Raw genomic sequence first — 72,089 nt, forward strand, 5'->3', positions numbered from 1 at the left:
GCTTTATGTTTTACTGGATTATTAAAGCATGGAATATTACCAGACTCTATGCTTGCTGTAGTATTAGTACCTGTTGTCAAAGACAAAACTGGAAAGATATCTAGCCTAGAAAATTATAGACCCATTGCTTTGGCAAGTGTACTTTCCAAAGTGCTGGAGCAAATTCTTTTGGATAGACTCCAACAATATATAATCACCACTGACAACCAGTTCGGTTTTAAAAGTAAGCATGGCACAGATTTTTGTATTTATGCACTGAAAGAGTGGTTAGTATGTATAGAAGAAAAAAATAGTACAATGTTTTTATGTTTCTTGGATGCATCCAGAGCGTTTGACAGAGTCAGTCATGGAAAGCTATTTGCCAAACTTCAGGAGCGAGGGGTTCCACCTTATATGATAAGAATATTACAGTATTGGTATACACATCAAACAATGCATGCTCAATGGGGTACATCTGCACCTTTCCTAGTGACCAATGGTGTGAGACAAGGAGGAATTTTATCACCTGTACTTTTCAATCTGTATATGGATGATCTGTCTAGACAGCTAAACCAGTGTAGAACTGAATGTATGGTGGGAGAGAGGCTTATCAATCACCAGGTATATGCTGATGATCTGGTCATTATGTCTCCCTCTAGTGTTGGTATACAACAATTGCTTAGAATCTGTTCCTGCTACGGTGTGCAGTATGATATTATGTTTAATTCGAAAAAGAGAGTTATTTTAATTGTGAAAACCAAGTAGGATAAGAAGTCAAACTTTCCTTCCTTTGTTCTAGCAGACCAAGTGCTTGGAGTTGTGAACAAATTTAGATATCCTGGCCACATAATCAGAGAAGATTTATGTGATGATGATGATGACATCCAGCGTCACTGCTGCAAACTTTTTATTGTATTGTCTGTGTTTTTGTATGTATTTTATATGGACTTGAGTCTGGAATAAAGTTTATCTAATCATGAATTTGGGAGTAATGTGAGTAGAAACCATTATCCCTGCACACCATCTTTATTTTCATGCAGATTACCTGCTGAGAACAGGATGAGTTGAGGAAAAGGAAACAGGAGTATGCCCTGCTGGAATTAATAGTTTCAGATGTTTTTTCTTTTTTTTTCTTTGCATTTTACCCTTTACTGTATACCTCAGTGTTTTGGTAAACTGGGACTATATTACATCCTAATTGAAGCACTCAGTCTTCCTGGTATTCCTGGTACACTGTATCAATAGGCCTCATGCAGCATCATTGTATTAGACTTCTCTATATTTTCTCTTAACTTTCTAGTAAGAGAAAATACAGTATGAGAGAAGCCATTACATTCTAGAGTCAAATCAAGAAGCACCAGATGTTCTTAACCATTTGCTTCTTCCCAGGTGTGCTGAATGATGAATCCCACTTGATCTTAAGTCACGCATTAGCATAGGTACTGCCCCCTGAACACTATTTAACTGGTATTTACCCAGTAATTAAAAATGTGTACCACGTACATTCCAAAACATTACCAGGTAAAACCTTGTGAATTACCCTGTAAGGAAGGTGGAACTGTACTGTAAAAGGAAGCGTGGTTTGTTTCAATGATATTACCATGTACTTTCCTGGTAACTATAGATTATAATCCTCTTCCACCCATCAGGGCGTGTAGTTTTGAACATGGTACCTGGCAAAAACTCCCATATCTCCCTGATAATTATCAGGTAAATATTGGGGTGATATCGGAGTTTTACAGAGAAGTTACCCTGTAAGAAAGGTGGAACTGTACTGTAAAAGGAAGCGTGGTTTGTTTCCATGGTATTACCATGTACTTTCCTGGTAATTAGTAGTGGTGTTACAGGTACAGTAGTTTTTACCGTGTCAGTGTTACCTGGCAATAATTCATACTTCCCCAGTAATTACCAGGTATTTACCCAGTATTTAGTAGATTATTGGTATTTACCCAGTAATTAGGAACTTGTACCACAGACATTCCAAAACATTATCAAGTAAAACCTTGCAAGTTACCCAGTAAGTAAGGTATAACTGTACTGTAAAAGGAAGCCTTGTTTGTTTCTGTACTATTACCATGTTCTTACAATATCCTTTGGAATAAATCTGCTTTTTGAAAATGTTCTGCAATCTTACCAGGTAAGACCAGGAAAGTCTACAATTTATAGAGTAAGTAGAAGCTGTACAATAAAAGAAAGCCTTTGAGCCTTTGCACCATAAAGAATATACAAATTTCCCCACGGGATCAATAAAGTAAACTTAACTTAACAACTTAACTAGTGTTTTATTCAATCGGAAAACGATGACAACAGAGGTGAACACAATGCAGTACAGTACTTCATCACTGGTTACACTTTGTAAAATGCTCTTATGTCTTTAAATAAGCGTCCAAGAATGCCTTTCCTATGCTGTTTCCCGAGCCAGTGGTTCCACTCAATGAACCTTAAGTTCATCTTCAAGGCCTTCTCTGTCAGGTTCCCACTGTACCTGTAGATGTCCTCCTTATAAGTCCGCCATGCCCGTTCAATGTGCTGGGTATGAGCACCAGTCCCAGGGTGGACAAAATACCTCTGGTGATTTACCTGGTAGTGTATGTAGCCGTCATGGGACAACCGGTTGTAGGAACGCCAGCAATCACTAATGATTTCACTTCCAGGTCTAACATATTTTCTAATGATTGGGAGCAATCTCCTCTTGGATCGAGTTTCAACCAGTTTTAAAACAGGGCGTCTACGGGACCGCCTGACTTCCATCATCCCAAAGACCCACGAGCGACGTTGCCAGGTTTTTCCAAATCGTCCAAGTCCATACTGAAAATAAACAAAATGTCATGCTTAAAGGCAGTCCGACTTAAATGCATCATTTGAGAATGTTAAAGTCGCAATCACTTTGGTGCTTGTTGATCAACCTCCATGACTTTCAAGGACTTTCAAGGGCCTTTTCTCCAAATTCACTACCCCCGCATGGCATAGTTTGAGACATAGATAAGGTAAAGGTAAGATCATTGTACAGTGGAATGTGCAATGAAATTGCAAGGATCAAGGCAGTATAGAAATTTAGCCAGTGGTCAAAAAAAGCTTCCAAGAAATCCCAGAATGCCCATAAAGTAAAGATCATCATCCAGGGACAAAAAATGTCCCCACTATTTTTATAATTTCATTTTCATTAAAATAATTAATTTCCATCTCTAACACACACTCAGCACCTGCAAGTTGTTTTCTAGAAGAAAACACTAAAGACCAGGCTTGCACAAAAAACATTGTTGTTCGTTTCAGCAACTTTATGCACTAATTAATATTTTTTAACATGCTACCCAGGTTTTAGACAGTGGGTCCAAAAGTTATCCCCTAAATGTATATATTTTTTAATTTCCTCACAATGTATTAATCTCGCGAGATCTCATCCCACCCCTAAGTTTAACCTCTTATAGATTGTAGATGTTTTTGAGTGGACTATCCTTTTCATTTCTTTAAAACCTATTTTCCTTGTTTTAACAGCTACTTAATACTGCACTGTACAACACAAAACAGAAATTGACATTTTATGAACAAAATACAAGCTTACCTTTCCTTTGTGTTTGAACTTGCTCTCATCTATGGCTACGAAAGCTCTTCTCCCTCCAATTCGCATTTCCCTTCTTCTCTCCAGTCGTCTGACTGCTGCACAGCAAATTTCACGTAGAAGTGTAGTGTCCCTAGTCAGTGATTTGCTGCTCCCACATACTCCATCCTCTAGCATATCCACATGTCTTCTCCTCAAACCCTGTGACAAACTGAGCCAAAAAAGAGGACAACTACGTATTAGCAACAAGGATGGGAGAGTTTTGGAGTCAGGGAGGGGTAATTATAGTTAGGTTGGTGCCTATGATAGCCATTCAGCTGTTGTACATGTTGGGATGGATGAACATGTGTGATTTCATGCATCTTGAGAGAGAGCATAAGAGATAAATGTTTAACTTGTCAAAATATGTAGTGTTACATCATGCCTACAAAGCCATTTGAATTGAAGTGAGAGGGAGAGAGAGAGCAACCAACCTGTGCATAATTTTCATCCATGATGATAATGACATGTGAGACCGGGAGAATATTGAGCCATCTCTGATGGACCTTGTGATACTCCTGCCCCTGTGAATTGATTTTCTACAGCTCCTGTAACATAACATACATTGCCACAATTGAAACAAGCCCCAGGCTTTTTGTGCTAAACTTTTGCAAAAAAAAAATTGACTTTTTTGCAACATTTTTGACCTTTTTGTTGTAGCCTAATTTGTTGGCCCCTAGTGCTGAAGAGGTTAACATTAATTGTTAAACTGTATTTGCTGTACTATTCTCGCAAGCTTGTCAAAAAAAGTATTTCAATCATTCATTCAACATAGCAGGTATGCGCTGTAAAGATAGTTAGAAGGAGTAACACACATTATGATAGTACATTAGATTGTCAATATGGTCATTTTTTAGGGGGAAAACACATGCAACTTGCCATTGACTTCAATGTATAATAATAATGATAATAATAATAATAATAATAATGAGGATGTGTGGCAATGATGCTCATCCCTTACCACCGATAGCCATCCTTGGTCGTGTTCGTTCTTTTGAATTTCATTTTGTTGTTGCAAACAGGGCATCTTTTTTTCTTTGCCAATAGCCTCTCCTCCTGGAGCCGTCCTATCAACTGTTTACCTCCTTGCGCTGTCCTCTCAAGTAATCTTCTTATCAAAGTCATATTACGCTTTGAGTAGTCTGTCTCAAACTGCACAGAGCATCTCCGAGGAAGTTGTGCTCTTCGCGGGCATTCAACGGAGCATACGTAATGACGCAATGACGCATGATACGTAGCACACGGAATAACGTGAAGGGGCAGGGGGAAAAAAACTTGGATGCAAGTTGGAGTCGGACGACCATCCACGGATCTTCTGCAATACCTCCACCTTGGTAAGAAAGACATGCGACCCCCTTGCGGTGGCGGTCAGCTATGGGTCCGAAGCTAAGTGGTCTGGGCGATGCGCCGGGGCCACCGCTGTCAGCACGGGGCTCTCTCCCGAGCTGAGTTAACTAGTCCCGGCTAACGGGGCTAGCGTTAGCCGCCAAGCCGCGTTATCAGGGCTAGTAGAGACTCGTGAGCTGACGGCAGTGGCCCCAGCGCCTCACCGGACTTATTTACTTTCCCTCACTGCTAAATGTTTATCCGAAATATTCACAATCAGAGCGGGACTCGGACTCAGACTTTCAGGATAAATGAATCCATACATCCATGTATGTTCCATACATCCTGTCGGTGTTTATTTCTCCATAACAACCTCCGAACTATACATTATCCCTTACATATTATTACATTCTAGAGAAACATTAAGCCTATGACTTCTCAGAGAGACTTTTTTTTATCATAGCTGAGAATTTTCTATTCATACAGAAGAGACATTAAATACACACATGCATTGTGAACTTGTAGATTGGCTATTTTCACTACTACTTAAAAGTGGAGGTTTTTTGATGAAATTCTCTTGACAATGTTTACAAATGTCTTTTTACTTTCTGAAAAATTTATCTTAATTTATTTCCTTTACCCCTTATAGTCATGCCGAACACACGCAAAACCAAAAGAAAGCAGCACACCGCACCAGAGGAGAACCCTGCATTGTTGATCCAGTCTGACAATGACCAGGTGATCCAGTCTGACAATGATGGTAAGATAAACCATTTTAAGTTTTCCCCATAGCCAGTCGTAACCATAAACTAATGGCTTTTTATTCAATCTTTGTTGTACATATAGTGGTCTTGCATGGCGCCAGGCTGTCAGGAACTCTATTCTTAAAGACGAGCTAAACCCCCTAAATGGTTTTTATCTTAATTTTAGTTCACATACTTGGGTATTCAGGGACCTACAACGCTTAGAAGTGTAAATGAAATAGAACAGCTTATGACTGAACACAAATTTGGGAGTGAACACGGTGAAATAATAAGATAATCTTAACATAATAAGTATTTAATACATCTTTTTGCAGTATTTGTAGGTAAAGAGATTCAACAAAATGCACCAACAAAAGCACCAACAAAGGCACCAACCATAGCAAAGTTAAAGGGTGACTTTCAAAAATTAAAAGGGGAGAACCAGCTACTGAAGGAAGAAATCCGTCTCTTGAAAGAGGAGAACCGATTCCTAAAAGAGCAGCGTGACTTCAACCAAGAGAAGGCTCTCCACACAGAGGTTGGCCACACAACATCAAAAGGTATCTATACTGTTCCTCCCAAAACCAACATGGAAGGCTGTAACTATAATCTAAAGGAGTCTTGATTAGTTAAAGGAACATTCAGCAATGTTTTCGTGTTAAAATAAGTTTTAAATAGCTCTATATTCTGACAGCAATCACTGAAAGAGTGTTTAGTCAGTGACTTGAAATCCCCAAACCCCCGCTGTCCGCTATCTCTCTTCTGTAGTCCTGGATGCAGGGCTGACGTATCTCTGCAACTGCGACCACTGTATCTTTTCACCCGAATCCACCACGCCATTCGCGAGTCTCTATGAGGTGCGGTTGCCGCAATACGTCCGCCCTGCATGCAGCACTACAGGAGAGAGAACCATTTTTAAGGGCGCTTTCACACCTAATAGTCTGGACCAAGGTCCGGACTTATTTTTTTTTTTTTTTGTTACATTGTTTCCATTTAGTCCAGTAAAGTTCGCTTTCACACTGCCACTGTGCCAGTGGACCAAAGGATCTACCTACGTCATGACGTCATTACCCACAAGGGCTGCGCCTGCTTATAATTGTCACTGATTGGCTTGTGGATGAGTGTGCATCTGCTTTTCCCTCTCTCATCCTCTCCAAAAAAGCCTGAAAAGTGTCAGTGTTCTGGTGTGTTTTTTTCAAGTTCAAAGAACAGTTCACCAAAAAATGAAATTCATTCATTCACTCACCCTCATGCTGATGAATACTCTGCAGTTCACGCGATTCACACATGAGTAATAATAATGCGCTAAAAACATACTCAGAGTATTCATCAGCATGAGGTTAAGTGGATAATGACTGAATTTTTTTTTTTTGGTGAACTATTTTCAGTTTTAATTATGCCTTCTGACCATATTTGGATGAAGTATTTGATCTCCGCCTCCCCCCAAATGTTACCGCGGCTCATCTTTCCTTTTTTTCTGTTTGTTTAGGCCACTTTTCCGGCGCGAGTGAGCGAGACGGGCGAATCTGACGTTACGTCCTATATTTGGTCCGATAGTCCGAACCTTCCAAAAACATGCTTTCACATTGCGCAGCAGCAGACCTTTGTCCAGGATAGTCCGGACCAAGACCACCTCCTGAGGTCGGACCAAAGACTCGGTCTCTGGTCCGGACCTTTCACACCTTGAATTTAGGTTCGGATCAAACGGGAAAGTCCGAAAGTCCGGACCAAACAGCTCTGGTGTGAAAGCCCCCTTAGACTGTGGGGACCTAGGTTGCCCCCAAAATATTTTTATATTTTTAGAATTACCTACAACAACTACAAGTAAATCTTTTAAAACAAAATCAGAAAAATATTTATATTGATTATGGTGGGGTGACGTGATGTCACATTTTTAAGTACTGTACCCCATCACCCCCTTATCTGTTTTGCCTGCTTTTGTGATGCTGCTGTTCTTTTCATGTGAAAAATGAAAATAATAATGATAATAAAGAGAACTCATACTAGCTTCGTAAACCAGCCTCTCCCGGAAATACATTTCATTTCATTTCACAGGGAGAGTCTGGCCTCTTTCCCCCTGTAAGCATATGGGGTGGGCGGGAGCTGGACGGGAGTAGTAGCGTTGACAGACAACCCCATTCAGCCAATCAGCGTTTCAAAATAACAGCGAGAACGTCTTTTCTGTCAAGAAACTCAACAAGTGCTGACTCTTGCTCTTGTTTACTGCTGTTATTGACTGTATTTCAGTATTAACTTCACTTATTGCTGTTTTTAGGCTAACGTTAACGTTACTGCTAGATAGCTCCGCCATGTTTGTTGTGGTAAGAGTCGCGTAGTGTAGTGACGTTATCATCCGGGGCTTTGCACCAGTCGGTCCCTGACTGGCCAACGTGCTGTGTCAATCACAGAAATCTGAGCGGCGACGCTGATTGGCTCGGCCTTCTGAGGGTTTCAGGCAATGAATGAGGCCAGACTCTCCCTGTGAAGTGAAATGAAATGAAATGTATTTCCGGGGGAGGCTGGTTTACAAGGCTAAACTCATACTCAAACTCATAGATTTGCTAACTTCTAACATTTAATTTTTTTAAATTTAAGGGCAACGCAAAATGAGGAATGGGGATTCCTCTGACTCTTCTGACTCAGATGACTCTTATGAGGATCGGAAGAGGAAATGTAAGAAGAAACACAAAAAACACGGGTCTTCAGACTCCTCTGATGATGACTGGAAGAAGAGCAAATCCAAAAAACCCTCATCATTTGGAAAGAGAGGTAACCCATCATCTGGAAAAAGATGGCTCACATTTCTATTGCTTCTGGAACAATGCACATACAAACAGCACTGTTGTTTACATTACACTTCAGCAATATTATGCACCATTTATTTATTTATTTATTTAAATGCCCCCAAAATTTGGTAAATGTACCCTGTTTTATACATTGAAGGCAAAAGTTTAATTTGTTTTATTAATTTTGATCACATTACATTGAAGCTAGATGACCTGGGAGCTAATGGCTTTTTGCATAGAGCTTTCAGACTCCTGTCACATGGACCTAGCAAGGTTACGGAAGATGTTAGTGGAAGCATCTTTTATTGTGACACTGCAGTCACATTTCCATCATAATTTCAGTGTAGCATGCTCATGTATTGATTTTTTTTTTATGTGGCATAATGCTAAGGTAACACTCTCTCCTCCACCCAAACACAATCTTATATAGGCTATATTTACCAGAGTCAAGGCTGGCCCTATTACCAAACAGCTATGTAGAGAGTATCCACAACTGTATCAATTTAACCATGGAGTGAAGAAGAGTACTGCACTGCAGACACAAGATGACTGGTTTAACCCCTGATCTTCATGTCATGTCAGGATTATAAATATATTTGGAATTATTACACAGTGTTAATTTATATTTTCTTTTGATGATCTGTTTTGTAGTTCTGAGCCCAGAGGACGTTGTCCACCGCTACAAAGCGGTCCTAAAAGTCTTCAGGCGAAACCGCAGCATGACCAACACCTGTGAAGAACTCGGAGTGGACAGGAACACCATTGCAGGGACTGCAGTCATTGCAGATGTCATGATAGCCACAGAGGGCACAGACTTTGGGGAGCTGCCCCTCTTCAAAGAAAAACAGACTTTAGCGAACTACGCAAAATTATGCAAGGCATTTGTAGATGCCAACAGACCTCTGCAGGAAAAAAATTGAAAAAATGAGGAAGGCCACAGAGCTGCTCCCTATCAAATATAAAATGCCAAAGTGAGGGATCAAGCTCTAAAGTGCAGTAATTTCAATGTCGTTTAAAAAAAATTACATTTATTTTATTACTGCACTGTCTTTTTGTTTTATCTGGTGGGGATTCAACCAAATTTCTTGTATCCAAAAACCTTTTAGTGGGTAGTTGGACCCTGGTTTCTTTTCTCCAAAGATCTTTTTGCCCCTAGAGTTTGATATCGTTCAATAACCGTTGACTAGCCACTCCCTGCCATTTCCACTAGGATGTTGTCAGCCTTACTCGTTTTATTTTGTAGTAGGCATTGTCAGTTTGCATTTTGGATCAGCAAAGTTTTATTTTGTTACGATTATTTCTACCTCTTCTGACCCTGACACTTTTTTTGGTGTTAGATTCCATACAAGATGCAACTGCACTTTGCAGTTTTTTGCACTTTTTTATAACATGTTCTACTTGTTTTGAAATATAAGCATACTTGAAAGCTATGCCACTGTTTTGCACTTTAAGAGTATTGAAGTTACTCTCTTCAAGTTCACTGTTTTGCAGATTAAGAGGATTAAAGTTAGTCTCTTTGACAGTTCACCTGTTTTTGCGTATTTGTCACAGATTGTGTGAAGGAGTGTAACAAAATGCATTGTATCTTTATGTAAAGGAAAGTTCAGGGTAATACCATGGAAACAAACCACTTTCTTACAGGGTAACTAAATACCAATAATCTACTAAATACTGGGTAAATACCTGGTAATTACTGGGGAAGTATGAATTATTGCCAGGTAACACTGACACGGTAAAAACTACTGTACCTGTAACACCACTACTAATTACCAGGAAAGTACATGGTAATACCATGGAAACAAACCACGCTTCCTTTTACAGTACAGTTCCACCTTTCTTACAGGGTAACTTCTCTGTAAAACTCCGATATCACCCCAATATTTACCTGATAATTATCAGGGAGATATGGGAGTTTTTGCCAGGTACCATGTTCAAAACTACACACCCTGATGGGTGGAAGAGGATTATAATCTATAGTTACCAGGAAAGTACATGGTAATATCATTGAAACAAACCACGCTTCCTTTTACAGTACAGTTCCACCTTCCTTACAGGGTAATTCACAAGGTTTTACCTGGTAATGTTTTGGAATGTACGTGGTACACATTTTTAATTACTGGGTAAATACCAGTTAATATCTGCATAAATACATGGGGGTTAATGGGTAAATTGTAACTACTGGGTAATTAGAAGGTAATTACTTAGTAAATAGTTGCAAGTTATCAGGTAAATACTGGGTAATTACCAGGTAAATATCAGAGTCATTACTACCCTCACTGTCACTACACAGGTTGATTGGTAATACATAATCTATAATTCCTGGATAAATACCTGGTAGTTTTCAGTATATATCTAGTAAATACTAGGTAACTAGTTCTAGTATTTACCAGGTAAATATCAGGTAACTACCAGGCAAATAAGTGGTAGTTACCAGGTAAATATGTGATCATTTTTGAGTGAATACCTAGTAATTACCAGGTAAATATCTCAGTTATTATCACCCTAACAAAGTCACATATAGACACATTCAGTGGGTTTATAGTCTTCAATATGCAATTGCAGGATATCTACCAGGTAATTATTGGGTAAATACCTGGTAGTTGTCAGGAAAATATCTAGTAAATACCAGGTAACGTGTTGGTATTTACCAGATAAATATCAGGTAAATATTTTTAACTACCGGGTTTAAAATCTACAATATACAATTACTGCGTATCTACCAGGTAATTATTGGGTAAATGCCTGGTAGTAGTCAGAAAAATATCTTGTAAATACTGGGTATTTACATGGTAAATACTGGGTAATTACATTGAAAGTACTTGGTAATTACCAGGTAATTACATTTAATTACTTGTTATTACTTAGTAAATATATCTTATTACCAGGTAATTACCTGGTAATTACCGGACTGTAAAAGGAAGGGTGACCCAGTTCATTTCAAATCCAGTGCTGCGCAGGTCTGACCCATTCATGCATTCACATACAGTGGTTACCACTTTGTATTAAAATCCCCTGCTTATATTAATAATAGTGTGATGATAAAGCACAAATAAATAGACCCAGACCTTTTAAAATAAATGAATAGCCTTGGACACAGGGAGGGTCAGGCAGAGAATCAAAGTCTGATAATTATGTGATATGGAAAAATATTTTTGGGCCTATGATGTGAAACACAATTCACAAATGTTGAGGCGAGCATAACAAACAGAATGGCATGTGAGTCAGTCACTATGACAAGTGCAATTTAATACTATGGAATTGGACCCAACTGCCAGTTCCCGGTGTGCCGGTCAGCTGCAACAGCACCAGAAAGAGAGTCATGCATAAGAATGGGACTGTGTGCCGTGTTCTGTCGATTTCCCCTACCTGTCGAGAAGTGCTGCTTTGTGGTTCTGTGCTTGCACAGAGCCAATTTTCCAAGTTTCATTTCCACGCCCATAAATTTTTGCTACTCGTCAGTCCACGCTGTTGTTAACAGTGAGTAACATCCTCAAAATCCATTTTCTTACATGAATGCATTGAGTAGTGGGAGCATTATTTGATAGGGTGGTATTGGACTATCAAAATATGCTACCCCTGAAATATTGATTAAAAATGTTAAAATGGTATGTCTAAATATGCTGCCATTAATCCTACAGTGGCAGTGAGGTAATTAGTAGTCTTACATGAATGCATTGATTAGTGGGAGCATTATTTGATGCCAAGTATTTCATCCATCAAAATACACTACCCATGAAATATTAATTTCATTACACTTTTTGTACGTTAGACAAATGAGAAAAGAAAACACTTATTTTATGTCTTTATTGTATATACAGATAGAAAACCATAAAGTAGCATTTTTTGATAGAGTAGCGTGAATCAGTAGACAGACCTATTGGTTTATGCAGCGGTAGCAATTTTCGACAAAGCAGCAGAAATCGATAGAACACTGGCATTGCTCTGCAGTTGTAGGGGATGTGAATGGAAAAACACACCACTTTTGACACCACTTATCAACCACCTACAGTGCAGTCTTGGGATCCCTCCCAAGATGACTTCAGACCCATTCACCCCTGGTCCCATCAGACCCTAACAACTCACATGGTGGCCAGATGGGTCAACGACTCACATTGTAACCTTAACAGCTCTGAAACTAAGAGCTCACATGTGACCCCTAAGACTCTGCAAGGGTTCCCACCCACACAGGGTTTAAAGCCTGCAACTTCGTACTAGTCATTTAGACCTGAAGAAGCTTATTGATTGATTGAGATACTGACTACTGCTGTCAGTCCTGGAGTTACCGGAGATTTCAAGAACTTTGTACTGCGTACACTGGCTGGAAAAAATGCGGACTTCATCCTCTTCACCTTACAGTCAAGCAGCGAACCATACCCTTCAACCACCAAGTACCATTCAGCGACCATACCACCCGCCTGCACCGGAGCTCAGTGAAACCCCTCCCAGCCACAGCCTTCATCGCCTCCCCACATTCCTCCACGGACACACCAGCCAAACGAGGTAGAAGCGTATGTGGTCACCAAGGCATTTCTTCTCTCTTTCTCTCCCTTTTCTCTTACACACACATACACACACACCCACACACACACACACACTCAGCCCCCCTCCCTCCCCCCGTCCTCTTACACTCATTACACCAACACACCAGCACTTCATGTTAAGACAGGCCCCCCCCTCCATTAAACACTCTCACACTCAGTTACTCTGGTTCATCCACCCCTCGAAGAAAACAAACATGGCTTCTACATAACCAATCAGCACACTGGAAAGAAAACAAATCTGGGCCACAGCTTTTGGAGCACACAGCAACATAACAGAAAGGAAAAAAAACACACAATAGACCCCAAAACTCAAAAACCCACCCAACCGAGAAAAACCCCAGATTCCCCGGCAATACGGACATTCATCACCAACACCCTTCAACAACTGGAAACAATGGCCCCTACTTCACCCCCAGAACCCAACCCCGTCACAAAAGACAAAACAGCACCACCCATGAAATCATCCAAACCCCCTAAAGACGACAAAATACCCACTCTGCCCCAACAAAATCCACCAACCCCTGCTGAGACACCAACCCCCTCAACCACTTAAGAAATCGACAGCCTCATCATGAAGAGCATTTTTGACCAAGTCAACCACCTCTTCTCCGAATTCAGTAAATACACCCACCCCCCTCAACGTCACCACACAGATGAAATCCACTCTAACCATCATGGAGCAGATCCTGCTGCATGGACAAGACCCACACAACATCACAGATGAACTGTTTGAACGAATCCTCAAATCACAAGTCAATAACCACATCGAATCAATGGGCCTCATAGCAATACACCAAGCTGGATTCAGAGAAGGAAGAGCCACCACAGACAACATCCTCCATTTATCAGAGGACATCCACAGAAATTTCAACAAAAAACAAATAACCCTGGCAATATTCTTTAACATTGATAAAGCATTTGATAAAGTATGGCATAATGGACTCAAATTCAGACTTCTGGATTCAAACCTCAAACTCCCACAACCCACCCAGTCCATCATCTCCAACTTCTTCAGTAACCGACAAATCAAAATCAAAGTTGCCTCCACCCTCTCATCACCTTTCACCCCCCAAGCAGGAATTCCCCAAGATGCAGTTTTAAGTCCCCTCCTCTTCCTTCTATACATTTCCAATATCTATTACCCCCCAGCCACCATAGCCAAAGTCTCACAGTTCGCTGACGATCTTTGTTACTGGTCAAGCTCAAAACACCCACATCTAGCAGCCAAAAAACTCAACACATGCTTCACTTAAATAGAAAACTGGTCAAATCTCTGGAGAATCAAACTAAACCCTGCCAAAACTCAATGCATCCTCTTCACCAAAAACCAACACCTACAGCCCAACATCAACCTGTCACTAAACAACCAACCAGTCCACCTCAGTAAAGAAGCAACCTTCCGCGGAGTCACCTTCCAAAACAACATGACCTGGACCAAACACATCAATAACCTGGAACAAAAAGCAAACAATAGACTCAATCACCTCAAAGCCCTCTGTGGAAAACATGGTGCATCACCCTCAACAGTTATCAAAGTCTACTTATCATACATCAGACCACTAAGCAAATACTCCGTCCCCGTCTGGATCACCATCTCTGACAACCAATTACAGTGACTACAGACAATACAAAACAAAGCACTAAAACTGGCCCATAGACTCCCCTTCTTCATCAGTAACCAACACACCCCTATCATTCATCCTCCAACTGACCACCACCACCCCACCTCCAAACCCCCCATGACCTGAGTAACTGAGTACACGAAACACTACAACACCAACCACTCACATGCTCACATGAACACACACACACACCAATGTAGATATCACACTATTCACAATGTAGATTGCACGTTATATACACAGGCCTGCACAACACAACATGTACTATACATTGTTTTGTTTTTGTTTGTTTTCTTGTCCTGTCCCTCTCTCTCTCTCTCTAAAGGGCACAAGCCCTGAACTATCCCACCAGGTACAAGCCATTGTATCATAGTCATTTAGACCTGAAGAAGCTTCTTGGATGACAGGTGAAACGTCTTCAAGAAACGCAAGCAAGTCCAGTTGTCTACGATATTGCACTTACGAGTACCATGACCTGGATGACTGAGAATCTTCACCGACAAGTTGCCATTCAGTTTGGTAAGAATGTCCTTTGACTGGTTTGGGAATTTGAAAGAACATCTAGGAAGATGGCTGATTACAGGAACCACCTGTGTTTCAATCTGAGATGCAGGCAACACAGGATCATCCCTAACAGCCTATGCTTGGGTTCCACCGTGAAAGGACACATGGCTGCAACTATCCTTCAGAGGGCTCAGAACCAGCTACTCAACAAGAGATTGAGACAGATTCACTTCACCATCGATGCACTTAAATCCAAGATGGAACAGATATTGGAAGAACTGACAGCACTTCTACCCAGGGAAGTCCTGGAAGATGTCTACAAGTTTGTTGAGAAGGCACACACTTTGCAACACTCCAATGGCAACGAACGACAGACACCAAAATTCCTGACACTACAGTCTCATCATAACATCTCCAATAGAACAGACGTACTGACCTGGAGAAACAAGGATCACAACACAGCACATCCACACATACATGATAAGTGGGTAAAAGAACTTATCAGACAGAGAGCTCACTCAAAAAAGATGTCCTGGCCAAGGGACTGAATTTTGCTGTAACCAGAACAGATACCGGTGGTAGATCTTATCACAGCAACAGAGTCAGCCATCAGAAACAACAAGCTGGCACACACAGAGGCAGAACAACTGAGATTAAAGGTATCAGCCGCTCTCGCCGGAGCAAAAACACCACTCTCCAACCTCACCATTGGAAAAAAAAGGCCCTGGCATCACTGGGGACAGACAAAGGGAGATGCCAAGTGGTGATGGTTGAAGACAGCGGACTACCATGCCAAAATCACTGCTCTCCTCAGTGACACAGCCACATACAAAACACTGAGGCGTGATCCTACCAGTGGCTACAAAAAGAAGGTCATAGATTAGCTACAAAAACTGGAAAAGGACAAAATCATTGACAGACCACTGTATTATCGACTGTACCCTGGTGAGGCCATCCCAGGCGTCTATGGACTCCCCAAGATACACCAGGAAGGAGCAAAACACTACCACTGGTGGAAGTGGAGTGGTGTGGACCAGTGTGGATGAATGAAAAACGAACACAATACACAGTTTATTTCAATCAATCAATCAATCAATCAATTTTATTTATATAGCCCAATATCACAAATCACAGTTTTCCTCACAGGGCTTTACAGCATACGACATCCCTCTGTCCTTAGGACCCTCACAGCGGATAAGGAAAAACTCCCCCAAAAAAACCCTTTAACGGGGGTACAAACCTCAGGAATAGCAACTGAGGAGGGATCCCTCTTCCAGAACGGACAGACGTGCAATAGATGTCGTACAGAACAGATCAGCATAATAAATTAACAGTAATCCATATGTCACAATGAGACAGAGAGAGAGAGAGAGAGAGAGAGAGAGAGAGAGAGCGAGAGAAAGAGATGCAGGACAGACGGTAATGACAGTAGCTTACAATAACATCAATGAAAGTAATAATTTTACTGCCAGGTGGTAATGTAGTAGCAGAGTTCAAAGGGTTAAGGCCCTCTATTTCTTAGGACAGTAGAAGAGAAACTTCTGAAGGTTGAACAACCTGTTTATACTGTGGACAAATAAACTGGCTGATAAAAGTAGAGCCCATATTTCATTTCTTTCAGTGAAAACAAAACAGTGATATGTTCTCCCTGACAGAATACAGATGACAGCTGCATCCTTTGTCTGTGGAAGTGTGTATCTGTGTGTGCCTCTGCTTATGCGTGCGTTTATGCCCATACAGGACTGTATATCACTACAACCAAGCATTTTAATACAGGAACAGGAAGGTAGGGCCTCTGAATAGCTCTCTCTTGCCTCATCATCAGATCTCCTTCCTCTTGGTGGAAATCTTTAGATTTAAAAACTACCAAGTTAATGGCAAGAAGGAAGTGAAAGCCTGGCACTGGTTTATACTCATACTGTCACACAAACAAGTCATATTTTCAGGTTATTGGATGGTTAATGTTGCTTTGATGTTGTTCATCAGTACATGAAACAAGATGCAGCAGAACAAGAGTGATGGCAGTATGCAGCCATTTGGCCATGACATTCACTAATGTGATTAAGATGAGAAGTGCAGTTAATAAGTGAAATGAGCACTTAAGCCAACTGTTCATGTTAGTGTGTTTGTGCATTTTGAGAGACAAATCTTGGAGGCCAAAAGCATCTTCCTGCATTCAGTCATTTGATCATTTCTGTAACACTTATCCTGTTAGGGGTCATAGGGGGGCTGGAGCTGATCCCAGCTGTCATTGGGCAGGAAGCAGGATACACCTTGGAAAGGTTGCTAGACTATCGCATGGCTAACATATAGAGACAGACAACCATTCATGGTCACATTCACACCTATGGGCAATTGAGAGTCGCCAATTGACCTAATCTGTGGATTTGAACCAGCAACTGAGATGGGCACCACCACGCCCATCTCCCTGCAGCCACTGATAAAGAGAGGAAATGACTGCACATACTGCAGGATACTTAAGAAACACAGATAATGCACATGCTGGCAGTCCCAACAAGGTGCATACTAAATACACCCCATAGTATTAGTAGTACCAAGTATTTAATGGAATGAACAACATACTGGCAGTTAATCTTTTCTTGACAACTTATCAGTACTGGAGCACAAAATGGAAAATTTGTCCACAAATAATCCACAATTTACAAATGTTTTTTGCTATCCACAAAGACAAAATTCCTTAATGTGACTTGTAACTTGGCATTTCAATAAATGGTAAAGGGCTGTATTTGCATACTGCTTTTCTAGTCTTAGTGATCACAAAGTGCTTTACAAAATAGGTACCACTCACACAGCCATTCATACACTGGTGTCTGTGGCTATCATGCAAGGTGTCACCTGCTCACCTGCCCAAGGACACTTCAACATGCAGACTTAAGGGTCAGGGACCACATACCTCCTGAGCTACAGCCACCCTAAATGCGTTATAATTTGTACAATTAGATATCTGTTTGTAAATATGTCATGTAAGGGCTGGGCGATATGGCTTGAAAGTAATACTGCAATGTTTTTAGACTATATCATGATACACTATATATGTTATGATATTTCAAAATGTCCTCTAAAGTACTGTGGACTACTAATATACAAAATTATTAAATGAACTACAGTTACAATTATGATACATAAAGTTGTTATTGTCATAATAAAGTTACTGTTAAGAGAAGTTAAATTAAATACTGTTAAGTAACATTAAATAAAAATACTGTTAGAATAAAGTTAAATGAAATGCTGTTAAAATAACATTAACCCTCATCCTACCAACACATTTTACATACAGTAAGTACCGACTGGGGTCCCCAGGGACCCCAAGAATAAACTACTGTAGGAAACAACCATCATAGCAAAATGTTAACTTATTTGTTGTCAGGACATTATTACTTATGTAATTAAGGCCATTTGAAAGAAAAAAACATATTATTATTATTATCATTTTAGAAAAGTTGCAATTAATTAGCATATATTGTGAAATGGAAATATATATTTTCTTTAATAAAAATTGCAGCTTTTATCCCAAGTGCAACACACATTAGTACTTAAAAGCATAATTACCCTCCTTTGATTTCTGTTATCACTTAGATTTCAGGAATTTGTGTTATATTTATATGGTGAAACCAACTGGGGTCATTTTGACCTCAATGTAAAATAGCTAAAATGAACCCACAGTCTAACTATATCCTTGGATCGGGTATCGGCGCTGATCACGTTATTTTTACAAAAATTGGTAATAAAAGATAGGAGGAATCAAAACAATAAAAATGGCCAGGTTTTTCATCTATGTTGTTCATTGCTGCCTTCGCTTTCCAATGTATGAAGTGTGTCAATCCTGTATATTTTATAAATATATTTTTTTATAAGATAGTCAGCTGATGGCTTGCTCACCTCCATTCACTGAGGTACCTCCAGACACACCCACTGGTGCTATCGGCCAGTGGGATGGCTCGATCAGCTGAGCCCAGGTAGACCGGCCCCTACATAATGCCGCTCCTGGCAGTATGGCGAGAGACGCCAGCAAGTGAGAAATGAGCCATAAGTCCTCTGTGTATTTGCCCTACCACGGCATTTTACACCGCTCAAAGTCTGCGAAATAGGTGCGTTTCCCTGTGGAATATAATCCATCCGGCCACCGGCCTCACCTCAGATTCCCCACCACGGATATCAAGGGATCATATGGAGCCTCTACACCCAAAACAACACTGGAGTGTTACGGCATTCACCCACGGTCCCGTGAGTTGGCCAAGGATTACTTTTCGTTTCATTATTCCTTATTTGGAACCTTCAGGCTGGGTTGAGTTATTGTTTTGAAACTGAACTGAATCAGAGCAAACAGTGTATTTCTTCATCCCCTTGTTTGTAGGAAAACCTGGGGTGGAGTTTTCTTTTGTTTAGTGAACTGCGTGGATTGAACTGAATTGAACTGTGATATGTTATTTGGAAATCCCGGAGTGGAGTTTTTTGTTTGAACTGGATTGAACTGACTGAACGAAACGGAACATTTCTTTTCTTTGGCGAAAAAAATATATACTTTCTTGAAACTAATTACTGTTGTATTTGTATTTTTGTATAGTATAGATTAACTCTTTTGTTCTACAGAAACCAGGTAAAAACAATTTAATTTTGGTGTTAAGGGACCTGTTTTATGGGTTTTATGGTTTCTTTGTGGGGTTTGACTGAGTACAAGAAAAATATTTGTTTCATGTGTCAAACCGCTACAAAAGATATAGGCCTATTTTGATTGTTGAAGACAAGAAGAAGATATTGAATTTGTTTACATCTTGTGCTGCTGAATCACCGATAAGCTTATTGGATACTATTTAAATAAAAAACAAACCTTATGGGACAACTTGGATGCATTCTTTTTTTTTTCTTTCTTAATGCTTTGCAAAGTATCGGCTCGGACTCGGTATCAGACTCGGTTTCAAAATAAAGGACTCGTATTGGATCGGATGCAAAAAAATGTGATCGGGACATCCCTAAGTCCAACCCATTTTTAATTCTGTCTTTCAAAACAAAAGTACACTTACAAAAGACCTTGGTCTCAGTGAACAATAAATGTTGAATAACTGTAATTCAAATTTCAAATTTTCAGTTCGAACAGTAACATAAATGAACACTGTTGCCATAGAACTGAACCTTGCACACTCCGGGAAGTTATAGCACACAATTTGGCTAATGCTGTGCCCAGGGAAAGTAGATTTTCCAACGGAATGTTGAATGTCCATAGCAGCAGGTGGAGTTTTCCTCACTCCATGATGGCTATTGCTGCTAAGACTAGGGCTTGGAGTGTGGCTGCATCAGCAGCCAGTATGCAGTATTCTCCACTTGAGCTTCAGGTGCATTTTCAGTGTCACTGTATTCAGAAGCCCTGAATCATCAGTCTCTTCAGAACTCTCCTCATTTAGAATTTGTCTCAAAACTTCAGCAGCAGTAAATCTGGCTAATCTTGATCTGCTTGCCATTGTTGCCTAAAAAACAGCCAAACATCCTGGAGCTATGAGAAACAGTGCAAACCTGAAATCTGTCTTGCATACCCTCCACCCCCCTCTCTGCACCTGCAAAAATTGATATGGTAAATGGACTGCATTTGTATAGTGCAAAGCGCCTTTTACACTATGAGTCACATTCACCCATTCACACACACATTCATACACTGGTGGCCACAATACAAGGTGCCACCTGCTACTCAGATTTTTTTTTTTTTTTTAAACACACCCACACACCGATGGAAGCATCATTGGGAGCAAACTGGGGTTCAGTATCTTGCTCAAGGATACTTTGAAATGCAGACTGGAGGAGCCAGGGATGGATCCACTGATCTTCTGATTGGTGGACTACCCACTCTACATCTGTGCCACAGCCGCCACCACATTTGCTTTTTCCCCACACTCTGACCATGTCCTGATTATGCTCTGACTGTATGTCAGTCACATGCATGAGTCATGACACACTATTTCATAGTCTTATCTTGAATAATAGAACATAAATAATTAATCTGATAGTCATGAAACACTTTATTATGAATTTATGCATTGTATTTCTGACTTTGAACATCATCTTACCTTAGGGAGAGCAAGATTTATGGTCTTCAGCAAAGCACATGAGGAAATCTGGGTCTCCTGTCTTTATTGCTGTCTCCTTAAAAATGGCCCCAACCCCTCCTGATAGTGTGTGATACTTTAAGGACCCATGGCAAACATGAAGTCAACAAATAGTTCCAACTGCACAGGCGAAAATGAATGCTTTTGACTGGGGTTCCCGGGGACCCCAATATATTTGTGTTTTTAAAAAGCACAGATTACAACAGAAACACAAAACAATGATATGAAGCCATTTGGAACAAAATGACTGACAAAGTCATAAAAAACTGGCATGATTGAATAAAGCACCTTTAAGATATGACAAAAGGTATACCTCTGGGGTCTGTGGGTACCCCAGTTGGTAGGATGAGTGTTAAATAAAATACTGTTAGAATAAAGTTAAATAAAGTACTGTTATAATAAATAATAATAAAATATGCTATAAAAAACTGAAATAAAGTACTTTTAGAATAAAGTTAAATAACTCCTCCGAGAACCGTCACCTTATCGTGGTGGAGGAGTTTGAGTGCCCTAATGACCCTAGGAGCTATGCTGTCGGCATTTTGACCCTGGTAGGGTTTCCCATGGCAGATTGGTTCTGGGCGAAGGGTCAGACGAAGAACGGTTCAAAAGACCCTTCATGATGAATACAAACAAGGACACGTGTACCCGGCCCGGAGGGGTACCGGGGCCCTGCCCTGGAGCCAGGCCTGGGGTTGGGGCCCGTGGGCGAGCGCCTGGTGGTCGGGCCTTCGCCCATGGAGTCCGGCCGGGCCCAGCCCGAACCGGCTACATGGGCTCGTCCCCCTGCAGGCCCACCACCCGCAGAGGGATCCAGAAGGGTTCGGTGCAATGTGGATTGGGCAGCAGACCAAGGCGGGGGCCTTGGCGGTCCGATCCTCGGTTACAGAAGTTGGCTCTTGGGACATGGAATGTCACCTCTCTGGCGGGGAAGGAGCCGGAGCTTGTGGAAGAGGTTGAGCGCTACCGGCTAGATATAGTCAGCCTCACCTCGACACATAGTTCCGGCTCTGGAACCCTAGTCCTTGAGAGGGGTTGGACTCTTTCCTTTGCTGGAGTTACTCCGGGTGAGAGGTGGAGGGCTGGGGTGGGCTTTCTGATAGCCCCCAGACTCTGCCTGTACGTTGGGGTTTACCCCGGTAGACGAAAGGGTTGTTTCCCTGCGCCTTCGGGTCGGGAAACGGGTCCTGACTGTTGTCTGTGCTTATGCACCGAACAACAGTTCAGAGTACCCACCCTTTTTGGAGTCCCTGGGACGGGTGCTGGACAGTGCCCTGACCGGGGACTCCATTGTTCTGCTGGGGGACTTCAACGCTCACGTGGGCAATGACAGCAGGACCTGGAGGGGTGTGACTGGGAGGAACGGCCTGCCCGATCTGAACCCGAGTGGTGTTCAGTTATTGGACTTCTGTGCGGGTCGCAGTTTGGCCATAACTAACACCATGTTCAAACATAAGGATGTCCATTGGTGCACGTGGCACCAGGACAGCCTAGGTCGCAGGTCAGTGATTGACTTTGTAGTCATATCATTTGACCTGCGGCCATATGTTCTGGACACTCGGGTGAAGAGAGGAGCAGAGCTGTCAACTGATCACCACCTGGTGGTGAGTTGGATCAGATGGTGGGGGAAGACGCCGTGCAGACCTGGCAGGCCCAAACGAACAGTGAGGGTCTGCTGGGAACGCCTGGCGGAAGAACCTGTCCAGATGATCTTAAACTCCCACCTCCGGGAGAGCTTCAACCGCGTCCCGAGGGCAGAGGGGGACATTGAGTCCGAATGGGCCTTGTTCTGCTCTGCCATTGTCGAGGCGGCGGTTGCGAGCTCTGGCCGCAAGGCCGCTGGGGCCAGTCGTGGCGGTAATCCCCAAACCCGCTGGTGGACACCAGAGGTGAGGGGAGCCGTCAGGCTGAAGAAGGAGGCCTACAGGGCATGGTTGGTCTGTGGGTCTCCGGAAGCAGCTGACGGGTACCAGCGGGCCAAGCGGAGCGCAGCGGTGGCAGTCGTGGAGGTAAAAACTCGGGCGTGGGAGGAGTTCAGTGAGGCCATGGAGGAAGACTATTGATCGGCTCCAAAGAGGTTCTGGCAAACCGTCCGGCGCCTTGGGGGGCAGGTGGCAACTTGCTCACACTGTTTACAGTGGGGGCGGGGAGCTGCTGATGTCAACTGGGGACATTGTCAGGCGGTGGAAGGAATACTTTGAGGAGTTCCTCAATCCCACCAACACGTATTCCAGTGAGGAAACAGAGACGGGGGTCTCGGGGGCGGGTCGTCCAATTTCTGGGGCAGAAGTTGCTGAGGTAGTGAAACAACTCCGAGGCGGCGGAGCCCCGGGGGTGGATGAAATTCGTCCTGGATATCTCAAGGCTCTGGATGTTGTAGGGCTGTCCTGGCTGACACGCCTCTGCAACATTGCATGGACATCGGGGGCAGAGCCTCTGGAGTGGCAGACCGGGGTGGAGGTCCCCATTTTCAAGAAAGGGAACCAGAGGGTGTGTTCCAACTACAGGGGGATCACACTCCTCAGCCTACCCGGTAAGGTCTACTCCAGGGTGCTGGAGAAGAGGGTCCGGTCGATAGTTGAACCTCAGATTGAGGAGGAGCAATGTGGTTTTCGTCCCGGACGCGTAACCATGGACCAGCTCTTTACCCTAGCCAGGGTGCTGGAGGGGGCATGGGAGTTTGCCCGACCAGTCCACATGTGTTTTGTGGATTTGGAGAAGGCTTACAACCGTGTCCCCAGGGGCATCCTGTGGGGGGTGCTCCGGGAGTATGGGGTTGGTGGCCCGTTGCTAAGGGCCATCCAGTCCCTGTACCGAAGGAGCATGAGTCTGGTTCGCATGGCTGGCAGTAACTTGGACTTGTTCCTGGTGAGGGTTGGACTCCGCCAGGGCTGCCGTTTGTCACCGGTTCTGTTCATAACTTTTATGGACAGAATTTCTAGGCGCAGCCGAGTGGTGGAGGGTGTCAGGTTTGGTGATGGGAGGATCTCGTCCCTGCTTTTTGCGGATGACGTGGTCCTCCTAGCTCCATCGAACAGTGACCTCCAGCTCTCGCTGGGGCGGTTCGCAGCCGAGTGTGAAGCGGCTGGGATGAGAATCAGCACCTCCAAGTCTGAGGCCATGGTCGTCAACCGGAAAAGGGTGGATTGCCCACTCCAGGTCAGGGGGGAGGTCCTTCCTCAGGTGGAGGAGTTTAAGTATCTCGGGGTCTTGTTCACGAGTGAGGGTAAGATGGAGCGGGAGATTGACAGGCGGATTGGGGCGGCGTCAGCAGTGATGCAGGCGCTTAACCGGTCCGTTGTGGTGAAGAGGGAGCTTAGCCAGAAAGCGAACCTCTCAATTTACCGGTCGTTCTATGTTCCAACTCTCACCTATGGTCACGAGCTCTGGGTAGTGACCGAAAGAATGAGATTGCGAGTACAAGCGGCCAAAATGAGTTTCCTCCGCAGGGTGGCTGGGCTCAGCCTTAGGGATACGGTGAGGAGCTCAGACATCCGGGAGGGACTCGGAGTAGAGCCGCTGCTCCTCCACATCGAGAGGAGCCAGTTGAGGTGGTTTGGGCATCTGGTAAGGATACCTTCCAGATGCCTCCCTTGGGAGGTGTTTCAGGCATGTCCAACCGGGAGGAGACCTCGGGGCCGCCCCAGAACACGCTGGAGGGACTACATCACCCGGCTGGCCTGGGAACGCCTCAGGGTTCCTGCGGAAGAGCTGACAGAAGTGGCTGGGAAGAGGACTGTCTGGGCTTCTTTGCTGAGGCTGCTGCCCCCGCGACCCGGACCCGGATAAGCAGAGGACGACGAGTACGAATTAAATAAACTACTGTTACAATAAAGTAAAATAGAGTATTGTTACATTTAAATAAATCAAACCGCAACCCCAGGTGCTTTTATTTTGATGCACTCATTTCATCTCAGGCTGTATCTTGATGTTTTTGCTGTGAACTTGAGGCTTACGGTCAACAGTTGTTTTTAGCAGTTTGCAGAAAACTGCCATTACGCCTTTAAACATGGTGATTTAGTCACTGTTAGCTGGAGACACAAAGTAGTGAGAGGGTTTTCAAGATGGCGGCGCGTGTGGACGCAGCAGCTCATAGCTCCCTGTTATGTTGCATTTTATTTACTATTGTGTGGGTGTTTTTGTATGAGTGTGACTGTGTGAATGGAAACACACTCTCCTACACCCAATCCGAACTTCGGGCTGTAGGTTTTACGAGTCAGACAGTGATTATGAGCGAGTTTCAGCGGTCGCACAATATCCCAGAGGAAATAGCCAGAACACCGGGCTCTCCCTGGCTTGTTATCGGGCCGACGAGAAGGCATTACCGGTGGAGACACCGCAAACAGAAGAGGGGCTGCAGAGCGGGACCGCTAGCCAGGTTAGCGCGGCAGCCACACAAACCACCGATCCCAAGCATCTTTCTGACTAACGCCAGATCTATCGTCCACAAGACAGACGAACTACAGCTGCTGCTGGCGAGTAACAACACAATTCAGGACTGCTGTGTGATCATTATCTCAGAATCGTGGCTACATCCACTCATCCCTGATGCCACTGTTTAGCTACCGGCCCGGAGCCTACACCGCCATGACAGAAACATGAACTCAGGTAAGAGTAAAGGAGGGGGACTGTGTATCTACACACACAACAACTGGTGCACAAACGGCAGAATTATTCACACCCACTGCTGCCCGGACTGGGAGGCTATCTCAGTCGTGTGCAGGCCCTTCTATCTGCCTAGAGAGCTAACGGTGGTAGTCATAACAGCTGTTTCCATCCCACCCGATGCTAACGCTAGCATAGCCCTCTCGCTCCTGCATGACATCATCACCAGTAGGCTGACCAAACGTCCTCTTTTGCCCAGACATGTCCACTTTTCACGTCCCGTCCGGGGCGTCCGGGTGCTTTTTATAAACTGATAATAATGTCCGGTTTTCCGTGTGTTTGTGTGTGTGTGTTAGAGTGCGGCATGGGCCACATATTTCTGTCCAAACCCGAACCAAGCCCGACATTATTTAATGACCAAAGCACTGAGTTTGTGTCACGCAGTTGTTATGATTACAGGCTATTTAACAGGCCGGGTGTGCTCAGCGGAGAGGGAGACCTCCGTGTTTGAGACGGGAGTGGGAGGTCCGACGCTTCCAGCGAGACGAGAGGGAGAAATATAACAAAATAAGATAAAATAGGAAAAACCTGTCTGTCTGGAAAAACCTGTAATTTATTTTCAGCATTTAATCAAGGCAGAGGTGGGCGGCTGGAGGTCCGAGACTTCCAGAGAGGAGAGAGGTAGAAACAAACAGCCAGTGTGTGTCTGTGTGTGTTATGTTCAGGTGTTGTCACGTAAATAACAGTGCCCAAGCAATAAACAGGACAGACAATAGGATTTTATTTATTTTTACACTACATTTTCACCGAAAGCTGACCAAATCCGACCTGAGTCCGAATACAATTAATAGCTACATTTTTGACCAACCCCGGCCCGACCCGTCAGGTACCGTCGGGCTCGGATTGGATCGCCCTGTTGGGGCCTATCTGAATTTCTGTCTTTGAGAGATATTATTTTGTAATATAACTGAATTTTCTATCCATACATATAAATTTTAAATATATTATAATTATAAGGCATCTTTGAGTAAACTGCGAGTATCATTTAAGTAGGCTATGTCGTGGCCGGCCGAGTGTCCTCTTTTTTTGAAATCAAAATATGGTCACCCTAATCGCCAGGCAGATGCGGGATCACCCAGATGGAGCTTTCATTGTAGCTGGAGACTGTCTGAGATCTGTGTTACCCAGATTTGTACAGTATGTGCACTATCCCACCAGAGGGGAAAACACGTTAGACAAGGTCTACTCCAACCTGAAACAGGCATATAAAACTCTACCCCTCCCCCATCTGGACATGTCTGACCACCTCTCCCTGCTCCTTGTCCCTGCCTACATCCCCTCAGGAAGAAAGTTAAGCCAGAGACAAAGACAGTACTAACCTAGCCTGAGGGAGCTCTCGTACAGCTACAGGATTGCTTCCTGAACACAGACTGGAAGATTTTTGAACACCCAGAGCTTCAGGTACACACTGACACTGTACTATCATATATTAAGCACTGTATAGACACCGTCACTGTGAGCAACAGGGTCCAGATTTACCCAAATCGGAAACCCTGGATGACTCCTGCTGTTAGGGCTCTGCTGAGGGCCAGAAATGCGGCCTTCAAGTCTGGTGACAGAGCTCTGTACAGCGCGGCAAGATCTGATCTCAGGAGAGGTATCAAAGAAGCCAAAGAGGAGTACAGGAGGAAAGTGGAGTCACATCTAGAGGACAACGACTCAAGGCGGTTGTGGCAAGGCATCCAGCAGCTGACGAACTATAAAGGCAGCTAACCAGCTGCAACAGCCAGCACAGATGCTTCGCTAGCAGAAGAACTAAACCACTTCTTCGCTCGCTTCGAGGCGTCCGGTTCCACAACTCCGCTGATGTCCCGACCACGACCCTCCAGTCCCCATACTCTCACCCTCCAGGACCATCAGGTGAGGCGTGTTCTGCTGGGGATTAACCCGAGGAAAGCTGCTGGACCGGATGGAGTTCTGGGCAAAGTGCTTCGTTCTTGTGCTGACCAGCTGGCAGGAGTCCTGACAGGGATTTTTAACACCTCCCTGTCTCCAGCTGAAGTCCCGCCCTGTCTAAAGGCAGCCACCATCATCCCGGTGCCGAAGAAAACAACCATCAAGGACCTCAACGACTACAGACTGGTAGCACTGACATCTGTAGTAATGAAGTGCTTTGAGAAGCTCGTCCTTCAACACTTAAAAGCCAGTCTCCCCAGGAACTTTGACCCTCACCAGATTGCCTACAGGGCAAACGCTCAACAGAGGACGCCTTCGCCACAGCTCTGCACACGGCTCTGAGCCATTTAGAGCTCCCAGGGACCTATGTTAGGATGTTGTTCGTTGATTACAGCTCGGCTTTCAACACCATCATCCCTGACATACTAGTGGAGAAGCTGGCGAACTTGGACCCCCCATAGAATCAGTACTGATGTACTGTGTGTCTGCATGGTTTGCTGCCTGCTCAGCTGCAGACAGGAAGGCTCTGCAGAGGGTAACCAAGACGGCGGAAAAGATCATTGGTTGCCCTCTGCCCCCCCTGATGGACATTGCCCGCTCCTGCTGTCTTAGCAGAGCACAGAGGATCTCTGCAGACCCCTCCCACCCTGGTCAGAGTCTGTTCAAACTGCTGCCATCAGGAAGGTGGTTCAGGTCCCTGAAATCCAGGACCAACAGACTTAAAGACAGTTTTTATCCTTGGGCCATTAGAACCCTAAACTCCTCACTCTAACCACTGCTGCTTTTATCACCCGTTAAATTGTGAACTTAGTGAAAAACAACTGTTTACATCAACAACACTGTGCAATATCTGTGTACTTGTCCAATATCTGTGTACTTTACCTTGCACTACAGGACTTGCACTTTTGGGTGTGCATCATTGTATATTACTGTGTATTCTTTTCATTTGACTCCTTTAATCTTTTTATTTGACTCTTTTATTACTATGCCATTCTTTTATACTATTTAATTTTTTACAGATTCTATCCTTTTTTTCTACTTGATTATGCACTGTACTGAGGAAGCTGCTACAATTTTGTCATGCACCAGTATGATGACAATAAAGGAAATTCTGATCTATTTTGTTTCAATTTCATAGATATTACTGAATCAGAGGTGGCAAAAATTAGCACTAGTATGAATAGCTCTAGGTCCAAGGATGTCTCTGGGCTAAGCTCAAATCTTTTTAAAGAACACAAGGACTCTTTCGTCCAACCTGTTACCCATTTGGTCAATCTTGCCTTACAACATGCTATGGTTCCTAGAGCTTGGAAAGTTGCGTCAGTTACCCCTGTGTTTAAATCTGGGTCAAAATTTGACATGTCTAACTACATGCCAATTTCCATTCTGCCAGCTGTGTCTAAAATAGCTAAGAAATGGGTTGCCCAACTTCTTGTAGAGCATCTTAACAGTGATCATCCTCTTATACATCCTATGCAGTTTGGTTTCCGCACTCACCACTCCACTGAGACTGCCTTGTGCGTCCTTATCGAAAAAATCAAATGCATATTAGATAAGAGTGTTTGTGTTGGTGCAGTTTTTCTTGATCTAAAGAGAGCATTCCATACTGTAGATCACCAAGTCCTTTTATCTAGGTTAAACCATTTCAAATTTTCTACACACGCAATCAATCTTCAAATCATATCTATCCAATAGGATACAGTTTGTTAGTATTGATGGTGTGAAGTCACCCTGTTCAAAATGTCCTGTAGGTGTTCCTCAAGGGTCGGTCCTTGTACCAATTTTATTTTCTTTATACTGTATATTAACACCTTACCAAATTCTTGCTCGACAGTCTATACCCAGATGCATGCTGATGATGCAGTCAACTAATAACATTCAAGAAGCCTTGTGTATTCTGTCATCCGCCTTATCTGACGTCCAGGCTTGGCTTACTAAATCATGCCTCCTGTTGAATGCTAAAAAGACTGTCTGTATGATGTTCACTAAACGCTCCCAAAGCTTAAAGGGACATTGTGTAACATTTTCAGTTGTTTGTTGGCAAAAATTGATGCCTGCATTCATAAATATGTCATCACTGGTGTACTATTACCTCCACCAATAATCTGACTTATTCTCGTAAAAGGAGAATTTCGGATTTGTTTGTGCATTGTGCGGGTAAGTCGTCTGTGGGCTTCCATTATGTTTCGCCATCTTGAGAATACACACGCCAGCAAGGGACATACAGCACCACCTTCGGTGTTTTCATTGAGAGCCAGGCCAGCACTGCGTGACTGAGGAGCCGAAGGAGAGGAGCAAGAGGCGCTTCGCTACTACCCTGGCAAATTTGAAACAAAGTCCCACTCTTAGAGCATAATGCAGGATCATGCATATGCAGCATCATGGGAGACGGAATCCTTGTCGCCAAGAAAGTGCAAAAGGGAATAGAAAAGGCAGCGTGACTGGTGAATTAAAAAAACGAAGACCACATCGGGGTAGCCTTTCCCAAGTAGAGAGAGCTGCTGAGGGAGAATGGTAATGCAATCACAGGCCAGCACTAACAGCGGCTAACAGCGGCGCAGTGATGCGAGGAGAGGGATGAGGCTGTTAGCGACTGGCCGCTAACAGCAACTAACAGCCAACAGCGGCGCTGGCCTGTGATTGCATTACCGTTCTCCCTCTGCAGCTCTCTCTACCTGGGAAAGGCTACCCCGATGTGGGCCTTTGTTTTTTTAATTCGCCGGTCGCTAACAGCCTCATCCCTCTCCTCGCATCACTGCGTCACTGTTAGCCGCTGTTAGCTCATCGAGAGAATGTCAAGAGTGTGCAAAGCAGTAATCAGAGCAAAGGGTGGCTATTTTGAAGAAACTAGAATATAAAACATGTTTGCAGTTATTTCACCTTTTTTTGTTAAGTACATAACTCCACATGTGTTCATTCATAGTTTTGATGCCTTCAGTGAGAATCTACAATGTAAATAGTCATGAAAATAAAGAAAACGCATTGAATGAGAAGGTGTGTCCAAACTTTTGGCCTGTACTGTATGTCCATACTAATGAAAGAAATTGCTAAAAAGTGCAACAAACCACTAAAAAAATGAAAATTGTTTTTGTTTTTACACATATTTTTCTAAATACAGAAATATCATGGCAGTATCCCTCAAAATTGTATATGTAAAAAAGTTGCACAAAATTCTTTCAAACCACAGAAAATTTATTTTGAGTGTTTGTGTCAAACATTACTTTTCAATAGCACTAGGGGAGCTGTGATAGGTCTTGTGACAGTTCCTGTCCACGATGAGCAATATTTTTGCTGCATTTTTATTGGTGTTGGCACACAGTGTTTTGATGGCAACCCGGTGAAAGTACATCCTGTACAGCTCAGATGGAGAGGGATTGTCCACATACTGTGATAGAGGTGGCTGCACACCTGGCCTCCTTTTGGGCAGAAAATGTGGTAGGGGATGCGGCAAGATGTCAGGCTCCTTTTTGGTTCTTCAGCCAGCTGCATCACTTGGGAGTGTCTCTGACCTGGAGCCTCTGTTTGCTGGAGACCAACTCCTTCCTCCCCCCCTGCCTACCTCTGGGGTGCAGGGCGAGGAGACCCCCCCACTTCCTCCTCATCATCATCGTCAACTCTGCATACAGATGTTACACAGTGTGTTAGATGTGTTCAACATGAGAGTAATACAATAATGGTGCGTATTTAGTGCAAAATGCTTTCAGTTGTATTACATATATATTTTCTTCTATTTACTTTACTCTAACTCATAAACAAACAGTATTTCATGAATATATACATACATGTCATTGGAAGGATCTCTCCCTTGGATGAGGTCGGCATCATCTCCACTGTCGGCAGAACCCGGACCAGATGAGTGGAGTGAATCTTCATCCGACGCTGTAATTAGCTTGAAAGCTTCGCACCGGGAGAAAAGCCGTTTCGCGCGTCCGGGTTATTGAGGTTCCATAAATATATATGTGTGCGAGTGTGTGGTGAGTGTGTGGTGTCTGGTGTCTGGTGTGTGTGTGTGTGTGTGTGTGTGTGTGTCTGTGTGTGTCTGTCTGTGTGTCTAAGTGTTGTTGTGAAAGAGTAAAATACAAAACGAGAGCGAGAGCGAGTGTGTGACTGCAAGCTGAGAGAAATATTTACCGCTGAAGAAAGAGAGGAATTTCCCAGGAAATGACGTCACTCCTTGTTGCCGCGGGTAGTGTCGTGAGAAAGACACCCAAGAAAATAACGTGACAGTTCATGCTCACAACGTGATGACGTTTAGTCCAACATAGGAAGTGCTGTGAATATCGGGATCAGGATTATAATGTTTTTGTTCTTAGCGCTTTTTACTGTTTTTCTACAAACCTGTCAGTGCAAGGAAACAGCACTCTGGGACAGGATGAATGCATGGTAAGTTAGAGTAACTCCTCCGGTTTTAAATGCAAAAAGAATTATTGTTCTATCTTATTTGGTTGCAATTCTACCGGCATTAAAAAATCAATATGTAAATGGAATTGCGGGCGCTCCCGCCGGTTTTAAAGGGTTAAGAGCCAGGTAACGCACAGCCTGACGACAAACGCAGCCAGGACATTTATGCATTCTATGATTTTCAGTCAGTATTTTGAATACTGTCTGAACAGCTGGTCCCTCACATGTGCTTCCACACTCAAGCCCCTAGAATCATGATATAAAAGATCGCTAAAAGTATTTGCTAAGAAACCGCGATCTTATCATTACTGTAACAACCTATATGGACCCAGCATATGTTATAGGAGGTATCTGAGGGTTTTTGCAATTTGTTGTGTTGTATTGTTGTATATGACATATGTGTGTTTTATAATGTGTACTTACTTAGCCTTGAGATTGAGATTGTTATGCTCATATAACTGTGATTGCTATGACTTTAATATGTTTAGTGTTTACACTATTTTTAGGAACTGTTGCCTGTAGCATCTGGCAGGGGGACTGGCAATGGAAATCAGCCTTTGGCTGTAATTGGGTGCATTTACGTTTTTATTTTTATGAAAATGTTCATTCATGCACACTGTCCCTCTTGACAAAATAAAATAAAATTAAAATTAATTAATTTGCAAGTCACAGTGGAGCTCCATAGCTGCAAAATGTGGCTAAATAGTTGTGGTCTGGAGTCCTTATAGCTTGACCCCCCCACCCCACACCACCACCACTTGTTCCCTGCAGTGCATTCTGGGATCTGGACATCTTGTAGAAACCAAGCCCCAACCTCCGGGGGAGACGAGTGAGGCCAATGCGGAAGTGCCAAAAACTGCAGTTCACTGACTGTCCACTTGAGGCTGGCTCCGGAAGTGAGTCAATTCCCATAGACCCCCATGTTAAAATGCCCAACTTTAGAGCAGAAATAAACATGTTTACAGCCTGGTACAAAAAATGGTTTGGGGCTCTATAGTTAAGTTCCCCTTTCATGACAACTCTGGGGGGGGTGAATTTTTTTCTAACTCTTCCGTTTAAATGTTATTAAGGTTTGAAATTGCGCATAATTAAGGGCGTGGTCACTGTGACTGACAGGTCGCACCATCACGGGTGGCTAACTAGCATGCTAACTAGCCGCTGGCTCTGCTGCAGAGCTGAGCCTCGACTCGGCCGTCTGCTCGGCGACATCTCAGCCAATTCGTGCCCATGTTCAAGGCATTGAACCTGTCCTCTCAGCCGTGTTTGCGCCTTTTGGATATTTTTTTCAGGCAAATATTGGAGTAATATGGCTTGCTGTTCGATTAATTATAGCAACAGACCATCCAAGAAGTCTGTGCTCCAGGTTTTTCGGTAAGTGAAATTCTGAAATTCTAGTATTATTTTATTTATGTTTATATGTTAGCACTAATTAGCGGTCACCATCTAGCTCATTCTTGTGAGCATGGTATCTCAAGAACACCGTGAGGGAATTTCATCAAATTTGGCACAAATGTCCTATTGGAGTCACTGATGAAGTGACTTCATTTACTTCAAAACAAGCAGCAAGCTGTCAAATTGATCTATGTTCAGCCTGAAGTAGTGCTGGAACCTCTCCCCATCCAGCCGATGATATTCCCCGTGCTGTTCACAGCCCCAGAGGATATTGTGAACCCATACCCGACGGCAGCTGCATCCACGCAAGTACCACACATCCCACACTCTTTCCAACGGGTGGGGCTAGCAGCTGTTAATACTTGGCAGCAGTTGCAGCGTGTGGCTGGACCCAGCTGCCCACATCGCAGGGTAAGATGTTCACTCACACAGACACAGTTTAACTTACATAAGTTACAGTGCATCCCATTTACTGTTACAACAAGCCCCAGGCCCAGGCTGATAATATAACCTGTCTGCAACATTTCTCCTGCATTGTCAAGCCTACTCAATTACGAGTGCTGCTAAGCTAAAAGTTAATGATTAAGCTCAGAGTTTAGTGATAGTCAGAGAGGACAGGAGAGAAAGAAGAGGGAGAGGACAGGACAAGAGCAGTCAGTGGCGAAGCGGCTCATAGCTAATGGGTACCTGTCTGTAGGCTCTCCACCTGTCAGTGAGACAAACATGAAAGACGTGCAGTTTAACCGACAAGGAGCAGTCATTACGCGCAACTATTACACACGGTTGTGAGGTGCGCAGTGGCAGATCTCACAGCACACTGTTTATAAACCAGTTTACCAGTTTTATTGCAGGAAATGTTTGGTTGTTAAGCCATTTCTCATGAGTATAGATATTCACTGTATATCCACTTTTCTACACGTGGCTGCTGCTGGCTTGAGTCTTGACTCTCTCGTTATCAATAACTTGCAATGCTGAGATAAATGTTTAAAGTCCAAGAAAAGTAATTTATTACGAACAGGTCAATAAATCAGGTTTCAAAATTCAAAATACCTTGTAAACAAATGAAATATTCAGCATTACACATTTTCTTTGGTTACTTTTCTTTCAAACTTTTTACATGTTATGATCTCACTGCCAGTAAAAAAACAAAAGAAAAAAACAAAACGGTTTGCTCCTGCAGCCAGCCAGAGACAAAGGATCCATTCCACACACCTGAGCCAGAGAAAAAGAGGGAGAGAAGGAGAGAGATCAAGTTTCTGTCTTTGATGAATGAAGCCTTATTGTTTTGCTGCTATTAAACAATGAGAGACATGTTTTCTCCCTTAATAGCATAAATATTCACACTACTGCGCACGGGGAGACAGAGACCTGCTCTGCTCCAGACACACTCAGCACCTCGGACAGCACGGTGCACCTGACTGTTGTTGATGTGTACATGTTAATTTGATTTCAATCATTTTGTTTTAAATCTGGACATGTGCAGGTAGACTCAGCCAGTGCTAAGAAAGGTCCTATGCCTGCCTGTTGGAGAGATAGAGAGAAGATTAAAGCGTCAAAGTGCGGTAAAAGATGCTGTATAAAAGACAGGCTACAAATTTTTTTCCTTGTCCCCCCCTGGAATTATTCTCTAAAATTTTACTGTTTATTGCCCCCCGCAACTATGAAATGGGATTTTCGCCCCTGCATACGGCAGCACATATTACAAGAGTGTCTTCTTCCATGTTGAATTGTTACACAAGTGTGGACAAGCGCACATACTCATACAATTTCTTTGTGTTCTGGAATGCTTGTTATTAGCGGGAATGCAATTCATTTACTCTCCTTACCACCAATTTACCTGCTTTGCGGATCCTTTAAATTGAGAAGCATAATCGAATATTCAGAATTTGACGTCATGAGCGACTTGAGCTGCTTTCGCTGCCACAAATATTTTACCAGCACCGCTGCTAGAGTGAATTCAGCTATTTTGCAGCTATTTTGCAGCTCTGGCAGCTTTTGGTTTGAACATACAGTAACAAACATGGTTTGGGCCAAAACTCATGAATTCATCCATGCCAATCATGACAAAATTTTCACAAAAATTCTAATAGGATAAAATGATGAAGTGATGACTTTATATATCTCAAGACCAAAGGTCAGCTTCACTGTAACATTATAATGTTCAGATACTGAATTGGTGACACTAATCTTGGGTGTCCACCGTGAAACTGGGCTGATTGTGTACAACTTCTGGGCTACCTAGGGGAAGATGTGTGTAAAGTATTCATGTTTTCACAGACATGGACCTTATATATTCATAGATCACTCAACTCTATGATCACCTGCAGTGGTGAAATGTATCTTTACTCAAGTTCTGTACTTAAGTACACATTTTAGGTACTTTGAGCATTTCCTTTTTATGCAACTTCATATTTCTCCTCCACTACAACTCAGAGGTAAATATTGCACTATTTACTGCTCAACATTTGTCTGACAGCTTGAGTCACTTTACAGATGACAGTTTTCATCCCCTTCCTGTCCAGTGACAACCATGTATCACCAGATGTGCTGATGTGGAATGTTTGTGATAAACTGAAGGATGTGTTGTGAAATTCTCATACTTTTTGAAATTTTTGACTGCGGTGTGTCCAAGTTGTAGCATGAAAGACCAAACTGTGGCATGCAATTCACCTCCAAGCATCCAGCCAGAGGGGAACTGCAAGGAATAGGCTGAAAGCAACGTGTATGTTAATACAGAAAGATTGTGCACATTGGATTTAAATTAGCTGCATCTTCTCCACAAGCATAGATGGAAAAAAAGAGTTAGCTAATTAAATTAAATTTTAAACTGATGTGGACCTTACACCGCGGTTCTTCAAAATGATTGACAGCAATGTACTCTGTGTCTATAAGTCTAGGCCAGTGGTGTAGTCTATGTGATATGCAGGTATACGCCGTATACCCACTAAGAAAGCTCCAGGATTTCTGTATACCCACTTAAAAATGTGCAAACAATATAACAATAACAATATAGTTTTGTGACAGAACTTTAACTTAAGTGATTTTGTTTCACAAATACCTGGTAAATAACTGCAATAAAATACATTTTGCAGGGGAATGCGTTTCCTCTTTTCCCCTCCATTCATAAAATTCACCCTGTGCGCTCTACCGCTCTCTCTGCGGAGAGGGAGACCTCTGTGTTTGAGATGGGAGTGGGCGGGCGGCGGGAAGTCCGAGGCTTCCAGCGAGGGGAGCGGGAGAAATATAACAAAATAAGATAAAATAGGAAAAACCTGCCTCCCTCTTTTATTTAATTTTCAGCGTTTAATCAAGGCGGAGGCTGGCAGCCGGAGGTCCGAGGCTTCCAGCAAGGGGAGAGGTTGAAACAAACAGCCAATGTGTGATCTGTGTGTGTTCTGTTCAGGTGTTGTCACGTAGCCTAAATAACAGTCCCCAAGCAATAAACAGGACAGACAATAGGATTTTATTTATTTTTACACTACATTTTCACCGAAAGCTGACCGAATCCAACCCGAGCCTGAATACAATTTATACATTTTTGACCGAACCCGGCCCGACCCGTCAGGACCCATCGGGCTCAGATCGGGTAGCCACACTCTAGTGTGTGTGTATGTGTCCCCTATCTATAGGGGCCTATCTGAATTTCTGTCTTTGAGAGATACTATTTTGAAATATAACTGAATTTTCTATCCTTACATATAAACTTTAAATATATTAAAATTATAAGGCATCTTTGAGTAATCTGCGAGTATCATTTAAGTAGGCTATCTCGTGGCCGGGCCAAGTGTGCTCTTTTTTGGAAATCAAAATATGGTCACCCTATCAGTGTTGGAAGTTTACAAATTTTCAATAGTATTGTGCTGTAGCATATACCACCAAAGGAGATTAAACGAAAGCAAACTACACTGTTTGAGTGTTTTCGTAAGCCTGGCCCTGAAGCTGCCGCTACCGCTGCCGCTTCGGATGACACTGCAGAGACAAACGCTACAGAAAAGGAGCCTGATGCTAACGTTACACCAGGTACGTGAAAGTCACATACAAGTTAGCAGATATTATTGTAACAGCAGGGGATTGTTGGTGTGCGTATTGAATTATATTTACTGCTGTGCTATATCTAACGTTAGTGTAACTTAAGTTATGTTTGATGTTCTCAACGTCGGTCAGTGTTTAATGGTTTTTCCGTGAAATCTAGCTGACTCACCAGCTAACCTTACTAGCTAGCTAGCGAACTAGCTAAGCTAGCAAGGTAACGGTATAGCTAGATTAAAAGCTCATTGTTTGTCTTTGTTCGTGGCATATTTCTCTAATGAGCGTCTCTGTTCGCAAGCTAGGTAGATAATGTTAGCTAGCTAGCACCTTTCTTTATTGAGCAACCAAGGCACAGCAGCAGTATCAGTCAGCAGAGACAGCGGTGTGTGTGTGTGTGTGTGTGTGTGTCTGGGTCCAGTAGTCAACAGAATACAATGCTTTTATCCTACTGTATATCTCCTTGTTTCTTTTAGATGAGAACTGACCAGCCTTGTGGACTGAGAGTCAAGCTAGGGAATTTAAAAACGGGCATCCTTGGTTAGACTGGAGGGACAGTCTAGGTAGTCTATTTACAGTAAGGTAAATATCAGCCAACATGCAAAGCTGTGATATAAACAATTGAAATTCATAAAGTCAATTACGATATGCAAATGACAGTATAGTTAATTCATAGTCATCTTAAAGGGTACCCGATATGGGTATTTCAGTGGCCAATGTCGATGCCGATATCATGTTGTTGGTTTTTTTTTTGCATCTGATAATATACAACAAGACACAAAATTGCTAAACTTAAATGAACATTTATTTTATTTAACACTAATGTTATTGTCTGCATTGTCTCTGTTTACTTAGATGTTTGCATAGATCTGCACTCTGTCTGCAGTGCACTTATTTTAAATAAAAAAATGTATCAACTAAATAAATGTCCACAGGTAATCAAAAAAATAAACTTTGTAAAAAAAAAACAAAAACATATGAATGAAAAATAAGTAAAGTTTTAGCAAGCTTAACATCAGCATTTATCAGCAGATAGCAGCATAGCACAAACAGGCCTGATTAATCGGCCGACACATTACTCGGTCCATCACTATTAAAGGGGCAGTAATTTCAGACCTTTACACCATTAAATTACTATTTGGTATGTTAGGTATCAATAGTTGTCCGATAATTAGATCTATTGAAAGAGTGGAACATTTGTCTCCTTTCGTCTCCTTGGTGCGCAGATTGTAAACAATTCATTAAATACTTTTGATTAGATTATGGCCTTGTTCAGCACTAGGTGATATGATGATGTTAATTAGTCATGTTTTTGTTTACTTCCAGGTTGTGCTGTTTGCAGCACTACAAAATCAACTGGCGTCCTCACAGAAAAAAGAGTGTCCATATCTGAGGAGTGGGCCTCCTTTAAGATCCAGTCCTCAGGCTCAAACGAAAACAGAGAAACAGCCCTGGCCTCCTTGAGGAACAAGATTCGACAACATCAGACATCCAGGGCACACGAAATAGCTCAGGACCTCACTGAAAAGGGTGGACAGGATTTACTTGGAAATATGGTGAAAGCTGTGTCTGAAACTGTGTTTTCTGAGACAGATGCTGTATTCAGAACAGCATACTATCTTGCTAAGATGAACCGACCCTTCACTGAATGAATGAACAATGTATGCACAGACAAGAGATCTACAATTTTGTTGTCCAGTGTAAACAATTTGATGATGATCAGCATCAATGGGCCCCCTGTAAGTCTTTTCCAGCCAAGGAAGTATGTCACAACATGGCTGAGAAGCCATCGCTCTGCCACGCGTACAAAAATATTTGGAACATTTTGTAGACTACCAGGCTAGTTATTGTAGCTACATAGCCTAAGTTTGACAATGAAGCACTATACTAAATTACAATTTTGAGGTACTTGTTGTTTACTTAAAACAATAAATTGTTTTATTTATAATAAATTGTGTTGCTTATAATAAATTGTTAATAATACATACCCAGTCTTTCAGAATGCTTTCAATTATGTGTATGCGTTAGTGAGTGTGGTGGCGCTTATGGGGTGTCGGTCCGGGACGTGTGTGTACGAGGCTGGGAGGGAATCATCACAGTATACCCACTACAATAAACTAGACTACACCACTGGTCTAGGCTATACAATATATACTAACATATTCATTACTCACTGTGTAAACAGATTATAACTGATTCAAACATTTTACTATGATACAATTGGCTGTAACTCCTATGTTAAAGAATTATTCCTCTGGGGAGCATGAATGACCTCAATAAATCCTACGACAATGTGTCTTGGAGATATTGACTTGACTGTGTACAAGTGGAAATGCTAGTTTTTCAATCACAATAGTGAGGAAGGCATTAAAGTATTGGCTACATCAGAGGTGGGTAGTAACTAGTTACATTTACTCAGTTACAATTACTTGAGTAATTTTTTTGGATAAATTGTACTTTTCAGAGTAGTTTTAATGCAAAATACGTTTTACTTTTACTTGAGTTATATTGTTGAGTACAATATTTGGCTACTCTATCCACCTCTGAGTATATAATTACATATATATATACAGTACAGGCCAAAAGTTTGGACACACCTTCTCATTCAATGCGTTTTCTTTATTTTCATGACTATTTACATTGTAGATTCTCACTGAAGGCATCAAAACTATGAATGAACACATGTGGAGTTATGTACTTAACAAAAAAAGGTGAAATAACTGAAAACATGTTTTATATTCTAGTTTCTTCAAAATAGCCACCCTTTGCTCTGATTACTGCTTTGCACACTCTTGGCATTCTCTCCATGAGCTTCAAGAGGTAGTCACCTGAAATGGTTTCCACTTCACAGGTGTGCCTTATCAGGGTTAATTAGTGGAATTTCTTGCTTTATCAATGGGGTTGGGACCATCAGTTGTGTTGTGCAGAAGTCAGGTTAATACACAGCCGACAGCCCTATTGGACAACTGTTAAAATTCATATTATGGCAAGAACCAATCAGCTAACTAAAGAAAAACGAGTGGCCATCATTACTTTAAGAAATGAAGGTCAGTCAGTCTGGAAAATTGCAAAAACTTTAAATGTGTCCCCAAGTGGAGTCGCAAAAACCATCAAGCGCTACAACGAAACTGGCACACATGAGGACCGACCCAGGAAAGGAAGACCAAGAGTCACCTCTGCTTCTGAGGATAAGTTCATCCGAGTCACCAGCCTCAGAAATTGTGTGGCATTCATCTGGTCTCTGATCTGAGCTGCTGTTAACTTGCAGAGTTCTAGCAGCAGACCCATCTCTAGAACAACTGTTAAGAGGAGACTGCGCAAATCAGGCCTTCATGGTCAAATAGCTGCTAGGAAACCACTGCTAAGGAGAGGCAACAAGCAGAAGAGATTTGTTTGGGCCAAGAAACACAAGGAATGGACATTAGACCAGTGGAAATCTGTGCTTTGGTCTGATGAGTCCAAATTTGAGATCTTTGGTTCCAACCGCCGTGTCTTTGTGAGACGCAGAAAAGGTGAACGGATGGATTCCACATGCCTGGTTCCCACTGTGAAGCATGGAGGAGGAGGTGTGATGGTGTGGGGGTGTTTTGCTGGTGACACTGTTGGGGATTTATTCAAAATTGAAGGCACACTGAACCAGCATGGCTACCACAGCATCCTGCAGCGACATGCCATCCCATTTGCGTTTAGTTGGACGATCATTTATTTTTCAACAGGACAGTGACCCCAAACACACCTCCAGGCTGTGTAAGGGCTATTTGACCAAGAAGGAGAGTGATGGAGTGCTGCGGCAGATGACCTGGCCTCCACAGTCACCGGACCTGAACCCAATCGAGATGGTTTGGGGTGAGCTGGACCGCAGAGTGAAGGCAAAGGGGCCAACAAGTGCTAAACACCTCTGGGAACTCCTTCAAGACTGTTGGAAAACCATTTCAGGTGACTACCTCTTGAAGCTGATCGAGAGAATGCCAAGAGTGTGCAAAGCAGTAATCAGAGGGTGGGTGGCTATTTTGAATAAACTAGAATATAAAACATGTTTTCAGTTATTTCACCTTTTTTTGTTAAGTACATAACTCCACATGTGTTCATTCATAGTTTTGATGCCTTCAGTGAGAATCTACAATGTAAATAGTCATGAAAATAAAGAAAACGCATTGAATGAGAAGGTGTGTCCAAACTTTTGGCCTGTACTGTATATATGTACAGTATATATAAGAATATATTTGTGTTTCTTGTGCCTTGATCTATGTTATGTTTGTAAAGATTTAATTTATTTTTGTTTTAGTTAAAGGGGTATCGTTTAAAATATATGAATTTGCAGATTATTATTTTTGATTGATTGATTGATTACGTTCATGTTCTTATTTTACAAATAAATCAGACGTTACCAGTGATCAAAATTAGCAGTCGCCAGTCGCCAGAGGCGACTAATTTTAACCCTTTGGCCAGTAAATGAAGTCACCTAACCAGCCACTCTGGTGAGTGAAAAAAATAGGGCCAAACTACTGTTATTGTTGTTTCTCCCGCCCCTGGCTGTGTGTAGGCTACGTGATGTCATTGGTTGCACGCCGGTGTCGTACAACAGATCTTCAAGCCCACAACATGCCGCAAAGTGGGAGCTAGAACGTGAGCGTGTAGTTGGAGATCCGTGGTCCGCCATTTCCACGCCCTAGAAAGGCTGATAAGGGGGTGCTGTGGCCGTGCTGCCTGCTCTCTCCGGTTTTACGCCAGGCTCGGCTCCTTTCAAAGACTCCTTGTGAAGCACTCCAGTGACCGGATCTTTGCTCTCAAACCACAAAAAAAAATGTGATGGCACAACAGTCTCCTTCAGTACATTATTCTATGCTTTCTTTTGATTTTCACATTGGCTAGTCATCCTGTTTAATTTGTCTTCTGATTAAATCGGAACCGTTGAAACAAGTTGTAGGAAGCCTCTGCAAGTAATTGGTTGCTGGCAGACACTCTGTGCTGCAATAAAACGGTTAATCAGCAGTGTCGTGCACAGTAGAGCCGATGCGGTGCTGGTTCTGCCGGCCTCAATAGAATATAATGTCTACTGTTGTGTACAGCATTTATAGACTGAGCTGAGTAGTGATGCACGGGTCAACCCATAACCTGTGGGACCCGCGGGACCCGCAAATGGACCTATGGGTCGGACAGCAGTGATCGTCTGTTAAATGGGTCTGTAAATGATATTTTGACATTATTGGCTATTACTGTCATGGTTATTACTGAAGGTACTGATGCGTTGAGCAGGTGACAGTCCGCGGCTGTTTTCAAAACACACTTGTGTCACACACTCCAAAAGAAACTTGTTGAAACTTTAAACAATAATTTATTGTACAAAATGGGGGAAACAAACGTTGACAAAAACGGTTTCATAATTCATATTAAATTCAAAAGATAATGAAAAAACAGCTACAAGTTAGAGGGAATAGTGATAAAGTGGTAAAACTTGATCCACAGCCTCAGACGGATGCGCTCAAGCATGCTGTGCACACAAGCTCAATTGGTAGGATGCTATATTTTCACATTTTTAACAATGCACTTTAAAAGTTTTGATTTTTATTGATAACCTACATTTACCAACAACAAAAAGACTACCTTTAGCACCAAAAAATATGTAAAAAATAAAAAATAATAATAATAATAATAATTAAAAAAAGTAAATAAAAAAACGAATATCGAATACCAAATTTTCATAACGAATACCTACCCATAGAAATGAATATTCGAATATCCGAATATTTGGGTACAGCCCTAGAAATAACTGACCAAAAATATTGAAGTTTTTCACAATATTGTGATTTATTGAGATGCGCCAGTATATAACAATGAGTTGATACATTTAATGTAAAGCTTATTAAGCAAAGTATGTTTTAATAAAGCATTTTAAACAATCAAATTTGACTCATTCCTTAATTCCACACAAAATTATGCGAATATTGTATTTTGAGAATTGCTCGAGTTTATTATAGTAATAACACATTGAAAATACAGTACAGGCCAAAAGTTTGGACACACCTTCTCATTCAATGCGTTTTCTTGAATGAAAACATGTTTTATATTCTAGTTTCTTCAAAATAGCCACCCTTTGCTCTGATTACTGCTTTGCACACTCTTGGCATTCTCTCCATGAGCTTCAAGAGGTAGTCACCTGAAATGGTTTTCCAACAGTCTTGAAGGAGTTCCCAGAGGTGTTTAGCACTTGTTGGCCCCTTTGCCTTCACTCTGCGGTCCAGCTCACCCCAAACCATCTCGATTGGGTTCAGATCCGGTGACCGTGGAGGCCAGGTCATCTGCCGCAGCACTCCATCACTCTCCTTCTTGGTCAAATAGCCCTTACACAGCCTGGAGGTGTGTTTGGGGTCATTGTCCTGTTGAAAAATAAATGATCGTCCAACTAAACGCAAACCGGATGGGATGGCATGTCGCTGCAGGATGCTGTGGTAGCCATGCTGGTTCAGTGTGCCTTCAATTTTGAATAAATCCCCAACAGTGTCACCAGCAAAACACCCCCACACCATCACACCTCCTCCTCCATGCTTCACAGTGGGAACCAGGCATGTGGAATCCATCCGTTCACCTTTTCTGCGTCTCACAAAGACACGGCGGTTGGAACCAAAGATCTCAAATTTGGACTCATCAGACCAAAGCACAGATTTCCACTGGTCTAATGTCCATTCCTTGTGTTTCTTGGCCCAAACAAATCTCTTGTTGCCTCTCCTTAGCAGTGGTTTCCTAGCAGCTATTTGACCATGAAGGCCTGATTCGCGCAGTCTCCTCTTAACAGTTGTTCTAGAGATGGGTCTACTGCTAGAACTCTGTGTGGCATTCATCTGGTCTCTGATCTGAGCTGCTGTTAACTTGCGATTTCTGAGGCTGGTGACTCGGATGAACTTATCCTCAGAAGCAGAGGTGACTCTTGGTCTTCCTTTCCTGGGTCAGTCCTCATGTGTGCCAGTTTCGTTGTAGCGCTTGATGGTTTTTGCGACTCCGCTTGGGGACACATTAAAAGTTTTTGCAATTTTCCGGACTGACTGACCTTCATTTCTTAAAGTAATGATGGCCACTCGTTTTTCTTTAGTTAGCTGATTGGTTCTTGCCATAATATGAATTTTAACAGTTATCCAATAGGGCTGTTGGCTGTGTATTAACCTGACTTCTGCACAACACAACTGATGGTCCCAACCCCATTGATAAAGCAAGAAATTCCACTAATTAACCCTGATAAGGCACACCTGTGAAGTGGAAACCATTTCAGGTGACTACCTCTTGAAGCTCATGGAGAGAATGCCAAGAGTGTGCAAAGCAGTAATCAGAGCAAAGGGTGGCTATTTTGAAGAAACTAGAATATAAAACATGTTTTCAGTTATTTCACCTGTTTTTGTTAAGTACATAACTCCACATGTGTTCATTCATAGTTTTGATGCCTTCAGTGAGAATCTACAATGTAAATAGTCATGAAAATAAAGAAAACGCATTGAATGAGAAGGTGTGTCCAAACTTTTGGCCTGTACTGTATACTCATTCATTCATCTTCTAACCGCTTCATCCTCTTGAGGGTCGTGGGGGGGCTGGAGCCTATCCCAGCTGACATCGGGCGAGAGGCAAACAACCATTCACGCTCACATTCACACCTATGGACAATTTAGAGTTACCAGTTAACCTAGTCCCCAAATCTGCATGTCTTTGGACTGTGGGAGGAAGCCGGAGTGCCCAGAGAAAACCCATGCTGACACGGGGAGAACAGAGAACGGAAAATGCTATGTATGATTTTTGGCTCGTGAAAAAAATTTCTAGGCAGTAGATTTTTAAAGCTTACTAGCCACTTGGCTAGTAAGCCAAAAAGTTAAGTTTGAACCTGGAAAGTTTCAAGTTTTTGTTCTTTTATCTTGGTATAAAGACTGACAATGGCTACCCAGACTTTGAAATCTATGAGGACAGTTTGGTTGGCCAACCTTATTTAGGTTACATTAACCATGGCAACTATTTGCAACTGCAGTAGACTTAGGCTTCACTTCTACTATTTTCTCCATAATACTGCAATCAGCAAAAATACCAAAATTGGGCTATAGTCCTGTTTTTTAACAGGATATTTTGTCAGAAGATGAGACCATTATGACACTCGTTTGATTTGATTTCCACCTTGGTATGAGTAATTGGGATGTATTGATATTTGTATCTATCTAAAGTTTCCAGATCAAAGTCCTAGAAATCACTGCTGCCAAAGTAAACTAATGCAGTCTGCATTACCCAAAGATACCTATGTTTCATAATACCTCAAATCAACGTTGAAATAAATAGTCATAATGGCAACAACTGATCTGTTGTAATCCTGAATTTTTTGTTTATCATAATGATAAAATAGTTTCTCAAAATAAGATCATTCTCTCAAAATTATGAGATACATGGGTCATTATCATGAGAAAACATCTTAAAATTTTATTTGGCGTGATAGGGTTCTGTATCAAATGCAAATAATCTTTACTTACCACACCTAATATCTTATATACTTTCTCTACATTTTAGGTGCTCTATTGGTATCAATCCCGAGAGGAGAAGAAAGGCCAGCCAGGGGAACATGGTGTCAAAGAAAACGGGGAAGATGGTCCACAAAAAGGCAGCAACTGTGAATCCCCGTGTGACCACCCTCATAAAAAATCTTGTGGACTTTGAGTGGGGCTGAAATGTGCCATTCCAGAGTTGTTTTTGGACTCACCATTTTTGAGAACCGGTTTGATGTGTTAAATTGTTAGTTTTCTTAGCTGCTATGCAATTGATTCGGTGACTTTAACTCCTGTTGTTTTCGGGAAGGAAGGAAGAGGAAGGAAGGAAGGAAGGAAGGAAGGAAGGAAAGAATGAAGGACAGTAGGGGGGAGGGAGGAAGGAAAGAAGGAAGAAGGGAAGGAAGGAAGGATAGAAGGACGGGAGAGGGAATGGAGGAAGGAAAGGAGGAGGACGAGGGAAGGAAGAAAGACGGGAGGAAAGAGGGAAGGGAGGGAAGAAGGAAGGACAGAAGGAAGGGAAGAAGGAGGGAGGGAAGGGAGGAAAGAAGGAGGGAAGGAAAGAATGAAGGACAGTAGGGGGGAGGAAGGAAGAATGGGAGGAAGGAAGGGAGGAAAGAAGGAAGGAAGGAAAAAAGGAGGAAGGAAACAAACTTTGGTGATGAGTTACATGAAGTTGAATTGACTGATAATTTGTAACACTTTATTTGAATGGGGGTGAATAAGACTGTCATAACACTGTCATAATCATGACATAACACCTGTCATGAACATTAATGAATGCTTATGACAGTTGTCGTTAAGTGTCATTCGGTAAATTATGTCACCTTTGATTTAAAGTTGACATTGTTTGAGATGTCTTTGTTATGACAACTTGACATAAGCCAAGACAACATACCCTGTCATAAACATGACATAGTAGACCTCACTGTCAAACTTTAAAAAAACTATTTAGCTTTATATCTTAACATGGCATTAAACTGTCACATGTGGTTCATTTTGACATTAGCTGTCACAAGACCATTATGATTGTGTCCTAAACATTGTGCTTTTCATTATGATGTCATTAAGTGTAACTACACTGCCAAATGAGTTTATAACTGTCATATATAATTTGAACCTGTCATTAAGTGTAATTACATAGTTAAATCAGGTTATAACAGTGTCATGACTGTTTTCTATGAATTCAAGTAAAGTGGAACAATTTGAACCTTTCATTAAGATGTCATTAAGTGTAATTACATAGTGAAATCAGGTTATAACAGTGTCATGACTGTTTCTATGAATTCAAGTAAAGTGGAACAATTTGAACCTTTCATTAAGATGTCATTAAGTGTAATTACATAGTTAAATCAGGTTATAACAATGTCATGACTGTTTTCTATGAATTCAAGTAAAGTGGAACAATTTGAACCTTTCATGAAGATGTCATTAAGTGTAATTACATAGTTAAATCAGGTTATAACAATGTCATGACTGTTTTCTATGAATTCAAGTAAAGTGGAACAATTTGAACCTTTCATTAAGAAGTCATTAAGTCAAATGATTAAAATACCTTAACAAAAGCAACAGACAAGTCAAGAGATTTTTCCTTCATGTATTTCAACACAAAATGATGTTTATCTAAAGCAGCATACATGTGAGAATTGATACAACACAAGCAAGGATCTAGTCAGGAGAGAACATGATTAAGTGCCATGACGCAAAGTTTGCGTCCGATATTTGATGTTTACTTGACTTGTTTTTTTAAATCATGAAAAAGTCTGCCCAAGACACCATTGTAATGGCGTACACCTAACCAGTGGTGCCACTCTATCATCTTCAGATGAAGCTTCAGTGACTCAGGAGTACGATTACCTCTTTGGCGTCATACTTCCAGCTTGTAGTTCTGCCATGCACGCTCAATATGCTGAGTATGAGCGCCAGTCTCTTGGTCAACAAAGTTTTTTTTATGGCAGACAGAATACTGACCATATCCATACTGAGCAAGTTGCCCCTTGTAGGCACGCCATTCATCAGTGAGAATGGATGTTCTGGGTCTTATATAGCGTCTAATTTGGCCTATAAGGGTTTGTCTTGTGCGATCCCTGACAAGTCTCAGAATGGGTCTTCTGGAATTCCCGTCAACCTCCAGCATCCAAGTGTTGCCATCAAAGTAAATAAGAAAAGACAAAAACTTTAATAAGCTTTGGGTTTCAATATGTGTTCTTTCCACATGCACTGCAGGATAAAGTATGATTCTGCATTTTAAAAACAGGTCAGAGGGTGTGCTGCACAATCCTCATTTACAGCTTGTATATCGTCACCCTCTTAAAATATTTGCCTAAGTCATATTTTCAAGTTAAAAAAAAAACAAAAAAACTGAACCAAATATAGATATTGGTTTAGGTTTTGAAAAACTTGAAAATATGACATAAGCCAATATTTTAAGAGGGTGATGATAATGAATTATTAATATTGACTGCCTGATTGTTCTCATGGTGATTGGAACATTGCAGAACAAGAGCATTTGCATTTCTCCTTGACAGTAATCATAGAATGTTAAGGTTAACCATCTATAGTTCTCCATTTTCTCCAGTGTTTCCACAACATGTGACCACCAATGTGCTGTACTCTCCTTAGTGCAAAATGGGTGGACTCTTCTTATTCTATTGTTTTCCAACAGATTTTTAAATTTTCTTTTCCCCAGTCAGCCCTCTAAAATGTCTCTTCTATGTTTAAAGCAGCTGTGAGGAACTGTAATTTTTTTCTTGACTTTAACACCTCCCCGTGGACATGAGCACAAACCTTTTCATAAAATCTTATAGTACAGATGCATACAAATATACAGCCCACCTTTCGTTTGTGGGCAAATTTGCTCTCGTCGATAACAACAAATCGATGACGACCACCAATCCTCATTCCTCTTTTCCTCAGTCGCTTGAGGGCAGCAATGCACACCTTCAAATGAAGAAATAAAACACTAGCAAGTTGAGTTGTAACATGAAATATGGAATTTGATAAATATGTATGCACAAGTTTAGGACTAAAGTTACATTGCATGTGTCACTGAGTGTACCAAATAATTGTGTAGCAATATTGAATCCAATTGTCTATAGTAGTAACTTATCAAGCATCTATTTTTTACCTAATCAATTATAGTTAGAGACTAGTATGTAATGTGACAACCTTTCTGAGTACTTTCGCCATTTTTGTCAATTTCCTGGAGCTTGCTGCTATCCCCTCAGTGATCATGGCAAGTTGCTTCAACTGCAAACCTTGTGCAAATCTGAAGGAAGGAGAAAAGTCATTAAGAAACCTAATTGACATGGCCTGCATAATATCCTGTCATTGAATTGGGCTGACATGAAACTAAAAGTAAACTGTACTAGGCGAGCATGAGTTAGTGCCATTCCAATTTGTACTGTATGAGGTGCAAGAACTCCATTACTTTAGGTTATATTTTATAGGACATATACACTCATCGACCACTTCATTAGGGACACCTGTGACATTGTCAGAAAGGTGATAATTATACTTTGTTTATTATTGAGGTTGTAATGGGTTGTTCTGGTGTACTGGAGTGCAATGTATTGAAGTGTTCCTAATATTTTGTCTACTATGGACAATAGTATAAGGAACATGGCTCAGTATGATGTGCTCCAGTACACAAGCACCATCCACTATGTAAAGGATCATACATCAACTACACATCTATAAATCACACTGCTAAATATGTTATTTAAGAAACTTAAATTTGATTTCTTTAATATATGAATACTGTACCTGTGCATGAACTCAAGCCATTTTGTCAAAGGGATGTGAGATTTGCTGAATATTGAGCCACTGCGTACAGATCGTGGGGAACTTTCATGATGCTTACAGACCCTGAGGAAAAAGAAGGCAAAATCCTGAGAAGTAGACTGTCACACATAAAAATATCAAATAGCATATGATACGGGATAACTAGAACATATTGTAGTGATTTCCAAAAGTTTTGTAATATTAATGCTACTGAAGTTAGGGCTAATTTCAGACTTCTGGCTCTTTAATATGACATGATCCAATTATAACGTTACACCCAAATGTTACTACTTGCTGCTGTGTTGTCTGCCTTGATGGCTAATAACTGTTCTTAAATAACAAACGATAATATAGCTAGATTAGAATGTTAGAGTTAGCTTCTGCTTACCACCACAGCCCATCCTTGACATGGCATGTCACCAGATGCATCCTTCGATTGCATTTTGCGCACTTCATTGTCCTCTTCATGATACCACGTTTCTGCATCCATCTAATTATTCTTTTGTTCTTCTTTGTATCTGAACGCCTAATAGTTTTTAAAAGTTCTTCCATTAGTGCCATTGCATCAACTGTTCACCCGCCTCATCTGGTTGCGTGTGTCGCGGTCGCGCCTAAACGGTTGAGAACCACGTCACTTCGTCTTCCTCGTCGCTCTTTTGTAAAACAATACACGCTCCACTGACCACACAGAACAGCGCCCCCTCGTGTGTCTGCAGGGAAATGTCATCTTCATTCATGAAAACAGTCAGCAGAATTAAGCTTATGAAAGACGTCCACAAGTGTGTTTTATTTTTATCAATAAAATACACTCTATGCAGTACAAAATATCTGAAACATATTTGTTAGTATTTCATCACTGTTTATGAAATCAGAGGTATGATTGTGGGGACCAAATTTACTTTTACTTTTATGTCATCCTTGGGTTTTTCGTTAAAAATATGTATATTATACACACTTCCTTGATGCTTTGGCAGTACCGTTGTTGTAATAGTGATAATAGTGTTGTAGTTCAGATTTGAATTTGACCTGAATGCGCACATAACGTAACGTTAACGTTACCTGACTGTCCAATGACAGTTATAGATCTCTGCGCGTGCGCGACAGAAACAGACCAGAGTGCAACCCCATGCAACACATGGAAACAGAAGAGTATCAAGGAAACGAAGTACTTTCAAAGTTTGCTATTTCAGGTAAGCTAAGGCGAAATATGTAATTTGGGCAATTTTATTTTATTATATTTGGGGAGAACATGATAACATTGACGTCAGTCTTTGGCGTTTTAGGTAAAGTTAGTTCAGCAATTAATGCTAGTTAGCCTTTATGTTCAAGTATTTTAACGGCAGTCTACAGGCTATAGTTTTTCCCCCAGTTTTCATCTAGCTAATTCTAAACAACTACAATATTACGTTTGCCAAAGTTGCCTCAACTATTGTAACGTTAGCTGCCATGACATGGTGCTGGTGTTCTTTGCTTTACACAGCTGTAGCTAGATGGACACCCGTTTCCAAAAAAAGGGCGCATAGTGGGGTGACGAAGGCTGAGGAAGCTGAGGAAGCCCTGCTACAAGTCGGGGAGGAGGTGAACGAGGACGAGACACAAGATGTGGAAGAGGTCCCTATTCCACCAAAGAAAAAGAAGTTAGTCAAATATTCCCCGAAGAAACTAAGTAAGTCTAGTTATTTTCTTAATTATTATTTTGACTACTTTCGCCAGCAGGGCTTGAAATGAACTCCTCCCACCATCACAGTAAATAAATAAATTGCTTTGCAGCAGAAGTTTTGGCTGTGGTTGTTAAATCTGTCAATTCTACTAGTCATTTTGGCAGCAGATTTCCAACCTGTGTTCAGTCTGTTTATTCATAGTCCTTTGGTTGATTGTGGCACATACTATTTCTAAATGTTCTCATTTTCTGCATACACTATATGTACAAGAGCATTGGGAGTATTGTGCTGGTGTGCTGGAGTGCAATGAATGTAATGTATGTTACAGAATTAGACATAAATATAGGGAACGCAGCTCAATATAAAGCACTCCAGTACTCCACCACCATTCACTGACCTCAATAACAAACATAAAGTAGAATGATCAATGCCCCTGTTCCAGTGTCTCCAACAGGGGCATTGCAGTTGGCCAAACTTAAAGAACAAGACAAGATGGATCGACAGAAGATTGAACACCTTGAGGACCGCATTAAATACCTGGTGGAGGCCAACAGGGATCTGAAAAATGACAAGGACTTCCTACTTTCCCAAATGAAGGGGCCCCCCAGCATGCCTGCATCTACTGGGAAAGGTACAAATGTACTACAATTAACATTATTCATGCAGTACTAGATATTCAGGGAAGTCGTGGGGGAGAAATTGAAATAGGCTGGGTTTTCTGGAGTGCTAGGATAGTTTATTATATACAATTAATAATAATTATTGCATCATTGTAACACACCTGGGATGTCCACTTGATTGGAAATACTATTTTCCCAAGCCCTTCCAAAAACATTTTCCCACGTGACCTGACGTAGGTCTCTGATGATGACATTGCTACACATAAAGTGATATAAACCCTTGCCCAGCTAGTAATGTTAGCCACTGAGATGGACTGAGCCATCGCTGCATGCTGCAGCTGCTGCCCTACTGACATGCTAACAGAAACACGCACAGACGGTTCATTCACTGTTGCTGCTGCTAAAAGTTTGAAAAATTAACTCTGAGCTCTCCTCCTGCCAATAAGCAGCCCTGGATCACTCTACAGCACAAAATAATAAAAGCCATTATCTGTAATAAAACAAAGCCTGTTTTAGGACATGTACAGTTGTCTGCTTTAATAAACTCAAGGCAGTACCAAGAGTGAGCCTGCATTGAAAAAAGTATATTCTTTTTTTGCTTTGTTTCCTTATACACCTCTATGCTTGTCCACCTACTCCCACCCCCCTTCTCCCAGGCTCTGGAAAGACTTCTTCATCTTCAAGTTCGATGTCTCCCAGTTCCTCCTCAGACTCCAGCTTCTCATCATCCTCAGAAGAAGAGGAGAAGAAGAAAAAGAAAAAGAAGAAGACCAAGAAGTCCAAGAAACAGCCTGATTCTCACGGACGTTCAAGAAGTAAGCACAAGTATTGATCATCTTTATAACCACCCTAAAGTTGACCGTTACTTAACTCCCTTGTATGGTTTATATTTGTACTACCACCATGGGCTTAGTTAATAATAATTAGATGGGACCTAAGAGTTGCTATGTTTTATCCATGTCCCACTTTAATGTTATATTTTAGTATTCTCTCAAAAAATCAATGATTTAGATCTCTACAGCGATGTATAGCTTTCTCGTTCTCCACAGGTTATTCTGTGGTCTTCTCTGGTTTTGTTAGATATTTAGCCTCTGAAACAGATAAGAAAAAAATCTACTTACTGTACCATGCTGGTTCACTGTGCATCCTCTACCCAAGCTGGTTATGTTTGGTACAGCTTCTGAGGCAGGTAAGAAAGGATGTTACTTGCTTGGCATCCTCCTTCCATGCTGGTGATGGCAGATATTGCTGCACACAGAGGCAGGTAGTTAAGGAGCTAAATCTAATATAACCAGCCTAGAAGGAGGATGCACAGTAAACCAGCAGTATGATAAGTAGGATCCTTTCTCATCTGCTAGTACTACAGGACCTATAGGGTGCCAGATCAACAATGCCAATGCATGCCTGAAAAAAGATGACGTTTTTGTTTGTTTTTCTGTTGTTTTGTGAAGTGACCACAACGGATGGAGTTATCCGCCGCTACAAGAATGCCCTCCGCATATTCAACAAGTCTGGATCCATGAAAAAGGCCTTTGCCAAACTTAATGTTGACTGCAACACAATTGCGAGAACAGCTGTAATTGCTGAGCCAGCGATCACATTTCCAGACACCTTCAAGGACCTGCTGCCAGGAGATGAGAAGATGTCGGCATTTGCAGAGCGGTGCAGGGGGGCTATAACAGAGGAGATGGCTGAAACCATCACAGCAAAGAAAAAAAGAGGAAAACTCCTCCCAATAATGTATAAATACACTTAAGACTGTTCATTGAACTTGTTTATGTTAAACAAGTTATTCTGTTTATACATACAAAGTATATGTTGGAACCCTCTGTTTGAGGAGAAATAATACGAATAATGCAACAGTAATGCAACAATAATGGGATTTTTTTATGTTTTGTGTTGAAATACATGAAGGAAAAATCGCTTGACTTGTCTGTTGCTTTTGTTAAGGTATTTAAATCATTTGACAGTGTAATTACACTTAATGACATCTTAATGAAAGGTTCAAATTGTTCCATTTTACTTGAATTCATAGAAAACAGTCATGACACTGTTATAACCTGATTTAACTATGTAATTACACTTAATGACATCTTAATGAAAGGTTCAAATTGTTCCACTTTACTTGAATTCATAGAAAACAGTCGTGACACTGTTATAACCTGATTTAACTATGTAATTGCACTTAATGACATCTTCATGAAAGGTTCAAATTGTTCCACTTTACTTGAATTCATAGAAAACAGTCATGACACTGTTATAACCTGATTTCACTATGTAATTGCACTTAATGACATCTTAATGAAAGGTTCAAATTGTTCCACTTTACTTGAATTCATAGAAAACAGTCATGACACTGTTATGAACCGATTTAACTATGTAATTACACTTAATGACAGGTTCAAATTATATATGACAGTTATAAACTCATTTGGCAGTGTAGTTACACTTAATGACATCATAATGAAAAGCACAATGTTTAGGACACAATCATAATGGTCTTGTGACAGCTAATGTCAAAATGAACCACATGACAGTTTAATGTCATGTTAAGATATAAAGCTAAATAGTTTTTTAAAGTTTGACAGTGAGGTCTACTATGTCATGTTTATGACAGGGTATGTTGTCTTGGCTTATGTCAAGTTGTCACAACAAAGACATCTCAAACAATGTCAACTTTAAATCAAAGGTGACATAATTTACCGAATGACACTTAACGACAACTGTCATAAGCATTCATTAATGTTCATGACAGGTGTCATGTCACGATTATGACAGTGTTATGACAGTCTTATTCACCCCCATTCAAATAAAGTGTTACCATTTGTACTCGATGCTTTACAAACAGTCAAACCAGACAATACAAAAGGTAATTAAAGCTGCAAGCAGCGTTGGGAGGGACCTCGGCCCCCCGCCGTCGTCCCCCCACGCCGTCATCTCCCAGCTCAAGTTGTGTACATAAGCCATGTGACCTAATGAAACTTTGACGTGTGTGATGATCAAACAACACATCCATATTCAATTGAAATCATGTGACCTAGTGAAAGCTTGAGTGATATGTACCGGCTGTTGAGAGGGTCTAAGTGCAGCAAACAGAAACAAATATATACTAAGACCTACAAATGTTGAATTAATATCTGATTGTATACATATGTGACACTAATCATATGTGTATTATAACAGTAGAAGTATGACACACACAGACACAGACGGCCAAGTTAACGACATGCAGAGAGGGAGAGAAGGGAGAAAGAGGACAGAGGGGGGAGAAAGAGAGACAGAGAGAGAGAGAGAGGGGAGACAGGGAGTGGAGTGTGTGTGTGTGTGTGTATGTATGTGTGTGTAATTGTGTCGCTAAAAATTACAAATTATGAGCTGCAGGTTGCTTTAAGGTTACATTATTATTTTTCTCCATCTCTCTCTCTCTCTCTCTCTCTCTCTCTCTCTCTCCCTCTCCTCTCTTTCTCTCTTTATCTCTCTCTCCCTGTCGTTCTCTCTCATACATACACCCACAATGAATATTTGGTATGTATACTCTGACTTGGAGTTAAAAATCAAAAAAAAAAAATTAATATTTTTATGGTTGTTTTTCAACAAAGACAAAAAAAGTCCTGGAGGGGAACAGTGTGTATTTTTATTGAAAAAATAGAAACTGCCCCCAAAAATGATAATGCATCAAAATTGGTGTTGTTATTTAAGTAAAACTCAATTTTAAAAACTGTAAAGGGTTCTTATGAAGGTGGTGTGAGCGTATATTTTGAAAGATGTAGACACAAGCCATGTGACGTAATGAAACTTTTAACATGTGTGATGATCAAACAACACATACATATTCACTTGAATTCATGTGACCTAGTGAAAGTTTGAGTGATGTGAACTGGCTGCTTTGAGGATCTAGGTGCAGCAATCACACACAAATATATACTAGTTAATGTCAGTGGAGAAAGTGAGCAGGACTACATATATTCCCATTCTTCATGAGTTAAAAGACTTTCACCAGGACATCTTGTATTTACAGGTTTTTGGTATCAGGCATTTCTTTCAGAGTTTCAGGAATGAGTTTGGTAAATGTTTTACTGTCATGTCTGTGTGACCACACACACACACACACACACACACACACACACACACACACACACACACACACACTTCACTCTGGTTTGCTATGTAAACATTATACTGCAAATATAACAATGCATAACTACAAACAAAATTTTAACACAATACCAGAACATTACCATGGAAAAATCATGAATTATAAAGGACAGTGAATAACAAAAGACAATGATTTTTACAAAGACTCATCAGTTATTAAACAAAATAGCTTGTAATTTTTCATATATCATTTCCTCAAAGAAATAGATTCTTTCCTATGATTGACTTGCACTTGAAATTATGTAATTTGCTCTAACCCTCCACGTCAATCACTTGAATTAAGAGAAATCAAATTAGTGCAAATAAATGGAAATACATTTATGGTTATTTTTACAATAATTTAAAACCTCTTCATCTGTTAAAAGCTTGGGTATACAACTAATGTATGCAATCATTGTCAAGCTCAATGTCACATGTAAAGGGTGCTTTTGAAGGTATTGTGAGCTTATAGTTGAAAATTCCTCACACATCACACTATCCAGGCACCGCTGTGATAGAAGTCAACTCATAGACACTGGAGCACAAAGGCTCTGGAGAAGAGGCCGAGTTACTGACTTGCAGTATGGCTGAGTTAGTGACATGCAGTAACAGGACACGAGACAGAGAGATGGGGAGACAGGGAGGGAGAGAGAGAGTGTTTGCTGACATTTTGACATATCTCACATGTTTACATACTTCCTGTTTTTGGCAGAGGGAGTTACAGATTGCACTCAGTATACATAATGTTGTATGCATCAAAAAGACTACATTTAATTTTTCTGTCAATTACATCAAAAGAAAGGTGTTTGATGAGACTACTGTGTTGTTGAATGTAACAGTTCCTCAAAGATGTATATTCTTTCCTGATCTTTGTAACACTGTTACTGACTTGTACTTGAAATGAGGTGATTTACTGCAACCCTCCAGGTCAGTCTCTTGGTTTTAGAGACATAAAATTGATAAAATACATGGAAATACTTTTAAGGTCATTTTTAAAGTAATTTAAAACCTCATGTGTGTGTGACCACACACATACACACTTCACTCTGACACACAGACTGTCAGAGTGAAGCCTTTGTTATGCTAATTAAGGACTGCATGCAGCTGACACACAGAGCAGAATGGCTTGAAACTTTCTCAAACAAATCCTTCCAGATGCCAAACCGTGGGTCCCATCTTCAATCTGAAAACATCACCAGATAGATAAATTTGTTCTGAACGCAAACATATAAAGCTTGTATGTCTATGGACTGAAAAATGTGACCTTAATCACAAGTTTACAGTGTGTTGGCCCTCATCTTTTCTTCCAGAGATCATCATGAGGAGTTGTGTCCTGCACCTTCTAACGCTTCTTAAATCCAAACCATTCAAGTTATGACAAAGTCCTTCACAAGTAATGTTCAGCAGGGGTAGAGCTGTAATTTGTGCAAGTTTGAAGCAGTTATGATAAACGGTGTAGGAGCAAATAATTTTTGTTCGACAGAATTTGTCAAAAACGTCATCTTACATTCAAATAACAACAGCGCACTTCCTGTTGGAGTTCCGTCAGGGGTTGCAGTGCGACATTTGTAGGTCTTGATGAGACGAACGAGACAGTTTTGGTTTGGTCTTTCTAAGTGGTTCCTACCCGTCACAGCGGGCATTTTCGTGGGTCCAGGTGGCACAACAAATCCTCAGGAGGGTTGGGAGCACATCACCTGTAACACGCCATTATATCTAAACCATTTGAGGATTGAAAAAGTTACGCACAATAATTGATAAGGACATGTTGAAGAATAATGTGTGCGAGTTTTTTGTTATACTAATTAAGGACTGCATGCAGCTCACACACAGAGCAGAATGGCTTGAAACTTTCTCAAACAAATCCTTCCAGATCCCAAACCATGGGCCCCATCTTCAATCTGAAAACATCACCAGATAGATAAATTTGTTCTGAACGCAAAAATATAAAGCTTGTATGTCTATGGACTGAAAAATGTCACCTTAATCACAGGTTTACAGTGTGTTGGGAGGGAGAGAAGGGAGAAAGAGGACAGAGGGGACGGAGAGAGAGAGAGAGAGAGAGAGAGAGAACAGGGAGTGGAGTATGTGTCTGTCTGTGTCTGTCTGTGTGTGCCATACTTCTACTGCTATTGTAGACATATGATTATTGTCATATGTATACTATCAGATATTAATATATACTTCCCACATGTTGTACCATAATAGCCAGAATCATAAGTCAAACTCAGTTTTAAAAACTGTAAAGGGTTCTTATGAAGGTGGTGTGAGCATATATTTTGCAATTTGTAGACATAAGCCATGTGACCTAATGAAACGTTGACATGTGTGATGATCAAATCAAACCTCTGTCGTTTTATATTTATTTGTTTTAATAACACTGTGCACAAGGACCAGACTGTCAGTCTGTCAGATCAGCTCTGAAATGTTTAATGCTCATAATATGTAGGTCTTATTGTTTACATTTTAAAAATCTTTATGACGCTTCAAAGACATACTATCAATGACTAATAATCTCTATCAATGATGTTATTAGTCACACTGATGGAACATAATTCCTATAGCCTAATATTGCAAATTATTTGTTAATATTTCTGAATGAGCAATGGTGCAACATTGCAGAGTCCTTAAATTTACTACATCTGTAACTGAAATACTGTCACTGAATGCTGTTGAGTCAAGAAACAAATATCGATCAATCAATCAATCAATATCACAAATCACAATTTGCCTCACAGGGCTTTACAGCATACAACATCCCTCTATCCTCAGGACCCCATGAGACAGAAGGGGAGACAGAGAGAGATGCAGGAGAGATGATCATGACAGTAGCAACAACATTAATGAAAGGAATAATATTAAAATTATAATTCTAGCAATTGTGGTACAATATGTTGAATTAATATCTGATAGTATACATATGTGACAATAATCATATGTGTATAATAACAGTAGAAGTATAACACACACAGACATAGATGGCCGAGTTAGACATGCAGAAAGGGAGAAAAGGGAGAAAGAGGACAGAGGGGGGAGAGAGAGAGAGACAGAGAAAGAGAGAGAGGGGGGGTGCAGGGAGTGCAGTGTGTGTACAATATGTTGAATTAATATCTGATTGTATACATATGTGACACTAATCATATGTGTATAATAAAAGGGAGTGGAGTGTGTGTGTGTGGGTGTCTGTCTGTCTGTGTGTCTCTGTGTGTGCCATAATTCTACTGTTATTATACACATATGATTATTGTCACATAAGTATGACAAAGTTTTAGGAATGAGTTTGGTAAATGTTATACTGTCATGTCTGTGTGACCACACACACTTCACTCTGACAGTGTGTCAGAGTGAAGCCTTTGTTATGCTAATTGATGAGAGCTGCATGCAGCTCAGACACAGAGCAGAATGGCTTGAAACTTTCTCAAACAAATCCTTCCAGATGCCAAACCGTGGGTCCCATCTTCAATCTGAAAACATCACCAGATAGATAAATTTGTTCTGAACGCAAACATATAAAGCTTGTATGTCTATGGCCTGAAAAATGTCACCTTAATCACAAGTTTACAGTGTGTTGGCCCTCATCTTTTCTTCCAGAGATCATCATGAGGAGTTGTGTCCTGCACCTTCTAACGCTTCTAAAATCCAAACCATTCAAGTTATGACAAAGTCCTTCACAAGTAATGTTCAGCAAGGGTAGAGCTGTAATTTGTGCAAGTTTGAAGCAGTTATGATAAACGGTGTAGGAGCAAATAATTTTTGATCGACAGAATTTGTGAAAAACACCATCTTACATTCAAAGACCGACAGCTCACTTCCTGTTGGAGTTAGGTCAGGGGTTGCAGTGCGACATTTGTAGGACTTGATGAGACGAACGAGACAGTTTTGGTTTGGTCTTTCTAAGTGGTTCCTGCCCGTCACACCGGGCATTTTAGTGTGTCTAGGTGGCACAACAAATCATCAGGAGGTTTTGGCGCACATCACCTGAAACGCGTCATAACATCCAAACCAGTCGAGGATTGAAAAAGTTACGCACAATAATTGATAAGGACACGTTGAACAATAATCTGTGCAAGTTTGAAGCCGATACGATAAATGGTGTAGGAGCAGATGTTTTTTAAAGGAATTTCTTTTTTTGAGGAAAAATCTTACTTTGAAAGGAAATAGCTCACTTCCTGTTGGATTTAGGTCATGGCTGCGAGTGCGTGATTTGTAGGTCTTGATGAGACGAACACGGCTGTTTTGGTTTGATCTTCCTACGACGTTCCTACTGGCTGCAGCGGCCATTTTAGTGGTCTAGACTGATAGGTGGTGCTAGAGAGCCCATTTTGGCACTTTTCAGATTAATTTTTTCATTTTATAAAATTTTTCGCCAGTCCTGACGTGCGTGCAAATTTTGGTGAGTTTTGGAGCATGTTCAGGGGGTCAAATTCCAGTTCAAAGTGGCGTATAATGAAAGAAAGAAACAATAATAATAATAATTAAAGCTGCAAGCAGCGTTGGGAGGGACCTCGGCCCCCCGCCGTCGTCCCCCAGCTCAAGTTGCAGACCTAAGCCATGTGACCTAATGAAACTTTGACATGTGCGATGATCAAACAACACACACACAAACACACACAGGCCTGTGTCTGTCAGAGTGAAGCCATTGTTATGCTAATTAATGACCACGTACTTAGGTGACAGCACTGGCACTTCAAGTTCAGTTTGACTAATGACTAATGATAACAGAATCAGCAGGACGCATTTGACACCACAGCAGCAACACAACCACACACGTCACACTATCCAGGCACCGCTGTGATAGAAGTTAACCTGCAAGACAATGGAACACAAAGGCTCTGGAGAAGAGGCCGAGTTACTGACATGCAGCACGGCAGAGTTAGTGACATGCAGAGAGGGAGAGAAGGGAGAGAGAGGGGAGAGGGGGGAGAAAGAGAGACAGAGAGAGAGAGAGTGGACAGGGAGTGGAGTGTGTGTGTGTGTGTGTGAGTGAGTGTAATTGTGTCGCTAAAACTTGCAAATTATGAGCTGCAGGTTGCTTTAAGGTTACATTATTTTTTTTCTCCATATCTCTCTCTCTCTCTCTCTCTCTCTATATATATATATATATATATATCTCCCTGGGGATTGGGGATTATTTATTAATATTTCTGAGTGAGCAATAGTGCAGCATTTCAGAGTCTTTAAATTTACTACATTTGTAGCTGATATAATGTCACTGAATGCTGTTGACTCAAGATACAAATTCAATCAATCAATCAATCAATCAATCAATCAATCAATCAATGTCACACATGACAAATTGCCTCACAGGGCTTTACAGCATACAACATCCCTCTGTCTTCAGGAACCAATAAAGGTGGTGTGACTTTATATTTTGAACGTTGTATACTATCAGACATTAATATATACTTCCCCAATGTTGTACCACAATAGCCAGAATCATAAGTCAAACTCAATTTTAAAAACTGTAAAGGGTTCTTATGAAGGTGGTGTGAGCGTATATTTTGCAATTTGTAGACATAAGCCATGTGACCTAATGAAACTTTGACATGTATGATGATCAAACAACACACACACAAACACACACACAGGCTTGTGTCTGTCAGAGTGAAGCCATTGTTATGCTAATCAATGACCATGTCATTAGGTGACTTCAAGCTCAGTTTGACTAATAACTAATGATAACAAAATCAGCAGGAGGCATTTCACACTACAGCAGCAACACAACCTCACATGTCACCAGCCAGGCACCGCTGTGATAGAAGTTAACCTGCTGCATATTTCTTTGTTACTCAGGACTGTCTTAAGTTACTGAATTTTTGCAGATCAGTCATTTCTTTGAGCATCACTTTTTGTCTTAACGTTCAAATATTACACTGCACAAATTCATCCTCCGCTCAAATCAAACCTCTGTCATTTTTATATTTATTTGTGTTAATAAGACTGTGCCCAAGGATCAGACTGTCAATCTGTCATAGCAGCTCCCAAATGTTTATTGCACATAATGTAGCTTACAACAACATTAATAAAAGTAATAATATTATAATTATAATTCTGGCAATTATAGTACAATATGTAGAATTAATATCTGATTGTATACATATGTGACACGAATCATATGTGTATAATAAAAGTAGGAGTATAACACACACAGGCATAGACGGCCGAGTTAGCGATATGCAGAGAGGGAGAGAAGGGAGAAAGAGGACAGAGGGGGGAGAGAAAGAGAGAAAGAGAGAGAGAGAGAGAGAGAGAGAGAGAGAGAGAGATGGGGGGACAGGGAGGGAGAGAGAGAGTGTTTGCTGACATTTTGACATATCTCACATGTTGTATGCATCAAAAAGACTACATTTAATTTTTCTGTCAATTACATCAAAAGAAAGGTGTTTGATGAGACTACTGTGTTGTTGAATGTAACATTTCCTCAAAGATGTATATTCTTTCCTGATGTTTGTAACACTGTTACTGACTTGTACTTGAAATGAGGTGATTTACTGCAACCCTCCAGGTCAGTCTCTTGGGTTCAGAGACATAAAATTGATAAAATACATGGAAATACTTTTAAGGTCATTTTTAAAGTAATTTAAAACCTCATGTGTGTGTGACCACACACATACACACTTCACTCTGACACACAGACTGTCAGAGTGAAGCCTTTGTTATGCTAATTAAGGACTCCATGCAGCTCAGACACACAGAGCAGAATGGCTTGAAACTTTCTCAAACAAATCCTTCCAGATCCCAAACCGTGGGTCCCATCTTCAATCTGAAAGCATCACCAGATAGATACATTTGTTCTGAACGCAACATATAAAGCTTGTATGTCTATGGCCTGAAAAATGTGACCTTAATCACAGGTTTACAGTGTGTTGGCCCTCATCTTTTCTTCCAGAGATCATCATGAGGAGTTGTGTCCTGCACTTTCTAACACTTCTAAAATCTAAACCAGTATGTTGAATTAATATCTGATTGTATACATATGTGAAACTAATCATATGTGTATAATAACAGTAGAAGTACGACACACACAGACAGACAGACATAGACAGCCGAGTTCTCGACATGCAGAAAGGGAGAGAAGGGAGAAAGAGGACAGAGGGGGGAGAGAGAGAGAGAGAGAGAGAGAGAGAGAGAGAGAGAGAGAGAGAGAGAACAGGGAGTGGAGTGTGTGTCTGTCTGTGTCTGTCTGTGTGTGCCATACTTCTACTGCTATTGTAGACATATGATTATTGTCATATGTATACCATCAGATATTAATATATACTTCCCACATGTTCTACCACAATAGCCAGAATCATAAGTCAAACTCAGTTTTAAAAACTGTAAAGGGTTTTTGTGAAGGTGGTGTGAGCATATATTTTGCAATTTGTAGACATAAGCCATGTGACCTAATGAAACTTTGACATGTGTGATGATCAAATCAAACCTCTGTCGTTTTTATATTTATTTGTTTTAATAACACTGTGCACAAGGACCAGACTGTCAGTCTGTCAGATCAGCTCTGAAATGTTTAATGCTCATAATATGTAGGTCTTATTGTTTACATTTTAAAAATCTTTATGACGCTTCAAAGACGTACTATCAATGACTAATAATCTCTATCAATGATGTTATTAGTCACACTGATGGAACATAATTCCTATAGCCTAATATTGCAAATTATTTGTTAATATTTCTGAGTGAGCAATGGTGCAACATTGCAGAGTCCTTAAATTTACTACATCTGTAACTGAAATACTGTCACTGAATGCTGTTGAGTCAAGAAACAAATATCGATCAATCAATCAATCGATATCACAAATGACAATTTGCCTCACAGGGCTTTACATCATACAACATCCCTCTATCCTCAGGACCCCATGAGACAGAAGGGGAGACAGAGAGAGATGCAGGAGAGATGATCATGACAGTAGCTTACAACAACATTAATGAAAGGAATAATATTAAAATTATAATTCTAGCAATTGTGGTACAATATGTTGAATTAATATCTGATAGTATACATATGTGACACTAATCATATGTGTATAATAAAAGGGAGTGGAGTGTGTGTGTGGGTGTCTGTCTGTCTGTGTGTCTCTGTGTGTCCGTGTCTGTCTGTGTGTGCCATAATTCTACTGTTATTATACACATATGATTATTGTCACATAAGTATGACAAAGTTTTAGGAATGAGTTTGGTAAATGTTATACTGTCATGTCTGTGTGACCACACACACTTCACTCTGACAGTGTGTCAGAGTGAAGCCTTTGTTATGCTAATTGATGAGAGCTGCATGCAGCTCAGACACAGAGCAGAATGGCTTGAAACTTTCTCAAACAAATCCTTCCAGATGCCAAACCGTGGGTCCCATCTTCAATCTGAAAACATCACCAGATAGATAAATTTGTTCTGAACGCAAACATATAAAGCTTGTATGTCTATGGCCTGAAAAATGTCACCTTAATCACAAGTTTACAGTGTGTTGGCCCTCATCTTTTCTTCCAGAGATCATCATGAGGAGTTATGTCCTGCACCTTCTAACGCTTCTTAAATCCAAACTGTTCAAGTTATGACAAAGTCCTTCACAAGTAATGTTCAGCAGGGGTAGAGCTGTAATTTGTGCAAGTTTGAAGCAGTTATGATAAACGGTGTAGGAGCAAATAATTTTTGTTCGACAGAATTTGTGAAAAACGTCACCTTATATTCAAATAACATCACACACACAAACACACACACAGCCTTGTGTCTGTCAGAGTGAAGCCATTGTTATGCTAATTAATGACCATGTCATTAGGTGACTTCAAGCTCAGTTTGACTAATAAGTAAAGATAACAAAATCAGCAGGAGGCATTTCACACTACAGCAGCAACACAACCTCACATGTCACCAGCCAGGCACCGCTGTGATAGAAGTTAACCTGCTGCACATTTCTTTGTTACTCAGGACTGTCTTAAGTTACTGAATTTTTGCAGATCAGTCATTTCTTTGAGCATCACTTTTTGTCTTAACGTTCAAATATTACACTGCACAAATTCATCCTCAGCTCAAATCAAACCTCTGTCGTTTTATATTTATTTGATTTAATAACACTGTGCACAAGGATCAGACTGGCAATCTGTCATAGCAGCTCCCAAATGTTTATTGCACATAATGTAGCTTACAACAACATTAATAAAAGTAATAATATTATAATTATAATTCTGGCAACTATAGTACAATATGTTGAATTAATATCTGATTGTATACATATGTGACACTAATCATATGTGTATAATAACAGTAGAAGTATGAGAAACCCAGACAGACAGACATAGACGGCCGAGTTCTCAACATGCAGAGAGGGAGAGAAGGGAGAAAGAGGACAGAGGGGGGAGAGAGAGAGAGAGAGAGAGAGAGAGAGAGAGAGAGAGAGAGAGAGAGAGAGGATAGGGACTGGTGTGTGTGTGTGTGTGTGTGTGTGTGTGTGTGTCCGTTTCTGTCTGTGTGTGCCATACTTCTCCTGTTATTACACACATATGATTATTGTCACATATGTATACCATCAGATATTAATATATACTTCCCACATGTTGTACCACAATAGCCAGAATCATAAGTCAAACTCAATTTTAAAAACTGTAAAGGGTTCTTATGAAGGTGGTGTGAGCGTATATTTTGCAATTTGTAGACATAAGCCATGTGACCTAATGAAACTTTGACAGTTTGTGATAGAAGTTAACCTGCAAGACAGTGGAGCACAAAGGCTCTGAAGAAGAGGCCGAGTTACTGACATGCAGTAACAGGACACGAGAGAGAGAGAGAGAGAGAGAGAGAGAGAGAGAGAGAGAGATGGGGGACAGGGAGGGAGAGAGAGAGAGTTTGCTGACATATTGACATATCTCACATGTTCACATACTTCCTGTTTGTGGCAGACAAAGTTACAGATTGCACGAAGTATACATAATGTTGTATGCATCAAAAACACAGCATTTAATTTTTCTGTCAATTACATCAAAAGAAAGGTGTTTGATGAGACTACTGTGTTGTTGAATGTAACATTTCCTCAAAGATGTATATTCTTTCCTGATGTTTGTAACACTGTTACTGACTTGTACTTGAAATGAGGTGATTTACTGCAACCCTCCAGGTCAGTCTCTTGGGTTCAGAGACATAAAATTGATAAAATACATGGAAATACTTTTAAGGTCATTTTTAAAGTAATTTAAAACCTCATGTGTGTGTGACCACACACATACACACTTCACTCTGACACACAGACTGTCAGAGTGAAGCCTTTGTTATGCTAATTAGGGACTGCATGCAGCTCAGACACAGAGCAGAATGGCTTGAAACTTTCTCAAACAAATCCTTCCAGATGCCAAACCGTGGGTCCCATCTTCAATCTGAAAACATCACCAGATAGATAAATTTGTTCGGAACGCAAACATATAAAGCTTGTATGTCTATGGACTGAAAAATGTCACCTTAATCACAGGTTTACAGTGTGTTGGCCCTCATCTTTTCTTCCAGAGATCATCATGAGGAGTTGTGTCCTGCACCTTCTAACGCTTCTAAAAACCAAACCGTTCAAGTTATGACAAAGTCCTTCACAAGTAATGTTCAGCAGGGGTCGAGCTGTAATTTGTGCAAGTTTGAAGCAGTTATGATAAACGGTGTAGGAGCAAATAATTTTTGTTCGACAGAATTTGTGAAAAACGCCATCTTACATTCAAAGACCGACAGCTCACTTCCTGTTGGAGTTAGGTCAGGGGTTGCAGCGCGACATTTGTAGGTCTTTATGAGACGAACGAGACAGTTTTGGTTTGGTCTTTCTAAGTGGTTCCTACCCGTCGCACCGGGCATTTTAGTGTGTCTAGGTGGCACAACAAATCCTCAGGAGGTTTTGGCGCACATCACCTGAAACGCGTCATAACATCCAAACCAGTCGAGGATTGAAAAAGTTACACACAATAATTGATAAGGACACGTTGAAGCATAATGTGTGTGAGTTTGAAGCCGATACGATAAACGGTGTCGGACTAGTTGATTTTTAAAGGAATTTTTTTTTTTGAGGAAAACTCTTATTTTGAAAGTGAAATATCTCACTTCCTGTTGGAGTTAGGTCATGGGTGCGAGTGCGTGATTTGTAGGTCTTGATGAGACGAACGAGGCTGTTTTGGTTTGATCTTCCTACGACGTTCCTACTGGCTGCAGCGGCCATTTTTGTGTTTCTAGGTGGCGCTAGAGAGCCCATTTTGGCACTTTTCAGATTAATTTCGTCAGTTTATGAAATTTTTCGCCAGTCCAGACAGGCATGCCAATTTTGGTGAGTTTTTGAGCATGTTTAGGGGGTCAAATTCCAGTTGAAAGTCGCGTACGCTGAAAGAAAGAAAGAAACAATAATAATAATAATAATAATAATAATAAACACTACAAGAACAAGAGGGTCCTCGCCCTTTCAGGCCGAGGTCCCTAATAATAATAATAATAATAATAAACACTACAAGAACAAGAGGGTCCTCGCCCTTTCAGGCCGAGGTCCCTAATTAAAGCTGCAAGCAGCGTTGGGAGGGACCTCGGCCCCCCGCCGTCGTCCCCCAGCTCAAGTTGCAGACCTAAGCCATGTGACCTAATGAAACTTTGACATGTGCGATGATCAAACAACACACACACACACAAACACACACAGGCCTGTGTCTGTCAGAGTGAAGCCATTGTTATGCTAATTAATGACCACGTACTTAGGTGACAGCACAGGCACTTCAAGTTCAGTTTGACTAATGAGACTGGCAATCTGTCATAGCAGCTCCCAAATGTTTATTGCACATAATGTAGCAACAACATTAATAAAAGTAATAATATTATAATTATAATTCTGGCAACTATAGTACAATATGTTGAATTAATATCTGATTGTATACATATGTGACACTAATCATATGTGTATAATAACAGTAGAAGTATGAGAAACACAGACAGACAGACATAGACGGCCGAGTTCTCAACATGCAGAGAGGGAGAGAAGGGAGAAAGAGGACAGAGGGGGGAGAGAGAGAGAGAGAGAGAGAGAGAGAGAGAGAGAGAGAGGGAGGGGGGATAGGGACTGGTGTGTGTGTGTGTGTGTGTGTGTGTGTGTGTGTCCGTTTCTGTCTGTGTGTGCCATACTTCTCCTGTTATTACACACATATGATTATTGTCACATATGTATACTATCAGATATTAATATATACTTCCCACATGTTGTACCACAATAGCCAGAATCATAAGTCAAACTCAATTTTAAAAACTGTAAGGGTTCTTAAGAAGGTGGTGTGAGCGTATATTTTGAAATTTGTAGACATAAGCCATGTGACCTAATGAAACTTTGACAGTTTGTGATAGAAGTTAACCTGCAAGACAGTGGAGCACAAAGGCTCTGAAGAAGAGGCCGAGTTACTGACATGCAGTAACAGGACACGAGAGAGAGAGAGAGAGAGAGAGATGGGGGGACAGGGAGGGAGAGAGAGAGAGTTTGCTGACATATTGACATATCTCACATGTTCACATACTTCCTGTTTGTGGCAGACAAAGTTACAGATTGAACGAAGTATACATAATGTTGTATGCATCAAAAGCACAGCATTTAATTTTTCTGTCAATTACATCAAAAGAAAGGTGTTTGATGAGACTACTGTGTTGTTGAATGTAACATTTCCTCAAAGATGTATATTCTTTCCTGATGTTTGTAACACTGTTACTGACTTGTACTTGAAATGAGGTGATTTACTGCAACCTTCCAGGTCGGTCTCTTGGGTTCAGAGACATAAAATTGATAAAATACATGGAAATACTTTTAAGGTCATTTTTAAAGTAATTTAAAACCTCATGTGTGTGTGACCACACACATACACACTTCACTCTGACACACAGACTGTCAGAGTGAAGCCTTTGTTATGCTAATTAAGGACTGCATGCAGCTCAGACACAGAGCAGAATGGCTTGAAACTTTCTCAAACAAATCCTTCCAGATGCCAAACCGTGGGTCCCATCTTCAATCTGAAAACATCACCAGATAGATAAATTTGTTCTGAACGCAAACATATAAAGCTTGTATGTCTATGGACTGAAAAATGTCACCTTAATCACAGGTTTACAGTGTGTTGGCCCTCATCTTTTCTTACATAGATCATCATGAGGAGTTGTGTCCTGCACCTTCTAACACTTCTAAACTCCAAACCATTCAAGTTATGACAAAGTCCTTCACAAGTAATGTTCAGCAGGGGTAGAGCTGTAATTTGTGCAAGTTTGAAGCAGTTATGATAAACGGTGTAGGAGCAAATTTTTGATCGACAGAATTTGTGAAAAACGCCATCTTACATTCAAAGACCGACAGCTCACTTCCTGTTGGAGTTAGGTCAGGGGTTGCAGCGCGACATTTGTAGGTCTTGATGAGACGAACGAGACAGTTTTGGTTTGGTCTTTCTAAGTGGTTCCTACCCGTCGCACCGGGCATTTTAGTGTGTCTAGGTGGCACAACAAATCCTCAGGAGGTTTTGGCGCACATCACATGAAACGCGTCATAACATCCAAACCAGTCGAGGATTGAACAAGTTACGCACAATAATTGATATGGAAACGTTGAAGAATAATGTGTGCGAGTTTGAAGCCGATATTATAAACGGTGTCGGACTAGTTGATTTTTAAAGGAATTTTTTTTTTTTGAGGAAAACTCTCATTTTGAAAGTGAAATATCTCACTTCCTGTTGGAGTTAGGTCATGGGTGCGAGCGCGTGATTTGTAGGTCTTGATGAGACGAACGAGGCTGTTTTGGTTTGATCTTCCTACGACGTTCCTACTGGCTGCAGCGGCCATTTTTGTGTTTCTAGGTGGCGCTAGAGAGCCCATTTTGGCACTGTTCAGATTCATTTCGTCAGTTTATAAAATTTTTCGCCAGTCCTGACAGGCATGCCAATTTTGGTGAGTTTTCGAGCATGTTTAGGGGGTCAAATTCCAGTTGAAAGTCGCGTACGCTGAAAGAAAGAAAGAAACAATAATAATAATTAACCCCGCCGTCGTCCCCCAGCTCAAGTTGCAGACCTAAGCCATGTGACCTAATGAAACTTTGACATGTGCGATGATCAAACAACACACACACACAAACACACACAGGCCTGTGTCTGTCAGAGTGAAGCCATTGTTATGCTAATTAATGACCACGTACTTAGGTGACAGCACAGGCACTTCAAGTTCAGTTTGACTAATGACTAATGATAACAGAATCAGCAGGACGCATTTGACACCACAGCAGCAACACAACCACACACACCACACTATCCAGGCACCGCTGTGATAGAAGTTAACCTGCAAGACAGTGGAACACAAAGGCTCTGGAGAAGAGGCCGAGTTACTGATATGCAGTACGGCAGTTAGTGACAAGCAGAGAGGGAGAGAAGGGAGAGAGAGGAGAGAGGGGGGAGAAAGAGAGACAGAGAGAGAGAGAGAGAGGGGGGACAGAGAGTGGAGTGTGTGTGTGTCTGTGTGTGTGTGAGTGTAATTGTGTCGCTAAAATTTGCAAATTATGAACTGCAGGTTGCTTTAAGGTTACATTATTTTTTTTCTCCATGTCTCTCTCTCTCTCTCTCTCTACATATATATATATATATATATATATATATATATATATATATATATATATATATAGATATATATATAATATAATATATCTCACAATGAATATTTGGTATGTGTAATCTGACTAGGAGTTAAAAATCAAAAAAAAAATAATAATATTTTTATGGTTGTTTTTCAACAAAGACAAAAAAAAGTCCTGAAGGGGAACAGTGTCTATTTTTATTGAAAAATAGAAACTGCCCCCAAAAATGATAATGCATCAAAATTGGTGTTGTTATTTATCATTCACATATCACAGACTGTGATAAATAAAATAAAAAAATCCATCCAACATTTATTATATAGTTAATCTTAATTCATGTTTTTTTTTCATTAAAGTAACAGTGACTTCATGTAAATAAAATGGCAAATATATTGTGAAAATCCTCAAAAGGAATGAATATTAGATATGCATAATCTGAGAACAAGTTGCTTAAAAGATTTAAGCAAAAAATGTAGAGAAATATGTTAATATTTAATATTTTCTGTTGTTCACACCGTTCGAAGGGGACAGGTGTGATTTTTTTATAAGGGGGCCCGCAGGGTTAAAAATGCAAGGTTCTTATGAAGGTGGTGTGAGCTTATACTTTGAAACTTATAGACACAAGCCATGTGACCTAATGAAACTTTGACATGTGTGATGATCAAACAACACATCCATATTCATTTGAAATCATGTGACCTAGTGAAAGCTTGAGTGATATGTACTGGCTGCTTTGAGGATCTAAGTGCAGCAAACAGACACAAATATATACTAAGACCTACAAATGTTGAATTAAAATCTGATTGTATACATATGTATATTATGTTATATTATTATGTATATTATGTATATTACATATACATATATTTTTTTTTTCCCCCCCGTTAAAGGGTTTTTTTTGGGGAGTTTTTCCTTATCCGCTGTGAGGGTCTTAAGGACAGAGGGATGTCGTATGCTGTAAAGCCCTGTGAGGCAAATTGTGATTTGTGATATTGGGCTTTATAAATAAAATTGATTGATTGATTGATATTTGACACTAATAATATGTGTATAATAACACTAGCAGTATGACACACACAGACAGACAGACATAGACGGCCGAGTTCTCAACATGCAGAGAGGGAGAGACGAGAGAAAGAGGACAGAGGGGAGAGAGAGAGAGAGAGAGAGAGAGAGAGAGAGAGAGAGAGAGAGGGGGA

At 41.1% G+C, this 72,089-nt stretch overlaps 2 protein-coding genes across 3 annotated transcripts; one reads left to right on the plus strand and one right to left on the minus strand.

Moving 5' to 3' along the window:
• Window positions 1-2,325: 2,325 nt before the first annotated feature.
• On the minus strand, window positions 2,326-4,823 carry LOC125894218 (uncharacterized). The gene is made up of 4 exons (XM_049585479.1): window positions 4,539-4,823; window positions 4,012-4,125; window positions 3,542-3,749; window positions 2,326-2,787 (listed from the first exon to the last, which is right to left on the minus strand). The coding sequence occupies exons 1-4, from the start codon at window positions 4,700-4,702 to the stop codon at window positions 2,326-2,328; spliced, it is 948 nt and encodes a 315-aa protein (XP_049441436.1). The 5' UTR covers window positions 4,703-4,823.
• Window positions 4,818-9,926, plus strand: LOC125894706 (coiled-coil domain-containing protein 106-like). 2 transcript variants are annotated; one of them, XM_049586288.1, is made up of 5 exons: window positions 4,818-4,911; window positions 5,553-5,663; window positions 5,982-6,206; window positions 8,242-8,415; window positions 9,084-9,926. In XM_049586288.1, exons 1-5 carry the CDS (start codon window positions 4,857-4,859, stop codon window positions 9,350-9,352), a joined length of 834 nt encoding a protein of 277 aa, XP_049442245.1. In that variant the 5' UTR covers window positions 4,818-4,856; the 3' UTR covers window positions 9,353-9,926. The 2 variants fall into 2 exon arrangements, with proteins under 2 accessions (XP_049442245.1, XP_049442246.1); XM_049586289.1 differs by having other exon boundaries at window positions 5,991-6,206.
• Window positions 9,927-72,089: the final 62,163 nt, after the last annotated feature.

This window comes from Epinephelus fuscoguttatus, linkage group LG9, assembly GCF_011397635.1.
Source record: "Epinephelus fuscoguttatus linkage group LG9, E.fuscoguttatus.final_Chr_v1".
Classification (NCBI taxonomy): domain Eukaryota; kingdom Metazoa; phylum Chordata; class Actinopteri; order Perciformes; family Serranidae; genus Epinephelus; species Epinephelus fuscoguttatus.

Excerpts from the sequence above, each read along its gene's own strand:
- LOC125894218 (XM_049585479.1), bottom strand. The coding sequence starts at position 4,702 with ATGACTTTGATAAGAAGATTACTTGAGAGGACAGCGCAAGGAGGTAAA. Across the intron at positions 3,750-4,011 it reads TGGATGAAAATTATGCACAG|TTTGTCACAGGGTTTGAGGA; the intron begins GTTGGTTGCTCT and ends TTTTTGGCTCAG. Across the intron at positions 2,788-3,541 it reads AGTTCAAACACAAAGGAAAG|TATGGACTTGGACGATTTGG; the intron begins GTAAGCTTGTAT and ends GTTTATTTTCAG.
- LOC125894706 (XM_049586288.1), top strand. The coding sequence starts at position 4,857 with ATGCAAGTTGGAGTCGGACGACCATCCACGGATCTTCTGCAATACCTC. Across the intron at positions 4,912-5,552 it reads TCTGCAATACCTCCACCTTG|TCATGCCGAACACACGCAAA; the intron begins GTAAGAAAGACA and ends TACCCCTTATAG. Across the intron at positions 5,664-5,981 it reads GATCCAGTCTGACAATGATG|TATTTGTAGGTAAAGAGATT; the intron begins GTAAGATAAACC and ends ATCTTTTTGCAG.